This window comes from Centropristis striata, chromosome 9 (genome assembly GCF_030273125.1).
Source record: "Centropristis striata isolate RG_2023a ecotype Rhode Island chromosome 9, C.striata_1.0, whole genome shotgun sequence".
Taxonomy (NCBI): Eukaryota; Metazoa; Chordata; class Actinopteri; order Perciformes; family Serranidae; genus Centropristis; species Centropristis striata.
In genome coordinates this window covers 10192427-10260551 of record NC_081525.1, presented here as the reverse complement: position 1 = coordinate 10260551, position 68125 = coordinate 10192427, and the positions used below count along the sequence as shown (strand labels likewise).

The window sequence follows — 68125 nt, the reverse complement described above, 5'->3', positions numbered from 1 at the left end:
TGGATAGAAGACCACAAGTTAGCATTGTTTATACAAGAAGTCCCATTCAATTGTGTAAATAGTAGTAAATATTTTTTATTTGATAGGAACAGGTACTGTATTTTTTTAGGGGGGTTACTGATTCTCATACATTCAAGCATCCAGTTAAGTTTAAAGGTCACGATTGGTTAAATTCAGAATTCCAAAATATCAAGATTAAGATTCAAGCAATCAAATGTCACAGGACACTTTTATTTTTTAGTTATCCAAGTAAGAAATATTCAAACTGTAAACTCTGGATCTAAACGTGTGATTCTGGCTCCCAAAATTGAAAAAACCGACTTGATAATATGATTATAGATGCATATAAATGTGACATTTTCTTCCCTGTGAATCTGTTTTCCAGGATGCTGGCAGCTTGGCTGTGCGTCTGCCTCAAGCCTCCACCTGCGCCCTGCAGCTCTTCCTGCCGCGCGGCGTGGCGTCGGCTGCAGAGCTGACGGAGCTGCTGAGTCGAGCCGTGCATGAGAGCCTCGGCTTCACACGCCTGCAGACCCAGAAACACGCAGAGGGCTGCTGCATAGAGGTGATGACAGGTTAATGAAGCGGGCGCCCTCCTCCTCCTCCTGCTGCTGCTGCACACTCACATGTTTCTGCAGAATCTGAAGTGACTGAGTTTCTGTTTGGGCCTTTAATCACTCAGTGTGACTCAAGCCAGGTGTTGAATAGCAGCTCTGCATGTATTCTGTATCACTGGAACAATAACTTCTTTTAGCAGAGCAGCAGGGAGGAGTTCTCGCTGCTCCAGATCAAATATGAAGGCTTGACGTGTTGACATAATGAAATCTGTTGTTAACACAGATTCGGGGAAGTGAACTTGAAATATGTAACTTCATAGTTTCATTCTTCCTGTAAAGATTATCAGCCACATTTTGTTTTAATCTTCCCATAGTTGGCATAAATTAGAAACAGATTCCGAAGTGATGTGATCAGACTGAGTCTTATTTTCTTCTATTTTTACACTTTTTTGTCACAATGTTTTGCACAATTGATATAAATTAATTTGTTGTGTTTTCACGTAATGTTTTAAGGCAGATTTCAACCAATAATGTGTATATATAAATAAGTATATTTGCTTTAAAATCATGTTTCAAAGGATTTATTAAAGAAGAAGGAAAATGGATGCTTCAAAAAGACATGTCTCTTTTTATTCATCATTTAAAAAGACAGTTACACAACATAAAATAACAACTTAAAGTTTATAATGGTCTTAAAGGCTCAAATATACATGGGAACAATAAATACGAATTTTAGTACAAAAATAGACATTAAATCAGGGATGTCAAGAGGAAATACATACACAGAAATAAGTGATATATACAAGATCACATGTGGGTTATCCTCCTTAAGTCAATCACATTATTAAACATTTATTAATCCAAAACAAACTGAACTCACACACATTAACACTTAATCGTTAACGAGTGCCTCAAGTCGATGTGTCAAGTTGATGAAATGGAAAATCTTGTTCAAGGTTAAACACATAAAAATATTTTGGACACCCTTCTCTACACTGAAATATTTCAAGGTGTGTTTAATGGGTCAACACATGGCTATAAAAAGTCTGCCAGCCAAAGTTACCAAAAACACAATCGAATCAGTTATTTTACAGATAATTTATCCATAATATACAGTAGTTAATATACGTGTGTGTGTGTGTGTGTGTGTATATATATATATATATATATATATATATATTCAAAATACAGATATGTATGAGATATTTTGTTTTTACTTTTTTACACTTTACTTTTTAAACTTTAAATTTAAAGTTTTACTGTAAAAAATACAGAAAGTTGCTTTGATTTTACATTCAGCAATATATGTATTTTTATACATGGAATTCACCGTAATTTAACATTAAATACTGTACAGATTATTGTAAAAAAAATTGAATATGAATTTGTTTAAAGATAATTTATTTTACAATATATACATATGCAGTAGATATCTGTATTAAAATATACATATTGATAGAATAACTATTTTTGTATTTTTTTTACTTTCATATTTTACAGATTTTTAAACATTTTTTACTGCAAATTTAAAGTTGTACTGTAAAAAAAACAGAACTGACAGCAGTCTTACTGTTTTCTGTGGGGGGTTTTTTTGACAGTGCACACAACATACAAGCATTGTGTTCATATTTTGGTTTTCCAATCACTTACATTCTCTAAGCTTGTTGAGTTTAAGAAGTTCAGATGAATTTTATAATACTGACAGTCCATTAATTATCCAATCTGCATTCTCTTGCCATGAGGTTCCTGTCAGCAGAGTTTTGTGTGAAACATTTCCTCATTCATGTGTGATGAGAGGGAGGAGTGTTTCCTTTGTCGGCATGGTAACCGCTCCTCTGGTTACAGAGCTCGGGAATCATTGACAGCTCTTAAGATCTTTTCTGATGGACTGTCAGGTTGCTTTGTTCCAGCTTCTCATTGTACTGTGCAAATTATCGAGAATTACACGTCCACTATTCACATTCCCTGGAAGAATAGTCAGCAGTGCAGTTAAGAAGATATTGTTTGGGGATTATAGAGCGCTAGATGAGTTTTAATCAGTGGTGAAGAAGTATTCACAATGTAAAAGTCCTGCATTCAAAACTTAAGTACATAAGTATCAGCATCAAAATGTACTTAAAGGATCAAAGGTAAAATGATGCAGAATGGCCCCACTCAGATTGATAAATATTATTATTATTATTGATGCATCTATATCAGTAGCATTTTAATGTCGTCAAGGTAGGGCTCATTTAAACATCTTAATATGTTTTGTGGTTTAATTCATAAACATGCATACACGTTTTAAAATATGTTTTTTATGTTTAATCTCGACCTGAAAAGTAACTAAAGCTGTCAGCTAAATGTAGTGGAGTCAAGTTGGAAAAAAATGAAATACTCAAGTTAATTACAAGTACTTGAGTAAATATACTTCCACCACTGGTTTTAATGTTGACTTTACAGAGTTTTTCTTAGATTTTATGTGTTGAAGCTCTTTCTATGTACGATAAGTTGCTTTGGAGATATTGGTTGTTGATAAACGCATCACAGTGGAGTGGAATGATCTTTGATATTTATATTTCAGACAAAGACTCTTCCCAGATATGATGAAACATTCGAGGTGACTCCTCTTTCACTTTGTGTGAAAACAAACCACTAGTACAACCTTGAATTGCTGTGTTTTATACAGACGGCTTCAGCTTCTACGGGGAAACTCTCGTCCTTCTAATGATTCTCACATTGATCGTGTGTTGTGTTCCATTCAGGAGCTGGTTTTCAAAAAACTTAATGGAGAGAAGACACAAAAATATAAACATCTGAACATCTGCCTCATCCCCTTCACTTCACCCTTTATGTTATGTTTCCATTTTCATGGTTGATGTTACAAAACAATTATTATTTCACATACCTGTTGTACGCTTCTTATAACGGTTCCATTGCTGACGTCTCCAAAGGTGGTTAACTTCATCTGTAGATGTACATAGCCTGTCAGGAATAAAACATAAAAAAATTACATGAGCAAATAATGTTTTAATTTGTGATCTAATAAAGGGAACAACTGTATTCAAAGTGTATTGGATTTTGTTTCCTTGTCAGTTTAGACCTTAAACTTAAACTCAATGGTTTCAATAATGTTTAGTTAAAAGTTGCAAAGGAAACATCCCGCCAAAGAGCCAGGAGAGTGGGGAAAAAAGGGACAACACACAAAAAAATGAAATCAGGGAGTAACGTACCTGGACTTGTTTCTTCTGCAGTTGTGAGGATGAGGGGTGTGGGAGTCATCGGCGTAGTTGTCCTGGCTGCAGTTGTTGACCTTGTGGTAGTTGGTGGTATTGTTGTGGTAGTTGGAGGTGTGGTCATTGGTGTTGTTGTAGTTGGAGGTCTGGTAGTTGTGGTCATTGGTGTTGTGGTAGTTGGAGGTGTGGTAGTTGTGGTCATTGGCGTTGTTGTAGTTGGAGGTGTTGTAGTTGGAAGTGTGGTAGTTGGAGGTGTGGTAGTTGTGGTCATTGGCGTTGTTGTAGTTGGAGGTGTGGTAGTTGTGATCATTGGTGTTGTGGTAGTTGGAGGTGTGGTAGTTGTGGTCATTGGTGTTGTGGTAGTTGGAGGTGTGGTAGTTGTGGTCATTGGTGTTGTTGTAGTTGGAGGTGTGGTAGTTGTGGTCATTGGTGTTGTTGTAGTTGGAGGTGTGCTAGTTGTGGTCATTGGTGTTGTTGTAGTTGGAGGTGTTGTAGTTGGAGGTGTGGTAGTTGTGGGCATTGGTGTTGTTGTGGTTGGAGGTGTTGTAGTTGGAGGTGTGGTAGTTCTGGTCATTGGTGTTGTTGTAGTTGGAGGTGTGGTAGTTGGAGGTATGGTAGTTGTGGTCACTGGTGTTGTTGTAGTTGGAGGTGTTGTAGTTGGAGGTATGGTAGTTGTGGTCATTGGTGTTGTAATTGGAAGTGTGGTAGTTGGAGGGGTGGTAGTTGTAGTCATTGGTGTTGTTGTAGTTGGAGGTGTTGTAGTTGTGATCATTGGTGATGTTGTAGTTGGAGGTGTTGTAGTTGTAGGTGTGGTAGTTGTGGTCATTGGTGTTGGAGGTGTGGTAGTTGGAAGTGTGGTAGTTATGGTCATTGGTGTTATGGTCGTTGGAGGTGTGGTACTAACTGCTGCGGCTGTTGGTACTAGAGTCGTAGTTGCTGCAGTTGTTGGTGGTACTGTCATAGGTGCTACTGTTGTAGGTGCTGTTGTTGTTGGTACTACAGTTGTTGGTGCTGTGGTTGTTGGTGGTGCTGTCGTTAGTACTGCTGTTGTTGATGCTAAAGTAGTAGCTTCTGTGGTTGTTGGTGCTACTGTTGTAGGTGCTGGGGTTGTTGTTGCTACAGTCGTAGTTGCTGCGGTTGTTGGTGCTACAGTCGTAGGTGCTGGGGTTGTTGGTGCTACAGTTGTAGGTGCTGCGGTTGTTGGTGCTACAGTCGTAGGTGCTGGGGTTGTTGGTGCTACAGTCGTAGTTGCTGCGGTTGTTGGTGCTACAGTCGTAGGTGCTGGGGTTGTTGGTGCTACAGTTGTAGGTGCTGCGGTTGTTGGTGCTACAGTCGTAGGTGCTGGGGTTGTTGGTGCAACAGTCGTAGTTGCTGCGGTTGTTGGTGCTACAGTCGTAGGTGCTGTGGTTGTTGGTGCTACAGTCGTAGCTGCTGCTGTTGTTGATGCTAAAGTAGTAGCTTCTGTGGTTGTTGGTGCTACTGTTGTAGGTGCTGGGGTTGTTGTTGCTACAGTCGTAGTTGCTGCGGTTGTTGGTGCTACAGTCGTAGGTGCTGGGGTTGTTGGTGCTACAGTTGTAGGTGCTGCGGTTGTTGGTGGTGCTGTCGTAGGTACTGCTGTTGTTGATGCTAAAGTAGTAGCTTCTGTGGTTGTTGGTGCTACTGTTGTAGGTGCTGGGGTTGTTGTTGCTACAGTCGTAGTTGCTGCGGTTGTTGGTGCTACAGTCGTAGGTGCTGGGGTTGTTGGTGCTACAGTTGTAGGTGCTGCGGTTGTTGGTGCTACAGTCGTAGGTGCTGGGGTTGTTGGTGCTACAGTCGTAGTTGCTGCGGTTGTTGGTGCTACAGTCGTAGGTGCTGTGGTTGTTGGTGCTACAGTCGTAGCTGCTGCAGTTGTTGGTGCTAAAGTAGTAGCTTCTGTGGTTGTTGGTGCTACTGTTGTAGGTGCTGTGGTTGTTGGTGGTACTGTCGTAGCTTCTGTTGTTGTTGGTGCTACTGTTGTAGGTGCTGCGGTTGTTGCTGCTACTGTCGTTGGTGCTGCAGTTGTTGGTGCTAAAGTAGTAGCTTCTGTGGTTGTTGATGCTACAGTTGTAAGTGCAGCTGTTGTTGGTGCTACTGTCGTAGGTGCTGCGGTCGTAGGTGCTGCGGTCGTTGGTGCTGCGGTCGTTGGTGCTAAAGTTGTAGCTTCTGCTGTTGTTGGTGCAACAGTCGTAGGTGCTGCGGTTGTTGGAGCTACAGTTGTAGGTGCAGCTGTTGTTGGTGCCATTGTCGTAGGTGCTGCTGTAGTTGGTGCTAAAGTAGTAGCTTCTGTGGTTGTTGGTGCTAAAGTAGTAGCTTCGGTGGTTGTTGGTGCTACTGTTGTAGGTGCTGTGGTTGTTGGTAGTACTGTCATAGGTGCTGCTGTTGTAGGTGCTACAGTCGTAGGTGCTGCGGTTGTAGGTGCTACAGTCGTAGGTGCTGCGGTTGTTGGTGCTACAGTCGTAGGTTCTGAGGTTGTAGTTGCTGCAGTTGTTGGTGCTAAAGTAGTAGCTTCTGTTGTTGTTGGTGCTACTGTTGTAGGTGCTGCGGTTGTTGCTGCTACTGTCGTTGGTGCTGCAGTTGTTGGTGCTAAAGTAGTAGCTTCTGTGGTTGTTGGTGCTACAGTTGTAAGTGCAGCTGTTGTTGGTGCTACTGTCGTTGGTGCTGCGGTCGTTGGTGCTGTGGTCGTTGGTGCTAAAGTTGTAGCTTCTGCTGTTGTTGATGCTACAGTCGTAGGTGCTGTGGTTGTTGGAGCTAAAGTAGTAGCTTCTGTGGTTGTTGGTGCCACTGTTGTAGGTTCTGCGGTTGTGGGTGGTACTGTCGTAGGTGCTGTGGTTGTTGGTGGCACAGTCGTAGGTGCTGTGGTTGTTGGTGCTAAAGTAGTACCTTCTGTGGTTGTTGGTGTGACTGTTGTAGGTGCTGCAGTTGTTGTTGGTACTGTCGTAGGTGCTGCGGTTGTTGATGCTACAGTCGTAGTTGCTGCGGTTGTTTGTGCTACAGTCGTAGGTGCTGCGGTTGTTGGTGCTACAGTCGTAGGTGCTGAGGTTGTAGTTTCTGCAGTTGTTGGTGCTAAAGTAGTAGCTTCTGTTGTTGTTGGTGCTACTGTTGTAGGTGCTGCGGTTGTTGCTGCTACTGTCGTTGGTGCTGCAGTTGTTGGTGCTAAAGTAGTAGCTTCTGCGGTTGTTGGTGCTACAGTTGTAAGTGCAGCTGTTGTTGGTGCTACTGTCGTAGGTGCTGCGGTCGTTGGTGCTGCGGTCGTCTGTGCTGCGGTCGTTGGTGCTAAAGTTGTAGCTTCTGCTGTTGTTGGTGCTACAGTCGTAGGTGCTGCGGTTGTTGGAGCTACAGTTGTACGTGCAGCTGTTGTTGGTGCTATTGTCGTAGGTGCTGCTGTAGTTGGTGCTAAAGTAGTAGCTTCTGTGGTTGTTGGTGCGACTGTTGTAGGTTCTGCGGTTGTGGGTGGTACTGTCGTAGGTGCTGTGGTTGTTGGTGGCACAGTCGTAGGTGCTGCAGTTGTTGGTGCTACAGTCGTAGGTTCTGAGGTTGTAGTTGCTGCAGTTGTTGGTACTAAAGTAGTAGCTTCTGTTGTTGTTGGTGCTACTGTTGTAGGTGCTGCGGTTGTTGCTGCTACTGTCGTTGGTGCTGCAGTTGTTGGTGCTACTGTTGTAGGTGCTGCGGTTGTTGCTGCTACTGTCGTTGGTGCTGCAGTTGTTGGTGCTAAAGTAGTAGCTTCTGTGGTTGTTGGTGCTACAGTTGTAGGTGCAGCTGTTGTTGGTGCTATTGTCGTAGGTGCTGCTGTAGTTGGTGCTAAAGTAGTAGCTTCTGCGGTTGTGGGTGGTACTGTCGTAGGTGCTGTGGTTGTTGGTGGCACAGTCGTAGGTGCTGCGGTTGTTGGTGCTACTGTCGTTGGTGCTGCAGTTGTTGGTGCTAAAGTAGTAGCTTCTGTGGTTGTTGGTGCTACAGTTGTAAGTGCAGCTGTTGTTGGTGCTACTGTTGTTGGTGCTGCGGTCATTGGTGCGGTGGTCGTTGGTGCTAAAGTTGTAGCTTCTGCTGTTGTTGATGCTACAGTCGTAGGTGCTGTGGTTGTTGGAGCTAAAGTAGTAGCTTCTGTGGTTGTTGGTGCGACGGTTGTAGGTTCTGCGGTTGTGGGTGGTACTGTCGTAGGTGCTGTGGTTGTTGGTGGCACAGTCGTAGGTGCTGCGGTTGTTGGTGCTACAGTCGTAGGTGCTGATGTTGTAGTTGCTGCAGTTGTTGGTGCTAAAGTAGTAGCTTCTGTTGTTGTTGGTGCTACTGTTGTTGGTGCTACTGTTGTAGGTGCTGCGGTTGTTGCTGCTACTGTCGTTGGTGCTGCAGTTGTTGGTGCTAAAGTAGTAGCTTCTGTGGTTGTTGGTGCTACAGTTGTAAGTGCAGCTGTTGTTGGTGCTACTGTCGTAGGTGCTGCGGTCGTTGGTGCTGCGGTCGTTGGTGCTAAAGTTGTAGCTTCTGCTGTTGTTGGTGCTACAGTTGTAAGTGCAGCTGTTGTTGGTGCTACTGTTGTAGGTGCTGCGGTCGTTGGTGCTACAGTTGTAGGTGCAGCTGTTGTTGGTGCTATTGTCGTAGGTGCTGCGGTCGTTGGTTCTACAGTCGTAGGTGCTGCTGTTGTTGGCGCTATTGTTGTTGGTGCTGCGGTTGTTGGTGCTACAGTCGTAGGTGCTGCGGTTGTTGGTGCTAAAGTAGTAGCTTCTGTTGTTGTTGGTGCTAATGTTGTAGGTGCTGCGGTTGTTGCTGCTACTGTCGTTGGTGCTACTGTTGTAGGTGCTGCGGTTGTTGCTGCTACTGTCGTTGGTGCTGCAGTTGTTGGTGCTAAAGTAGTAGCTTCTGTGGTTGTTGGTGCTACTGTTGTAGGTGTAGCTGTTGTTGGTGCTATTGTCGTAGGTGCTGCTGTAGTTGGTGCCAAAGTAGTAGCTTCTGTGGTTGTTGGTGCGACTGTTGTAGGTTCTGCGGTTGTGGGTGGTACTGTCGTAGGTGCTGTGGTTGTTGGTGGCACAGTCGTAGGTGCTGCGGTTGTTGGTGCTACTGTCGTTGGTGCTGCAGTTGTTGGTGCTAAAGTAGTAGCTTCTGTGGTTGTTGGTGCTACAGTTGTAAGTGCAGCTGTTGTTGGTGCTACTGTTGTTGGTGCTGCGGTCGTTGGTGCTAAAGTTGTAGCTTCTGCTGTTGTTGATGCTACAGTCGTAGGTGCTGTGGTTGTTGGAGCTAAAGTAGTAGCTTCTGTGGTTGTTGGTGCGACGGTTGTAGGTTCTGTGGTTGTGGGTGGTACTGTCGTAGGTGCTGTGGTTGTTGGTGGCACAGTCGTAGGTGCTGTGGTTGTTGGTGCTACAGTCGTAGGTGCTGATGTTGTAGTTGCTGCAGTTGTTGGTGCTAAAGTAGTAGCTTCTGTTGTTGTTGGTGCTACTGTTGTTGGTGCTACTGTTGTAGGTGCTGCGGTTGTTGCTGCTACTGTCGTTGGTGCTGCAGTTGTTGGTGCTAAAGTAGTAGCTTCTGTGGTTGTTGGTGCTACAGTTGTAAGTGCAGCTGTTGTTGGTGCTACTGTCGTAGGTGCTGCGGTCGTTGGTGCTGTGGTCGTTGGTGCTAAAGTTGTAGCTTCTGCTGTTGTTGGTGCTACAGTTGTAAGTGCAGCTGTTGTTGGTGCTACTGTTGTAGGTGCTGCGGTCGTTGGTGCTACAGTTGTAGGTGCAGCTGTTGTTGGTGCTATTGTCGTAGGTGCTGCGGTCGTTGGTTCTACAGTCGTAGGTGCTGCTGTTGTTGGCGCTATTGTTGTTGGTGCTGCGGTTGTTGGTGCTACAGTCGTAGGTGCTGCGGTTGTTGGAGCTAAAGTAGTAGCTTCTGTGGTTGTTGGTGCGACTGTTGTATGTTCTGCGGTTGTGGGTGGTACTGTCGTAGGTGCTGTGGTTGTTGGTGGCACAGTCGTAGGTGCTGCGGTTGTTGGTGCTACAGTCGTAGGTGCTGAGGTTGTAGTTGCTGCAGTTGTTGGTGCTAAAGTAGTAGCTTCTGTTGTTGTTGATGCTACTGTTGTAGGTGCTGCGGTTGTTGCTGCTACTGTCGTTTGTGCTGCAGTTGTTGCTGCTAAAGTAGTAGCTTCTGTGGTTGTTGGTGCTACAGTTGTAAGGGCAGCTGTTGTTGGTGCTACTGTTGTAGGTGCTGCGGTCGTTGGTGCTACAGTTGTAGGTGCAGCTGTTGTTGGTGCTATTGTCGTAGGTGCTGCGGTCGTTGGTTCTACAGTCGTAGGTGCTGCTGTTGTTGGCGCTATTGTCGTTGGTGCTGTGGTTGTTGGTGCTACAGTTGTAGCTTCTGTTGTTGTTGGTGCTACTGTTGTAGGTGCAGCTGTTGTTGGTGCTACTGTCGTAGGTGCTGCTGTTGTTGGTGCTATTGTCGTTGGTGCTGCAGTTGTTGGTGCTAAAGTAGTAGCTTCTGTGGTTGTTGGTGCTACAGTTGTAAGTGCAGCTGTTGTTGGTGCTACTGTCGTAGGTGCTGCGGTCGTTGGTGCTGTGGTCGTTGGTGCTAAAGTTGTAGCTTCTGCTGTTGTTGGTGCTACAGTTGTAAGTGCAGCTGTTGTTGGTGCTACTGTTGTAGGTGCTGCGGTCGTTGGTGCTACAGTTGTAGGTGCAGCTGTTGTTGGTGCTATTGTCGTAGGTGCTGCGGTCGTTGGTTCTACAGTCGTAGGTGCTGCTGTTGTTGGCGCTATTGTTGTTGGTGCTGCGGTTGTTGGTGCTACAGTCGTAGGTGCTGCGGTTGTAGTTGCTGCAGTTGTTGGTGCTAAAGTAGTAGCTTCTGTTGTTGTTGATGCTACTGTTGTAGGTGCTGCGGTTGTTGCTGCTACTGTCGTTTGTGCTGCAGTTGTTGCTGCTAAAGTAGTAGCTTCTGTGGTTGTTGGTGCTACAGTTGTAAGGGCAGCTGTTGTTGGTGCTACTGTTGTAGGTGCTGCGGTCGTTGGTGCTACAGTTGTAGGTGCAGCTGTTGTTGGTGCTATTGTCGTAGGTGCTGCGGTCGTTGGTTCTACAGTCGTAGGTGCTGCTGTTGTTGGCGCTATTGTTGTTGGTGCTGCGGTTGTTGGTGCTACAGTTGTAGCTTCTGTTGTTGTTGGTGCTACTGTTGTAGGTGCTGCGGTCGTTGGTGCTACAGTTGTAGGTGCAGCTGTTGTTGGTGCTATTGTCGTAGGTGCTGCGGTCGTTGGTTCTACAGTCGTAGGTGCTGCTGTTGTTGGCGCTATTGTCGTTGGTGCTGCGGTTGTTGGTGCTACAGTTGTAGCTTCTGTTGTTGTTGGTGCTACTGTTGTAGGTGCAGCTGTTGTTGGTGCTACTGTCGTAGGTGCTGCGGTCGTTGGTTCTACTGTCGTAGTTGCTGCAGTTGTTGGTGCTCCTGTCGTTGGTGCTGCGGTTGTTAGTGCTACAGTTGTAGCTTCTGTTGTTGTTGGTGCTACTGTTGTAGGTGCTGCGGTTGTTGGTGTTACTGTCGTTGGTGCTGCAGTCGTTCGTACTACAGTTGTAGGCGCTGCTGTTGTTGGTGCTCCAGTTGTAGGTGCTGCTGTTGTTGGCGGTGCGACTGTCGTTTGTGTTGCAGTTGTTGGTGCTATAGTAGTAGCTTCTGCGGTTGTTGGTGCTTCAGTCGTAGGTGTTGCGGTTGTTGCTGCAGTTGTTGTGGCTGAAGTTGTAGGTTAAAATTAGGTTAAAAAATCAATCAAATCAAATATGTCATATTTTTCTTATGCTTATCCCCTTTGCCTTAAACAAGTTTTACATGATACATTTCTTCAAATTTCAAAAGGAAGATTTTTTTTTAGTCAATTATTTTTACAGTTTTGAAATAATAAAATAAAACTGTTCCCATTTTAGCCATTTCATTGCCGTGAGAACATTTTTAAAAACTTGCACTAAGCATTTCAAATTATTTGCTGTGACCCCTAGGATAATCACAGCCTCGTGAACTTTACAACGCCAAACTAGAGACATACAGCATTCAGAGGATGGCTATTTCCTAGGTTTATTGACAGTAAGGGGGTTTCTGACCAATCTCCAGAACAGAAGTGCTTTCCATCCATCTGTCAAAAGTTTTGATGGCAACAGCATAGATTGTTCAATGTTGTTTGTTAAAATCTTGATGACTAAATTACAGTCATGGAAAAAATTATTAGACCATTGTTTTCTTCAAATGGTTGTTCATTTTAATGCCTGGCACAACTAATGGTACATTTGTTTGGACAAATATAACGATAACAACAAAAATAGCTCATAGAGTTCAATTTAAGAGCTGATATCTAGACATTTTCCAGGGTTTTATTGATAATATCCAAAATCGTTTTCAATAAAACCATGCAAAACTTCTAGATATCAGCTCTTATGAGCTATTTTTGTTGTTACTGTTATATTTGTCAAAACAAATGTACCTTTAGTTGTACCAGGCATTACAATCAACAAGATATTAGAGAAAACAAGGGTGGTCTTATAATTTTTTTTCCATGACTGTAGATATTTTAATGGATTTATGACCATTTCATTAGTGGTCAAAAATAGTTACATTTTGCACCAAACTTCTTTGTTGGGTTGGGGTCTTGGTTGCCCAAGCCTATGACCCCTTTTTTTTCTCAAATGTTGTAGAATCCCCACTGATCCCCACTTATACTGTTATGCGATATTAAACTGTAATGCCTATAAAATGTCATGAAACCAATATTACTACATTTCCCCCGTAACTCTTCAACAGCAGTGCAGTGGCACCTGATGCTGTCTGCCAGCCAGGATTTATGTTTCTGCTCTTGTTTATTTTTCTCCAGTGTCCTTGACAGTGGACCATTCAGGCAGTAAATGCCATCTTGGAAACTCACAGATGCTTGTTTTGTTTTTAACATTAAGATCATTCAGGCTAACAGTCACTGAATTTTTTTGCAAAATAACTGAATTTTAGTCTTGACGTACACTTTTGAAATTATATTTAATTAAACAAATGTTGAATTTAAGATTTTAAGTACCTTTTATGCACAATGGCCCCACTCAGATTGTTTTATATATTCCAGATATATTCCTGGATTATTATTATTATTATTATTGATGCATTTATCTATGCAGTGTTTTCATGGTGTCAAGGTAGGGCTCGCTTATGTTAACTCTCAACCTTATGTAGAGGAGTAAAAAGTACAATATTTGCCTCTTAAATGTATTGGAGTAGAAGTATAAAGTTACAGAAATTGATCTCAAAATTCCACTTATGTTTCTCCTGAATTACTTTTTTTTTCTTATGATGAATAAAAAAGATTCTGTATTAAATCTAGAAATTGTCTCTCAGTGTGTTTGAATAAAAGTAAAGCTGTCATGCATCTAGAAAAGTCCTGAGAAACAAATAAAAATCTGTCAGAATTTTAAAAAAGGATAAAAATCTCATTCATAGAGGAGTAAGGATTATTATTATGGTGCATGAGTGGGTGTTTAACCCTGACCTGAAAAGTATCTAAAGCTGTCAGCTAAATGTAAAGGAATGTGACTTTATTAACACATAACTAATATCTCCAACCTCCTCTGATACTAAATGTATGGCATAACATTATAAGTCAAAGTACAATCAATCAAAGCTTTAAAATATTTACCTTGCACAGAGGATGCATACACCAATCCAAGCAGAAATACCCAGTGAAGGATTTTTCTCTCCATGATGACGGCTGATGTTGCTTCTCACCTGTCCAAATACAATTAAGTGCTTATTCAATGACTGTTTGCTGCTTTATTGTGTCAATCACTCCTCCCTGAGCCGTGCAGGGAGTGACTTCCTGTAACCTGAAAAACCAGGTAAGTCACAGACACACATGTTGACAAAATATAGGACACTGCAAACTCAACACTGAAAAATAATTGCCAATTAGTTTAGTTTTCGTCTTGTGATTGGTGGATTAATGGATACACCTTTGGGTCTTTGTTTGAATGGTATTTACTTTTTAAGATAGAAGATAGGCTGAGCTGAGTTACATTTATGTTTAGTTTTATTTAATCCATAACTCCTGTATGAATGAGATTTCTATCTTTTATTTCTTATGACAGATTTGTGTTTGTTCCTCAGGACTTTTCTAGATGCATGACAGCGCTACTTAAAAGCACATAAAAGTATATTAAGTAGTTAAAATGAGCCCTACCTGCAACATTAAAACACTGCTTACATAAATGCATCAATAAAAATGATCCAATAATATATTTAGACTATATTAAACATTCCGCATAAAGAGTACTTTTACTTTTGATACTTTAAGTACATTTTGATGCTGATACTTTTGTATTTCAGTAAGTTTTGAGAGCAGGACTTTTAAATATCTGAATACAAAGGTAAAAGTTATGAACCAAACCCTTATAGAATGTGATGATTTATAACCTCTACAACTACTTCAGCTGTCATTAGATGACTGAATGAATCATCAGGGAAAGAACATCACCATCAACACTGACGGCTTTTTCTAATTAAAATGTCATTGAATCATAATGTTCTCGTGCCAAACCATTACTGGAATCACTCATCAAAGCAGGAGAACAGGTTCCTGATTTATGTAACACAGATTCGTCTCTCCAGCTGCTCTCTGCAGGCCAGTCAGATCAAACATTATTATTACATGATATTACTTTATGTTTTACTCATATCACTGCTTTGATACTCCCACATGCTTTGAAACCTTTATTTTGTGCTCAGTATCCGTACTGACTAACACAACACTTGTTCTTTCTTTTTAAAAATGAGGCAGAGCAGCAGCAAACAATACGAGATGAAATTTATAAAGATATTACATTTATATTCCTTATAAGAATCAAGTTTTTTTTATTTATTTAGATTAGATTATATTAGATTTTCCTCTATTAGTCCCACAACAGAGACATTTCCAGTGGTGGAAAGTAACTAAACATTAAATAATAATAAATATATTATTATCTAATAAACATTAGACAATTTTAAATGTAGGATTATATACAATGTAGACAGAGTCAACAGTTGAGAATATTGCACAGTTAAATATTGTACAGTTATTAGTCTTCACTATATTATATGAGATTTTTAGAATAAGAATTTTTAGGAATAAAAAGATTCTGTTGAAAACTATTGAGGAAGAGTCAGATTTATATTATTTATCTTGTGCACAAACACACACACACACACACACACACACACACACAATGCAATTTATTATATTTCTTACATGTTTTTTGAATTATGAAGCCTAATGTAAATCAGCAGTACTGTCCTCTACAAGGAACATGTTAAAAAGAATAACATAACAAATAACAAATCTTTTAAATTTCTTATAAACTATATATTTTTTGTTTTTAAATATAAAGATTAAAGTTTTGTTTTTTTACTTCTGGGTCTCAGGAAGATATAAAGATTTATTAAAGCAACACTGATGGGTTTTGCTCATGGTGCTTTTCTAAATTAAAACATAAAATTGTTGTCTAAATTATATAGACATTTTATATATAAATTATTGTCTGCTATACTAGTAAAGGCTGCCTGTAGGAATAAATTGTTTTACCGTAATCTAAATATATTTACTAAAAAGGTATAGAGGTATGGTTTATTGTTCTATCTGACTTTGAAGTTCATTTAATTTTTTTATTGTTTTACATTTTAATTACTGTTTTAATCAAGGATTTGCACAATCTGAGAACATTTGAAGACGCTTATTATTTTCATAGCTAATTTTCGTGAGATGCTCTCATTGTTCCTGTAACAAAGACAAATAAAGTACTTTACTTTGCTCAGGTTTTTGTTGAGGAATCCCCTAATACCGTCACTGCTGATTCAAAAAGAGGGAAACACAGCTCACGTCAAATAACATAACACATAACACATGAAATCAGAAAGCTTTTTATTAGGGTAGAAAAACAAACCTAACAGAATGCAGAAATTATGTATTACAATCATTTCATTTTATTGTATTATTAAAAAAAACATTTTCAAATCCTATTTTTATTTGACATCAGTGTGTAGTTACACAGCGCGGCCACTAGGGGAGGCAATGACTCCCTGCAAACTCCACCTGTGTCTGACTGATGGAGCTTTATTTAATGTTGTGAAGCAGTTGCAGCAGAAATCAGTGCAAATAAATATGCATATTGCCAAAAGTCTTACATATTATGCATCAAACAAGCAGTGCTTTCATATTGAGGGTTTTTTTTTAATAATTTGGAAATAAAAATAATGTAATGTAATAAATCAGTTGATGATGGCACAAGATAAAGTAGATTTACATTCAATAAATAATTTGATGCATTTTCTTTCAGTATCGCCTGTCAGATAATTTCCCTGATTCAGGGTACGATCATGTTACACTCAGAGCCGGACTCACTGCAGTTATTTTTGCCAGTATTTAGTGTGACGCGTTTCAGTGTGATGAGACAAAACAAAGTCTCCTGGTTACCAGCAGCTCCTCCGTTTACCTCTATGACAGCTCAGATTGTTTGAGCCTCTCATTGTTTTGTGGAAATAATTTCTGACACTTGAGCCAAATGAATATTTTCACCGTTCACACTCCTGGTTAATACAGCCAATATGTCTACATCCATAATGACGAGGGAATAGACTTAGAATGAGCACAAAACAGGGATAAAATGCCATAATTAATTAATGTATATTTAATTAATGTTTCATAATAATAAAAAAAAAAAGATGAAAATAAAATACTTCATTACATAAGGTAGAACATAAATCCCACTTAATAATAATAATAACAAAGTTAAAAATATTAAAATCACTTTTTTTAGGGTAAAACTCAAAGTATTCCATCTCGATTGCGCTTTCTACATCTAAGGACAAACCACTGAGGTCAACATTAAACTTTATACATAATGAATCATATATATATATTTTTAAAAGTTACAAATTAAATAAAATTAAAATTAAAATCAGTCTATGCCGTTGTTTTTTCCTACATTACTGCTAGATGTTAGATTTTTTTTCGATTAAAAAACAAGCTCACTATCGTAAACAGAATGCATAAAATCAAGTAAAATAATATTTTAAATAATTGCAGGAGTGAGAAACAAAGTTAAAAACACCTTTCAGGGAAAAAAAAAAACTAAGCCAAAAATAATACAATTATAATAAAATATAAAAATCAGTCTATGTTGTTGTTTTTTCCACATTAGTGGTGACTTGATTTTTTTTAACTTTTCGTTTCTTAAAAATACATCAAATCGAGTGAAAAAACAACATTTTAACAGCGTGAAAGTGTGTAAAGTGCAAAAAAAGAGAAAAAGTTTCAGGTCTGTACAAGCGTACAATATCTATATCTCATTAAAGGTTGAAGTGACGAGATACATTTTTAGGTCTTTTTTTTTAGATATGAAGCGCTTAACAAATGTATAAGAGCAGCTGTTTATGCCTCATCTGTCATAAATTAACAGCATTAGTAATTACCAAAACCAGTTTCTGTAATGTTAATACAGCCGTATGTAGAAGCTCTTTAACCAAAATTATATTTTTAATGCTTAATTATAATTATTTTTATTGTTATCCATGAATTTTCAAATTCACTGTACAAACAAACTGTAAAAAATAGTAAAACTCATTATTATTTCTTGATTGAGTAATCAAATTATAGTTATTTATTTGCATTCCTGAACAGAAAAATTAGTTTTAGTGTTTGAATGATTAATAACTGACTTGCCCAGTTAGCCGGCTCAAATCTGGCTATAAAAAGGTGAATTCAGTTTGTTAGTTGCCAAATAAATAACAATAACATTTTAGTTTTAAACAAGCTTTTGAAAGATTTCTAAAATATTTATGTTTTTGCAATTTTATGACAGGTGGTCTACTAAAGTTATTAAGCATTGTATGCATTTTATTTTTATTTTAGCGAGCTGGCTTCCCTGATATCTATCCTCCATAGCTTTGAGGTGTAGCTGACAAAGAATTCATCACAGATCTGTTTTTCCGCCTCTTGCTTGGAGTTTCCAAGAAACCAACATCAGGTGATTCAAGTTTTCTTAAAGGCATTTAGTTTCCTGGTTACCATGGCAGCAGCTCCTCCAGTTACAGAGCAGGAAATGCTTGACAGACCTCCAATTAAAGACGTCTTTGAAACGTCTTATTGCTGGATGTGAGCTTCTTCTTCCTTCATATTTTTCTGTGCAAGTATGCAGACAAAGCTGCACTGTAAGTCACTGCAGCACAAAAAAGTACAATTGAATTCGATGTGTTGGGCTTAAACCGTTAAAGAAACATCCGTAACAGTTAAGATCCCTTTTATCTTGAAGCTTTTATGGAGAAACCCTTTCAATGCTTGTCACGTTGACTGTGCTGTCTGTTCCATTCAGGAGCTGCTCTCTTAAAAACTAAATGGAGAGAAAACACAGAAAATAAACACCAGGAGCTCTATTCCATTTTCTCACCCCACCTTTTATACTGTGTTTGCATAATCATTTAGGAGCCGTCACATAAATAGTTATTTTCCAGTTTTACACACCTGTTTAACTTGTTCAATGATGGCCCCTGTGCCGACATTACCAAAGGAAATTAGCCTCATCTCTAGATGTACAAGTCCTGGCAAGCCTATAGGGATTAAACACAACATTACATGAGGGGAAAAGATATTTATGCATGTCAAGGTTAAAAGTTCAATTTGCAGCATTGACACGATTAATATAACAGCAAACAGCTATTTACAATGTAAAGAAATAGTGGAGTAATGATGTGACTTGGACATGACTTCAATATGATAGTTTCTCAGTTTCTCAAAATATGGTCATTATAAGCCTCTGGTACAGTAGCTTCACATTTGGCAACACCGTCTCTTTGTTTCAGTTGGCCTCTCTTCATGCTGCTGATAATGCTGTCCCAACACATGGGGGTTCTACCCAAAGGTAAACATAGTCACACAGGTTTTATTACCATGAATAAAGCTATTAGCATTAGTGATGTGCCAATGAAGCCTCGTGAAGCATTTTCTTTATTTTCTGAGGCCACTAGATGGCGCTCTATGTTCAACAAAGGACTGAAAGCTCAATTAATTACTATTGCTTGAGCCTTTTTCTTTAGACCAAGAGCACCATCTAGTGAGCTCAGAATATAAAGAAAATGCTTGATGAGGCTTCATTGGCACATCACTACTTACTACCATTATTAGGACAGCTAGCATAAACCATGGAGACTGAAGAGTAAAGGAAAGAAATCAGGGAGTCATACCTTGGTTTGGTGTGGTGGTTGCAATGGGAGTTGTGGTTGTTGGCAACCCAGGTGTGGTGGTTGCAGTGGGAGCTGTGGTAGTTGAGAACCGAGGTGTGGTGGGAGCTGTGGTAGTTGAGAACCCGGGTGTGGTGGTTGTTGTCAACCCAGGTGTGGTGGTTGCAGTGGGAGCTGTGGTAGTTGAGAACCCAGGTGTGGTGGGAGCTGTGGTAGTTGAGAATCCAGGTGTGGTGGGAGTTGTGGTAGTTGAGAACCCAGGTGTGGTGGGAGTTGTCATAGTTGAGAACCCAGGTGTGGTGGGAGTTGTCATAGTTGAGAACCCAGGTGTGGTGGGAGCTGTGGAAGTTGAGAACCCAAGTGTGGTGGGAGCTGTAGTAGTAGAGAACTCAGGTGTTGTGGTTGCAGTGGGAGCTGTCGTAGTTGAGAACCCAGGTGTGGTGGAAGCTGTGGTTGTTGTCAACCCAGGTGTGGTGGTTGCAGTGGGAGCTGTGGTAGTTGAGAACCCAGGTGTGGTGGGAGATGTGGTAGTTGAGAACCCAGGTGTGGTGGGAGTTGTGGTAGTTGGGAACCCAGGTGTGGTGGGAGCTGTGGTGGTTGAGAACCAAGGTGTGGTGGGAGCTGTGGTAGTTGAGAACCCAGGTGTGGTGGGAGTTGTGGTTGTTGTCAACCCAGGTGTGGTGGGAGCTATGGTAGTTGAGAACCCAGGTGTGGTGGTTGCAGTGGGAGCTGTGGTAGTTGAGAACCTAGCTGTGGTGGTTGCAGTGGGAGCTGTGGTTGTTGTCAACCCAGGTGTGGTGGTTGCAGTGGGAGCTGTGGTAGTTGAGAAACCAGGTGTGGTGGGAGCTGTAGTAGTAGAGAACTCAGGTGTTGTGGTTGCAGTGGGAGCTGTCATAGTTGAGAATCCAGGTGTGGTGGAAGTTGTGGTTGTTGTCAACCCAGGTGTGGTGGTTGCAGTGGGAGCTGTGGTAGTTGAGAACCCAGGTGTGGTGGGAGCTGTGGTAGTTGAGAACCCAGGTGTGGTGGGAGTTGTGGTAGTTGGGAACCCAGGTGTGGTGGGAGCTGTGGTGGTTGAGAACCAAGGTGTGGTGGGAGCTGTGGTAGTTGAGAACCCAGGTGTGGTGGGAGCTGTGGTAGTTGAGAACCCAGGTGTGATGGTTGCAGTGGGAGCTGTGGTAGTTGAGAACCCAGGTGTGGTGGGAGATGTGGTAGTTGAGAACCCAGGTGTGGTGGGAGTTGTGGTTGTTGTCAACCCAGGTGTGGTGGTTGCAGTGGGAGCTGTGGTAGTTGAGAACCCAGGTGTGGTGGGAGATGTGGTAGTTGAGAACCCAGGTGTGGTGAGAGTTGTGGTAGTTGGGAACCCAGGTGTGGTGGTTGCAGTGGGAGCTGTGGTAGTTGAGAACCTAGCTGTGGTGGTTGCAGTGGGAGCTGTGGTTGTTGTCAACCCAGGTGTGGTGGTTGCAGTGGGAGCTGTGGTAGTTGAGAAACCAGGTGTGGTGGTTGCAGTGGGAGCTGTGGTAGTTGAGAACCCAGGTGTGGTGGGAGCTGTGGTAGTTGAGAACCCAGGTGTGGTGGGAGCTGTGGTAGTTGAAAACCCAGGTGTGGTGGGAGCTGTGGTAGTTGAAAACCCAGGTGTGGTGGTTGCAGTGGGAGCTGTGGTAGTTGAGAACCCAGGTGTGGTGGGAAATGTGGTAGTTGAGAACCCAGGTGTGGTGGGAGTTGTGGTTGTTGTCAACCCAGGTGTGGTGGTTGCAGTGGGAGCTGTGGTAGTTGAGAACCCAGGTGTGGTGGGAGATGTGGTAGTTGAGAACCCAGGTGTGGTGAGAGTTGTGGTAGTTGGGAACCCAGGTGTGGTGGTTGCAGTGGGAGTTGTGGTAGTTGAGAACCTAGCTGTGGTGGTTGCAGTGGGAGCTGTGGTTGTTGTCAACCCAGGTGTGGTGGTTGCAGTGGGAGCTGTGGTAGTTGAGAAACCAGGTGTGGTGGTTGCAGTGGGAGCTGTGGTAGTTGAGAACCCAGGTGTGGTGGGAGCTGTGGTAGTTGAGAACCCAGGTGTGGTGGGAGTTGTGGTAGTTGGAAACCCAGGTGTGGTGGGAGCTGTGGTAGTTGAGAACCCAGGTGTGGTGGGAGCTGTGGTAGTTGAAAACCCAGGTGTGGTGGGAGCTGTGGTAGTTGAAAACCCAGGTGTGGTGGTTGCAGTGGTAGTTGAGAACCCAGGTGTGGTGAGAGCTGTGGTAGTAAAGAACTCAGGTGTGGTGGTTGCAGTGGGAGCTGTGGTAGTTGAAAACCCAGGTGTGGTGGTTGTTGTCAACCCAGGTGTTGTGGTTGCAGTGGGAGCTGTGGTAGTTGAGAACCCAGGTGTGGTGGAAGTTGTGGTAGTTGAAAACCCAGGTGTGGTGGGAGCTGTGGTTGTTGTCAACCCAGGTGCGGTGGTTGCAGTGGGAGCTGTGGTAGTTGAGAACCCAGGTGTGGTGGGGGTTGTGGTAGTTGAAAACCCAGGTGTGGTGGGAGCTGTAGTTGTTGTCAACCCAGGTGCCGTGGTTGCAGTGGGAGCTGTGGTAGTTAAGAACTCAGGTGTGGTGGTTGCAGTGGGAGCTGTGGTAGTTGAAAACCCAGGTGTGGTGGTTGTTGTCAACCCAGGTGTTGTGGTTGCAGTGGGAGCTATGGTAGTTGAGAACCCAGGTGTGGTGGGAGTTGTGGTAGTTGAGAACCCAGGTGTGGTGGGAGCTGTGGTGGTTGAGAACCCAGGTGTGGTGGGAGCTGTGGTGGTTGGGAACCCAGGTGTGGTGGGAGCTGTGGTAGTTGGGAACCCAGGTGTGGTGGGAGCTGTGGTAGTCGAGAACCCAGGTGTGGTGGGAGTTGTGGTAGTTGAGAACCCAGGTGTGGTGGGAGATGTGGTTGCAGTGGGAGCTGTGGTAGTTAAGAACTCAGGTGTGGTGGTTGTTGTCAACCTAGGTGTTGTGGTTGCAGTGGGAGCTGTGGTAGTTGAGAACCCAGGTGTGGTGGGAGTTGTGGTAGTTGAGAACCCAGGTGTGGTGGGAGATGTGGTTGCAGTGGGAGCTGTGGTAGTTGAGAACCCAGGTGTGGTGGTTGTAGAGAACCCAGGTGTGGTGGCTGCAGTGGGAGCTGGGGCTGTTGAATCACCAGTTGTGGTGGTTGTAGCTCCAGTTTGGGCGGTTGGAACCCCCGTTGTGGTTGCTGCAGTAGGAGTTGTGGTGGCTGCAGTTGTGGTGGATAGTTTTGCATTAGTAATTTGAAAGAAATTCAGAAATCCATCACATCAGATATCTCAGTATTCTCAGTAAATCTCTTATCATGTTTATCTCATGCCAATAATTTTACTAAGAATTTGAAATGATAGGAACTACCTATATTTTTATTTGTTCAACCGTCACCAACAGTCTTAGTAACTATTATCCAGACTGACGTGAATCCCCATTTAGAGAGCCTTGTGGTTTAAGTTTTCTGTAATTTAAACAGATCTACATTTTTATTTTATGTATAAATGTTTTTAAATGCTAGAATTCTAGTGTGTAACAAAGCTGTGAAACCAATACTGCTACAAAGAACAAAAAATAACTTTTTTAAAAACTATTTATCACTATTTTTTTAATAACTTTTCAAATATGCTACATTGTTTTCCATTGTATCCGGATTTCTGTTTATGCTCTTGTTTTCTATTCTCCCCTGCCCTTAACAGAGAAAACAGTAAAAATCAAGAAAAATACAAACAATCAAAACCATAAAAAGAATAACTTTACCTTGTACACATAATATATGTAAATATCCAACCAAAAATATCCGGAAAATAATTTTTGTTTCCATGGCGTCTGGTGTTACGTCTCACTGCTTCAGAAGAATAAAGTATTCAGTCTCTGAGTCTGTTAGTTTGTGGAAAAACTCCTCCCTCAAATAAGGAAGAAGTGACAAAGCCTCCATGACATCAGCTACTTCGAGATAACCTGAAAAACCAGCTAAGTCCCAAGATACACATCTACAAAATATGGGACACTGTAAAAAAAATCATAAAACAAAGAAGCTTACAACACAACAAACAAATTCAATGCAGCATTAACCAGACAATTACTCTCCATTATTTTCCTGAGTGAATCAATGTGTTAAATTTTAATCAAGATTAAAGATTGCAAATACAGAATGTATTACTAGTAACATCAAAGCTCCAGCGTTTTAACCTCAAGTCCTTTCTCAAAGCTTTTATCTTTTATGATGAGTAACATGAGTATAAAGAGACTCAAACAAACACATTCTTTTTACAGTAAGAAAAAACAGGTAATGCAGGAGAAACATAATGGTGATTGTTTCTATTTTATTTCGTACAAAAACATAAAAGCAAAAGTTATTAACCAAACACTTTCACAGGATTCAACCAAGAAAACACTTAAAAACAGTGAAAATTTAAAGCTGTCAAACAAATATTTTGTCAACAAACTGAGGCATAGTAGCCTGATACTCCACTGACGATCTTCTTAGTTTGGGAACTCTTTTAGCTGGTATCTAATAATTAAACTAATTATAGTGGAGAACATGTCACCATTAGCACTGTGACTTAAAAGTAAAATATCATTAAACTTCATGGACTCTTGCCAAACGGGAAAGTACAGGGAACCCTCATGAATGTCAACAAACAGGTTTCTCATCTATGTAATGCATTTCCTCTTTTTATCAGCTCCCTCTTTCTTTCTTTTTGGTCACCTTGAACTCTACTTACTTAGTATTAAAAGACAGTTTAAACAGTGAATAAATGTACATAAATGCTGGAAGTAAAGCAGATACGAGTTTGACGTGAGCCACGAAATTTACGTAAAATGTAATTTTTGTTTTCACCGGGACATGAACCCCGTTCTCCTGGTGAAAGTCCTCAGTTTGTTCAACCTTTTGTGTATGTGAGAGGTATTTTATGTGTATGTGATAGGTAAAATTGTAAATATGAGAGGTATTTTTTGTGTATGTAAGAGGGTAGAATGAATATACGGCCCCCTCATAGGGGACCAGTCTTCTCTCTCACATGTCTTCAGCCTCTTTCAGACGCCGTTTCAAACTGCGATATTTACGCCTATGGGACATTTTTCCTTCAATCTGAACGTCCCAGAGGCGGAATGGGGGAAAAAGTGATCCGGGTAGATGGAAAACTATGTTACATACATAATTTGTGCGACACTCAGGAAATAAGAAAGGAAGTGGAACGTGTCATCAGAAACACGCCTCCCACTTGAGTCCAACAGTAATCGAATCATGTTCAGCAAAATGCAGAAGTTTGCTAAAGTTGAAGTGTAGAATCTCTACAGAAAGAAACAGCTTGACATGCAGCCACTGCAATCACTTGTTGAACACGTGCTGCTGCTGCTCTGTTACACGTTATATGATAAGATGAAGATTTATCCTTTATTAATCCCACAATGGGGAAATTCAACTTTTGCATTTAACCCATCCTTTTTTACACACAAGTGAACACACCATGCAAGGAGCAGTGGGCAGCACAAGGTTAGGTGCCTTGCTCATGGGCACTTCAGTCCTGGGATTCGAACTGATGACCCTCTCTGCTTACGAGCCCAATTCTTCTAACCTCTAGTCCACGGACTGCCCAGAGACCACCATCTCCTCACACTTCGTGCAGCGTTGCTAGACTGAAGTGTGAATTATGCTGTTGCAGAATCAGGATGAATGTCCGAAGGTGAAGTGACGGCACTTTTGCAGAAACACAGTATGGAAAAGGTTACTCAGATAATTTATTTATTCATTGTCCTTAACCGCTTATCTGAACTCGCTCATCTGATCATTCCAGAATACAATCACTGTGATCCAATGGATCAGAATTTCGTTTGATGTGCATGTGTCTATTTATAACTGAATGACAATAAAGTCTGTCGAGGTCTAAGTCTCGGGTCACAGCGGGCTGGAGCCAAACCCAGCTGACATTTTGTAAAATCAAAACTTGACACTTAGTTTCATAATCGATCTGTATTTTAAAGTACAAGCGTAAGAAATAGAACTAAAAGAACGTGGCTACAGCGTCAGAGAAATGGTGAAGTGAAGCTGTTAATGTGTCAGTCAGGGCATCTGTTGACGATGACCGGGCCGACCAGCCTGGAACCCGCCTCAAACTCAACAACTCTTCCATTCAGCTTCACATTTCGTAAGCAGCCGACAAACGGGGAGAGTACAGGTGCTCTGCTCTGCTCCGCTGCCCCTGAACAGAGAAAAGAAACAGCAGAAGTAGGAAATTTGTCTCACACGAAAGTATGTTCTGTGAAATGTTTGATGGATTTACCTCCGATATAAAGTGTCTCCGGTGATGTTGAGGTGGACGAGAAGGCAGTGGCTCTCTGCTCAGACGTGGAGTCCAACACTAGTTTGATGACGTCTCGTTGTTTGGACACTTGAGGAAAAAAGCATGAGAATTTAACATTTAAAGCTACTCGTGTGTCATAAAGTATCAAGTTTGTGTACATGTGAAGTCGTACCTGTGACCTTGTGAAACTTTCCATCACAGAGACTCTCAGGAGGAGACACTGAGACGCTGACGACACCGTGACCATCGTTCACTGTAACGCCCACCTGGTGAGAGAAAACTTAGAGTAATGTTTTGGTCATTTACCCCCTGAACAGAACATGTTTTCCCCTTTTTACATTTTCCTCTCTGTGTCCTTGTATTTCACTGTAATATATTAAATCTATATCAATCTATAAGTCCTGCAGCTCTATGTAATCTAGAAGTGGAAACAACTCAATCATGTCTTTGTGCAGAAAAACTCAGTAAGAATGACGGAAATCATTAAAGAAGAGAGGAAAAAAGTTTAATTTTTCTGATAAATCGTAATTTAAAAATTTCCAATAAAATGGAATTTATATATTAACTCATTTCCAAGTGCCCACTAGTGTCATGAAAAACAGTTTTCTCCACATATTAAAGTGTTGTCATGTTTCCAGCCTCTCCTGTCGTCTCCTCTCTGCTCTGTGTAAACAGCCTCTGCTGTCCTCTCCTCTCTGCTCTGTGTAAACAGATTTTCAGTGAATATTTGTCACGTGACCGTTGGTCTCAGCAGAATCAAACATGTCTTCACAGTGTCTCCAAGGAGCAGAATTGAATGTTTTTAACAGGATCTGGTTAGTGCAAACGCTTTATTCTAAATGACACATGTAGAATAAAGAGATTCTGACACGAATATCAACATTTCAAGCTTCACTTTGGTCGATTTTTCTAACGGAAGCTTTCGCAACCTATGATCTGTTCAATGACTGTCAGAAAGGTAAAATTCTGACGATAATGCCTGTTTGTACAGTTTCTTTCTACAATAAATGATGTGTATTTTTGGCGATCGTTTTAAGAGAACCTACTGCTGAGGTTCAGAGGGTTGGTGCTGCCTGATCAGATGTCATAAAGAGAAAATATTCACCTTGTTCTCCACTAAGAACACACTGAGGCTTGCTGTGTGACTCTGAACGTGGAAGAGAAGACCTGTAAGGTACCGAGGTCGCAGCTCGAACGCCAACACAAACTGGGAGCCAGGGCCGAAGTATTTCTCTACAACAGAAATATTCTTTAATAGACTTGAAATCAACAAGGAGACACATGAGGAGTCATGAAGTCTGTCGAACCTAAGACAACGTGACCGCCCCCAAAGAACGCCCCTGTTTCTCTGAGCCAGTCGAGGCACGCTGACGTTCTGTGTGTTTCCTCCGGTTCACCAACCGCAACATCGTTCATTTTAAAATCCCGGAAACAACCAATAATGCTGTTCGTGGGAATATTGTGTGCCTGAAGGAAGAGAAGGAAGAGAAACAAGGAGGTTAATACATGTGTGTTTCCAACAGGTACTTTTCCCTCTAGTGAGCCGCTGTGGGTGAAGCTTGGGAGAGAGATCAGACCAACTTCACCGGAGCGGCTCAGAAAGTACAGACCCGAGGCAGGTACTTTCTGAGCCGCTACTAGTCAACGCTGATTGGATGCGGTTGAGGCAGCGATTTCGCGCATGCATGATTCATTTGCAGACAGGTGCAGACTGGACACTGAAGGGTTAACATCTCCTGCTCTGACTGCAGCTGGGAGAGACTGCTGCAGGAGGACTGGGCCGCTTGTGAGTGCTTTGGGACGGCACATGCTACTCGTTAAGAAGAGTAGGAATGAGTCTCCAAAAGTTTCCAGTAACACCAGAAAAAGTCGCTAGATTTGTTGCGAGCTGCTTTTTTGAAAAAGAGTTGCCAGAGGGGTCTGAATAGTCTAAATATAGAGAAAAGTTGGCAACACTGCTTGCTGCGTTGGTCTGTTGTCACATTAACTCTGTTGGTTAGCCGCTACAAAAGGAACAGAGGTAGAGGGGAACTAACTCATGGGCGGAGCCAAAACACTCAGCCGCTTTACAAAAAGCACTCAGTGGAAACACACCTTATGTGAACAAATGAGGGAAAAGACTGAGGTGTGATACAGACTTTTGTGGTTGTGCTTGCAGGATCAGCTCCCAGGTAGACGGGGTTCTGCAGGTCTAAAGATGATCCCTCATCGTTCGGTAGAAGTCCATCAGTCACACGGAAACCATCAACCAGCAGATGAAACGTGCTCTTCTCCACGCTGAACTCCACCTGTCACACAGGTAACAACACACATTATTCACCTAAAGACCTCAACCAGACAGATTTTACTTTACTATCACTGTGATCTTAATATTATTATAACCTTTAATTAACCAGGAAAATCCCATTGAGATTAAGAAGCTCTTTTTCGAGAGAGACCTGACCAAGATAGGCAGTAGAAAATACAAAACAGTTAAAAAAATTATACAGTTAAAACACAAACCAAGGGCAAACAAAAAAGCAAAAATTATTATATTTACAAACAGATTATGAAAGACATGTAGATGTTATAGAGTCGTCGTCAAGAACTCTCATCTTCAGCACCTGTGACTAATCTTCTCCACATGTTGAAAAGGTTTTTTAGCCTTTACAAAACAAAAAATAACAGAACGAAACAGGTTCAGGAGAGGTTTAATGTTTGCATTATTTATTAAGTCCAGGGACAAGTCAGGACGTCAGTAATGGACCAAATTTTAGGTTGCTCAAGGTGGAATAAAATGTGATTTATTATTGACGGATGAAGTGTTTATCTTCTCAAAACAATATCTTCCAAACATATCACAATGCAAATTAAACCATAATTAACAAAGAATTGTCTGAAAACAAAATTTTTCCAACTTTATGGGCAACTGTGTTTTTTGTGGAATTACAGGTTAATTTTTTTTTTTTTTAAATGCTGCCCAACCGGAGCATCCGAGCTGTGAGACCTGAACTGGTTCTAGTTTGCAAAGTCATCATTTCATATGGGCAGCCACAATGTCCATATTTTGAATAATTTTGCAGTTTTTGTTTCAAATTAAATCATCTGGAAACACTGAAAACTCAGCAGGAGACAGTTTTCATCTAACGTAAGAGCTCTGAACCCCTTTCAAATATATGTTTACTTTAAATTGAAATTAAATTTCACCAAAAATAAAATGTTTTTCGTAGAAATGTTAACTAAACTGTTAAACAGGCATTATCAGTGAAATTTTTCCAACAGACTTCGAACAGATCATAGGTTACTAATGTTTCCATTAGAAAAAGGAGCCAAACAAAGCTTTAAAATGTGATATTTCTTTTTTTCTGATCATTATAAACTACATATGTGTTGTGCAGGAACACAAATTTTGTTTAGGCGTAGCAGGAGTAACTAGGAGTCAGAAGCTTTAAAATAAATGTTGATTTACTCTGTGCCAGTTCCCATCGTTGCTCCTCTGCTTGTGTTGGATGATTCTGTTTTGCCCGAGCGACATCTTGATCTTGCCGTTGGCGATGTACAGAGCCAGCAGGGGGACGAGTCCTCTCCCTGCCACGTGGAGGATCAGACCTTTAGACGTCTCAGTCTTTATATCAAGGGAGAAGTGAGGCCTGAGACACAAGAGGAGGACAACAATGAAGTCTCACTTACTGCTCATATGAATTAACCCGATAAAAACCCCAGAAAAGTAGGGTTTTTTTAAAGGTCGCCAAAAATACACCGTTAATCGTAGAAAGACACTGTAAAAACAGGTGTTATCATCAGAGTTTGAACTCCCTTAAAGTCACTGAACAGAAGATAGGACACAGACGATTATATTAGAAAAAGTTACCAAAAGTTGTCTTAAAATGTTGGTATTTGTGTCAGAATCTCTTTATTCTACATGTGTCATTTAAAATAAAGCGTTGGCACCAACCAGATCCTGTTAAAAACATTAAATTCTGCTCCTCAGAGACACTGTGAAGACATGATTGATTCTGCTGAGACCAACGGTCACATGACAAATATTCACTGAAAATCTGTTTACACAGAGCAGAGAGGAGAGGACAGGAGAGGCTGAAAACATGACAATACTTCAATATATGCAATATGTGGAGAAAACTGATTTGGTAATTTTTGTCATTTTTGGTCATTTTGCATCTTTTTTCGGTCATTTTGTGTCTTTTTTTGATCATTTTATGTATTTTTGGGGGTCATTTTGTATCATTTTTTGGTCGATTTGTGTCTTTTTTGGCCATTTTGTGTTTGTAACAACATTTGGAAAACAGACACTTGGAAAACTTCATATATAAATTCCATTTTATTCCAATTAAAAAAAAACAATTTATCAGAGAAATTCAACTTATTTTTTGTCTTTCTTTCTGATTTCTGTCATTCAAACTGTGTTATTCTGCACAAAGACATGTTTGAGTTGTTCCCACTTCTAGCCAGGATTGTGCTGATTCCATAGAGCTGTAGGACTTATAGATTTATAGAGATTGTATATAGATTTTATATGTTACCTGTGGTTGAGGTCGTGTGTTGGCAGGTTGTAGCTCAGCCAGCTGTTCTCCTCAGACAGCTGGAGTTCACCTCGCCGCTCTCGTTGCTCACATTGACTTCCTGCTGGAGCTCTAACAAAGTTTCTCATCTCTTCGATCACGTCTTTGATTCTCCGGATGCTTTCTGTCATGTTGGCACTAGGGGGCGCTCTCACACTGAGAGCCTCCACATGTGTGATTCTGTCCTTCAGCACAGGCAGCGCTGCCTTCAGGTTCTTCACTGAACAGACAGAAAACACAACCATAACAAATCAAACTTACATTCTACAGCTGCAGTATGGCCTAAATATGTTTTCCAACATTATCCTCACGTGCACGCTCTGCTCCAGTCAACACATCGTCTGTATTCTCACTGACTGTGTTCACTGTTATTCTCTGCACATCGTGGCTGATATTCCTCAGTCTCTCAGTTATATTTTGGGCCATAGAGTTTGAGCCAGATGCAGCTGTTTTTGCAGACTTTATCAGGATATCTGTGTCATCTGAAATCAAAAACACCATGATGTAAAGTGACACATTTACATTTGTAATAATCTCTTCCTGTCCAGTGATCCACTGACCTCTCTTGATGTCTCTGAGGTCGTCACTGACGGCTGAGAGACTCGTTCTCACTGATTCTGCTTTCTCCTTTTGTTTGTTCACACGATATTTGAGAGTGTTCACTGCCTGTGAAAGCACTGTAAAAAGAAATTAAAAGGTTTTTGGGGATTCAAAGTTTATCAAACATGTCTGATGATGTTGTTTACTCACCTTTAAGTTCCCTCAGATAGACATTGGCATCAGTCTGTAAACTAGTTGAATTATCTTTGAGTCCTTCTGCTCTGTTGACCAGGCCTCTCTCCTTTACACCCTGATTAATAATAACAGAATCATGTTTAGATTTTTTAAATAAATATTATAACTATTATTAACCCTCTGAACCCCAACAAGCTGTTTCAGGGCGGTTTTTTGGTGTTGCTTTTCTTACATGTTCCTTGTATTTCCCTGCAATATATAAAATCTCTATAAATCTATGAGTCCTGCAGCTCTATGGAATCTGAAAAATCATGGCTAGAAGTGGGAACAACTCAAACATGTCTTTGTGCAGAATAACACAGTTAAAATGACAGAAATCAGAAAAAAGAAAAGAATTCCTCTGATAAAATATTTTCTAAAAATTGGAATAAAACAGAATTTTCCAAGTGCACATATGTTGTAAAGACAGTTTTCTCCACATATTGTACATATTGAAGTATTGTCATGTTTCCAGCCTCTCCTGTCCTCTCCTCTCTGCTCTGTGTAAACAGCCTCTCCTGTCCTCTCCTCTCTGCTCTGTGTAAACAGATTTTCAGTGAATATTTGTCACGTGACCGCAGAATCAATCATGTCTTCACAGTGTCTCTGAGGAGCAGAATTTAATGTTTTTAACAGGATCTGGTTAGTGCAAACGCTTTATTTTAAATGACACATGTAGAATAAAGAGATTCTGACACAAATACCAACATTTTAACCCAAGTTTTGGTCACTTTTTATAACAGAAACTTTCATAACCTATGATCCATTCAAGGACTGTCTGAAAGTTCAAACTCTGACAATAATGCCTGTTTTTACACTTTTTCTTTATGATAAACAATATATTTTTGGCAATCTTTTAAACATACATTCAGTTGGGGTTCAGAAGGTTAAACATTACGTTTACCTGGATTACCTGTAAGGCGTGGTCTGTAGCCTTTCTGGACTGATTCGCTGCCCTCTCTGCCTTTCCTACAGCATTTCTGATGCTGTAAAAAACTCCTTTACTCGGCACATTAAGCAGGTCAGTGCTGCCGGTCGCATTATGATGAAATCTGCAATAACACACAGCACGGTTCATCACAGTCAGCACACACACACACACACACACACACATAGTCACCTTCAGTTTAATATAAATCATATCTATGCAATTTCTTTATTCCCCCTGTTACACACTCACTGTTGCAGTTCTGCTGCCTGTCTGCTCAGCTCCTCTGCACGCTGCTCTGCTCTGGTTACAGCATCTACTTTTGTCCTGAAAATGTTATTTAACTTCTCTAACAGTTGCAGATTGGCGCCATCTAGCTGAGCAGCCTGACGCTCAAAGTCCTGCAACACACACACACACACACACACACACACACACACACACACACAACTTAATTTGCAAAAAAAAGTCCAAACTTGCCTGTGAATCATGATGGTAAAAGATGTTTTTGCTTACTGTTTTAATTTCCTCAAGCATCAAAAACAAGGTAGTTATGTTTTTTAGCAGCTCTTTAGTCGTTTCAGTGACAGGAAGAATCGTACTTTGTTCTTTCTTCAGCTGAGTGTGAAGACGCTGGTAAAACATGCACAAAGAGAGGTGAAGACATCAATGCGATACTACAGTCGAACATATTTCCAGTTGTGTTTCACATCACCTCCAGATGTTGTAGGGTGGTGTGACTCTGCAGGTTGAGGCTCCGTGTCCGGTCGACTCTGTCCTCTGCTGCTGACAGCGGCGCTGCCACATCTCTCACTGAAACGTCTGAGGCCTTCAGAGAGCCTGCAGCCTCGTTTAACACTTCATCTGGATCTGACGTGTTGTTCCTGATCGTTTCCAACACTGAGGAGAACACACATCTTGACTATGAATTAGCTCATTTTCAGGGTTGTATAACATGCCTTCATTCATTATCCTTAACCAGGGCTGACACATAGACAGACAACCATTCACGCTCTCATTCACTCCTACGGGCAATTTAGGCAATTCAACCCAAGCTGCATGTTTTTGGACTGTGGGAGGAAGCCAGAAGACCTGGGGAGACGCTGACACGGGAACATGAAAACTCCACACAGAAGAGCTGCAACTCGAATTCGAACTTGTGTCCCTCTTTGTATATTGTATATTGAATATCGACCAAAACCATGTGATTAATCTGTTCCACAGCAACCATAACTGCACAGAAATATAGCTGTTCACCTAAAAAAAACATTTAATATTTGTGATATTCATTGGGCTACATGGTGGTGTAATGGTTAACACTTTTGCAAGAGGGTCACAGGTTCAAATCTCACTCTTCTATAACCCCTTTTCGACCAAGACAGTTTGAGGGGCCGGTTCGACCTGGTGCTTAATCTCAAACCAATTTTTCCACAAGGATGAACCATCTGCAAACCAGCACCAGAACGAGGTTCGCAATGGTCAGAAAGGGTTGTGCAGTCTGCATGTTCTCTCCGGGTACTCCAGCTTCCTCTTTCAGTCCAAAAACATGCAGCTTAGGCTTAACTGGTGACTCTAAATTGCTCGTAGGAGTGAATGAGAGCATGAATGGTTGTCTGTCTCCCTGTCTGGACACCTGTCCTGGGTGGACCCCGCCTCTCAGCTCCAGACCCCTGCAACCTGAGTTCAAAGAGCGGTTAGGGATAATGAATTAAATTAATTTGTTTAATTGTTAATTTGTTCGTCAATCATAGAAATTTACCCTTATAGTTTAATCAATAGTCTTCATGCTAAGCTAAGCTAACTGGTGTAGAGATATTAAAGCTTGACATTAATCTTATCAAACTCCTGAAAGGAAAGAAAGTGTATTACCTGAAGTGCAAAACCAAAGCAAGAGCTGAGAGTTAAAAATTAGAATTTAGAAGTTTTTTCTTATGAAGAAATATTGTTATTTTTCGTGGGCTCCAGCACAGAAACCTGTTGGACTTCTACAGGGGAGAGATATTTTTTCACACAAACACATGTACAAAAGACATAAAAGTTTATGTAGAGTTAGTGTTAAAATCATCATCATCAAATAAAATGAACCTGTGCAGGTCAGAGAGCTAAAAGCTGTTGTTGTTATTAATCAAATGTAAAAGCGAAGTGTTTGGTTTGCTGGTTGCAGCTTTAAAAGTTACATATTTTTTAAAGTGTGACCTTTGTGTGCGTGCTGCTGCTCTCTGTCAGCTCTGTCTCTCTGAGCGCTGCAGCCTCTCTCTCTCGTCTCCTGCACGCTGCTCTGAGCCTCCTCCACCATCCGGACTCTGTCGTCCTCAGAGAGAGAGAGCGACTCTGTGGGTTTCACCTCAGGCCGCCACTTCATCACGTCTGACAGAAACAGAAACGCTGCTGTTAATGACACGTCTTTGGCCTAAGTCACAGGCAAGACTTGGTCTAACATCTGTTAACTAACGTACGGTGTATCGATGTACGGAGAGCTGCAGCTTCTGACAGAAGATCTGCTGCCTTTAACTTTGTTCCATTCACATTCTGAAAAACCCTCTCCAGGTCTGACATAGCTGTACGTGTCTAGGGGAAGAAATCATTTCAGTTTATGTATGAGGGTTACTTCATAAAACTCATTACAATAAAATGAATAAGCAATAAATAAACAATTATCCTTTTTTTTTAAATGCAGTTATTCTCAGCTTGTGAAGGAGTTTTAGTTTATTAACTGAGCAAAATCAACTGCAGGTACCTTGTGAATCAGCTGACTGAAGTCATTTCCGTTGACAACCACATCTGCTTCCAACTGTTCCACCTTTATATTCAGGAGCCTTAGGATCTGCAAAACAGACACTGTTGATCTTATTCTTTTGGCAAACTCTTTGATCTTGGTCTTGGCTATTTGTCAAGGTATTCCATGCTGTCAATACTGGATCAGTTGTACAGAATGTTGCCTGATTCTACCAATTCTGCCAATACGAGACATGCAAGTGCGCCTGCAGTCTTTACAATTCCATTGGTCTCCTGTCCATTGGGCCAGTGCAGGAATCTCTTGGCGCCATCGTTTGTCTTTCTTCTGCTGAATGCCACGTTCAAAGTCTTCAGAGGAGTCCAGGCCCTCAGAACAGAGCCCACGACACGAGCTTTGCCTTCCAGGTATCTGGATCTATGCTGCAGGATTTCAAGTTGGCTTTCAGTACATCTTTGTATCGTTTCCTCTGCCCACCCCGATCTCCTTGGTCTTCTTTTAGTTCACCATAAAGGAGAATCTTTGGGATTCTTGTAAATGGTAATGGTAAATGGACCTGCACTTATATATCGCTTTTGTAGTCGCTTTGCGACCACTCAAAGCGCTTTACACTACAGACTGGGCTCATTCACCCGTTCACATACACATTCATACTGGTGGCAGAGGCTACCCTAAACGGTGCCACCTGCCACCATTGGGAATTCATTCTCACACCGATAAACGTAACTTCGGGAGCAATTTGGGGTTCATTATCTTGCTCAAGGATACTTCCACATGTAGGCTGCGACGGTCAGGGATCGAACCACCAACCCTTCGGTTGGGGGCAACCCGCTCTACCAACTGAGCCACAGCCGCCCCCAAGTGTCATTTGCAAGTGCCTTCATCATTTCAAGTGTTAATTGTAAAAAAAAAAAAAAGTTATTTTCTAGGACTTGATTTGGACTTGATTTGAGTCACAAATACCATAAACCTGCATCAACCGTACCTCTGTTTCTGTGATGTTCCCCTGCAGCTCGTTCAGTCTGGACCGTGAAGTGACGTTAGTGACGTTCTGCAGCTGTTGCTTCAACCGAGCCACGACATCGTCCATCTTCTCCAAGTCGCCCAATAAGGAGACAGGACAGCTGTCACAGTCTGTCAGTGAACACAAGCAGAGAATTAAACACTAAGAGGCTGAAACAGTTTTTTATGCAGCTCAAACATGATTCTGAGATTAATCTTCAGCACAAACTCACCATGGCAGTGATCACCGGAGCTGCTGTTTCCAGATGTGATACACTCTGTTAAAAGGGGAAGATGTTAAAGCGGATCTCGTCACATTAATGCAGTTTACTATCATCAGAGCAGCACTATACAAAAAGATTAATTCAGCCACTATCAGAAAAGATTAACTACTACTTTCTGGAGTAAAAACAAACCCCAAAACCGGTCAGAGTTGAAGGCAAAAATATTTTATTTTCAAACAAGAATACATCTGTGTTTTTTCTTTTTTTAGTATGTTTTCTTTAAAATCAAAAATACACCGTTTATTGTAGAAAGAAACTATGAAAACAGGCATTATTAGATTTTTCCGACAGTCCTTGAAGGTCATAGGTTACGAAAGTTTCCGTTCGAAAAAGTGACCAAAATCTGACTTAAAATGTTGATATTAGTGCAAGAATCTCTTTATTCTACATGTGTCATTTAAAATAAAGCGTTTGCACTAACCAGATCCTGTTAAAAGGACAGGAGAGGCTGGAAACATGACAATACTGAGAATATGTACAGAAAAGTTTTTTTTTCGTCACATAGCCTGTATAAATACATTTTTTTTCAAATTTAAAAAAAAAAAAATCATCAGAGAAATTGAACTTTTTTTCCTTTTTTTCTGATTTCTGTCATTCTAACTGTGTTATTCTCCACAAAGACATGTTTGAGTTGTTCCCACTTCTAGCCATGATTGTGCTGATTCCATCGAGCTGCAGGACTTATAGATTTATAGAGATTTTATATATTGCAGTGAAATACAAGGACACAGAGAGGAAAATGGGTTTGGACACTTGACCTCAAACCTTTATATTTTTCTGTATTTGTGTAAAAATTTATATTTACCTCCGGTCAGAGAATCACAGATGTTCAGCCCGTTCTTGCAGTTGCAGGGCTTGCAGCTGCCTCCAGGTACAGCTGGATTACCAAAGTAACGAAATGAACATCTAAGGAGAGGAAAAACAAACTGTAAGCTGCTTCTGAGCGTTCATATTTTTATTATTGCTAATATAATTGATGGGTCTTAAATTGAGCAGTGGACAAAAGGGATTAGGATGCAACATGTGGCTGCTCTGAGGATAATCTTGAGCTGTGAGTGATGCTCCTGTTCTGTTCTGTTCTGTTCTGTTCTGTTCTGTTCTGTTGAGCAGCAGACTCACCTGTCACACCTGGCTCCTCTGTAACCACGTTTGCACAAACACTGGACGGCTCCGGAGCCGATGTCCAGACAGGCCGACGCAAAGCTGCAGAGAGACAAAATCACATCTTCACACTGAGGCACAGAGGGAGTTAGGAGAGGTGAGCTGATGAGAAGAGACTGACTTGTTCCAGGTGAAGGGACAGGGACAGGCCCGGCAGGTTCTGTCAGCTGCGTTTCCATAGTAACCGTCTCTGCAGCGTTCACATCGATCCCCGGTGGAGTCAGACTGACAGTTCTGGGGTCAGTTAGATCAAACACAACAAGACAAAACACGGTTTGTTTTTGGTTTGGTGAGCTTCCACCTCAACACACAGACTGAGAAATTATTTTGCCTCTTTGTGTTTTGTTTTGTGTCTTTGTAGTTGTTGAGTGTCTCTCTGTGGTTTTGTTTATTCTCCTTGTTGTTTTTGTCTGTGGTTGTTTTTCACATTCTGTACAGTCTCTTTAGGGTCACATTGTGTCTCTTTGTGTTTTGTTTTGTGTCTTTTTTATGTCTTTTTGTGTCTCTTTGTGCTCTTTTTGTCTCTTTGTAGTTGTTTTGTGTCTCTTTGTGCTCTTTTTGTGATTTTTGTGTGTCTTTGAGGTTGTTTTGCATCTCTTCATAGTTGTTGTGAGTCTCTTTGTTACTCTTTGCACCAGTTTTGCATGTTTTCTTACTTGTTTTTTGTCTCTTTGTGTTTGTCTTGTCCCTCTTCATTGTCGTTTTTTGTATGTCTTTACAGCTATTTTGCATTGTTGTATTGTTGTTTTTGTAAAAAATGTTGTCTCTTTCTGGTCATTTTATGTCTCTGTAGTAGTTTTGTGTCCCTTTAAACTGCTTTGTCTTCCTTTTTAATCTATATGTTTATTTCTTTGTTTTGCATCACTTCTTAATTGTGAGTCTCTTTGTGTCTCTTGCACTTGTTTTGTGTCTTTTTGTGGCCATTTTTTGTTTCTTTGTGGTTGTTTTGAATTTCTCTCATAGTTGTTTTTTGTCTCTTTGTGGTCATAATGTGTGTCTTTAGTTGTTTTGTGTCTCTGTAGTTGTTGTATGTTTGTGTTTGTTTGTTTTAGTCATTTTCATAGTCGTTTTAAGGTGTTTTTGTATCTCTGTATGACTGATTTGCATCTCTTTGTAGTTGTTTTGCATCTCTCTATGGTAATTTTGAGTCTCTTCCTGGTCTGTACCGTATGTTTCTCTTATTCGGGCCATGTCTGTCTGTCTGTCTGTCTGTCTGTCTGTCTGCATGCTTGTGTGAGATGCACCCACCACACAGTTCCCTGTTTGCTCGTCACACTCGTTGGAGAGTCCGTTGCAGCTGCAGGGCACACACTGCCCTCTGAACGGTCCGACTCGCTCTCTGTAGAAGCCTGAGCTGCACTTCTGCACAGACACACAGAGCTGAATGACTGTTGGACAGTTCACACCTCAAACACTCTAAGCTGCTCAGGAGAATGTTTTATCACTAAGTAATAGGGCTGCAGAATGATTAACTGCAGCAACTTGTGGATTTAATCTTATTAGTTACATATTTATTTATCACTAAGAAAATACCTGGTGGAGGTGTGAATCAGGGCGTGGTGTGAAGGCAGAAAAGCTTCGGTTGCCATTAAAATATATATTTTGATCGTGATAGTATATAAAAACCCAACATTTACCTGAGTGACGGCGCCTGCTGTCTGGTTGCTGAAGCTCGGATCACAGAACCTCTTTGTGCTGTGTGTGTTTGGATGGATCGATCTGAGTCTGTCGTGTCTGAACTTTGACAGTTTCTCAGCAGAGTTACAAACAAAGCAGAGCAGAAACAGCCACGCCGCGCACAGCAAACCTGCACCAAGCTGCATGATGAAGCTCTTCAGTCAGACATGTCTCAGGAGTCTGGAATTAAAGAGCTCCTCCTCCAGGTGAACCTGCAGCAGGTGAACCTTGGAGCTTTTTAATGTTGGACACATAAAGGAAAAGCCGAGCGGTTAGAAAGTGTCAGGCTCAAGGGTCAGTGAGGTGTGGTTCAACCTGCAGCAGAGAGCAGAGCTGGAGGAAGTATTCAGATCCTTTACTGCACTAACAGTACTAACACCACACTGTGAAAGTAAAAGTCCAGTGGTGGAAAGTAACTAAGTACATTTACTCAAGTACTGTACTTAAGTACAATTTTAATACTTGAGTATTATTACATTACATTTTATGTAACTTTATTCTTCTACTTCAAATATATCTATTTATTCATTATATACATAATCACTTTGTTTTAGAGAAGTGCAATTCAATGAGATCGCACCACACATCCGCCTCAGGCTCCATTCCATTTCGTGAGCAGAGCAGTCGGCGCTGCTCTCCTGTTTTAGTTAAAATATCTTCATTAAATAAACATTGTTGTCTTTTTTTAGCATATTGGGTAGAAATAGGTTTTAACAACCCTAGTACAACCCTAAAACGGAAGAACTACAACTATGGTGCTGATGTCGACGTAAGTACTGAAGAGAGGTCTAGGGAGTTGTAGTTTTTTGAATAAAACAGGGTTTCCCCTAAAATTGGAAGTTGGAAATACTTAATTAGTGGCTTTCCAGGGGTTTGAGGGGATGTCAATCACATTATTGGCATCAGACTTTAAATATTGTCTTGTTCAATGGGGATTTTTTTTTCAGCATATCCTAAAGCCCCCCCAACCCCACCCCTTAGTGACTATGCTCACATTATAGTTCATGTCAACACCTTTCTATAACAGTAGGTCTCATGTCTGTAACCCTTTTTGTCTCTTAGTTATAAGCCTTCAAATATGCCCCAAGGTTAAGGTTCAAGGGTAAATATCTCAAAACATGAATATTATAGAACCTTCAAATTGATATATGTTACTCTCCAGGCATAGACCTTTTCGTGATGTATTTGGTTTAGCTCTATGACAAAGTTTTATTTTTTCACTCAGAGCACTCAAAGTGCTGTCGAAATCTAAGCCTGTTAGGGCACATGTCCAAGGTTTGAAAAAAAATAAAACTTTGTCATAAAATATGTTCATATAAATACTTTGATTACTTGCATATTTAATAACTGTAATGATTTAAATATGTATATATATATATATATATATAGATATATAGGCAGGCAGTCAGGCAGGCAGGCAGGCAGTAAGGCAGGCAGGCAGTAAGGCAGGCAGGCAGGCAGGCAGGCAGGCAGTAAGGCAGGCAGGCAGGCAGGCAGGCAGGCAGGCAGGCAGACAGACAGACAGACAGGGCCCGAATAAGAGAAACTTACGTACGGTACAGACCAGGAAGACACTCAAAATGACCATAGAGAGATGCAAAACAACTACAAAGAGATGCAAATCAGTCGTACAGAGATACAAAAACACCTTAAAACGACTATGAAAATGACTACAACAAACAAACACAAACATACAACAACTACAGAGACACAAAACAACTAAAGACACACATTATGACCACAAAGAGACAAAAAACAACTATGAGAGAATTTCAAAACAACCACAAAGAAACAAAAAATGGCCACAAAAAGACACAAAACAAGTGCAAGAGACACAAAGAGACTCACAATTAAGAAGTGATGCAAAACAACCACAAAGAGATAAACATATAGATTAAAAAGGAAGACAAAGCAGTTTAAAGGGACACAAAACTACTACAAAGACATAAAATGACCAGAAAGAGACAACATTTTTTTACAAAAACAACAATACAACAACGCAAAATAGCTGTAAAGACGTCAAACGACAATGAAGAGGGACAAGACAAGCACAAAGAGACAGGACGTTTGAACAGCTGATTAATGTCATTAGTTACTGTTAGAGGCCTTTTGTTCAGGAGACTCTTTGAAACAGAAACTGGAATCAGCTCTATAAAAGGCTGCAGAATCAACTCTCAGCCAATCAGAGCATCGGAACAATCCCCTGAACCAATCAGGTGGTGGGAGCTCGACCCTGAGCCAATCAGAGCTGATCGATCCCAGCTGGAGGTGATGAGAGCTCAGCTGGCCACAAGGACTCCATCACTGGAAGAAGAGCTGCAGGTTAACAGGAGAGAGGAAAGGAAACAGAGAGCAGAGATAAAGACAAATAATAATAAGAGGAATCTGAGACCAACAGAAAGAGGACAGAGAGGATTGAAGTGATAAAAGGTGATATATGCAGGAAGTGTTCCTGAGGATGAAGCTGAGCAAGAGAAAGCTGCTGGTGATCACAGAGAACATCGAGATGAAGCTTTTCTCTTCAGAGGAAACCTGCATGGTGACAATAACACATGTGGAGGAGGAGCTCAGCTTCCACCAGGTCAGAACACACAGGATCAGTAACAGACATTAAATCTGTCAGACTGATATTTAATGTCTTTGTGTTTAGAAACAGTCGGAGGAACTCATAGAAACTATAACATGTTCTGCAGAAAACAATCCTTCAGTTTGAAACCATTTTTTAAATAAACTTCTCTTTAATTGCTGTACACTTAAAAAAGTTATCTTAAAAAGTTATTTCATAGAAATTATTTATATTAATAATAATTTTTCTTTTTTCTACATTATTATAAATGCAATAAAATAAGTAAATTACTTTTATTTCAATTTTAAAATAATGTATGTTAAGTGGCATATATAGGTACACTGTATAAAAAAAAAATTAAAAGTTGCCAAACTTACCATTAAATATCAGTAAAAAAAAAAAAACAACCTTATTTAACAGATGATTTACAGTAAATATATTTTTATTAAAAATATATATATTTGTAGATTTACTGACGTTTTTTTCTCTAATAGTCTAGTCGTAATTTCTTGAACCCAGAAATGTTGAGTACCCTAAAGTTTTATTGCAGAAATGTCATCTATAGGCCTAATGGATGGAATTTAACTTGGTTGCTAAAAGTTGCATTTTGGGCAATTTGCATAGTCAGTGCAACTGAGACTTGCAGCATGGCAGCTGCAGTTTCCTTTGCTGCAGGCCTTCAATGTGCTGCAGCTACAGCTGGTGACATCAAGTAGATTTACTGGAGCCACTGCCTGGATGGCAAGAATGGGCACGACAGCCCCTTCATTAGCAAACTCCCACCCAAACTTTGTGATGTCTCTGGCCTCTGCAGGAGGCTCTCTCTGACCTGCAGCCATCCACAACATGACCTGGAGGTGAGCACGCAGTATGTGCAGCATCAGGTTGGCATCAGTTGGAGGAAGCTTTTTCTTCCTTAATGTTTTAACATTCAGTAATATGTTCTTTTTTTACTTTTCTTTTTTTTTTACATAGATTTCACTATAATATTTCAATGATTTCAATAATTATATGTATATCTTTTTCTTAACTCAAGTAAACGTTTGCTCTCCTCTCCTCCTGCAGGTGGTTCCTCCCCTCAGAGTGACGGAGCTGGTGGAGGTGAACTCAGAGGATTCTTCCACCATGAGCTCGGTACGTCACCTCAGGTTTTATAATATTTCAATTTCTTGTTTAGGAAATCACAGAAAATCCTGGTGTCAGGACTTTCCAGTAGGAAACCATTTAATCTGGTTAAAAGAAGATCATTGTCACCACTCAGGCTCCTCCTTTCTCAATAATAGAATTTTGTCAAGTTTAATTTATTGGACAAAACAGCTTTGCCGTGCACTAACCTGGAGCCCAAACAGAAAATATTTACTCAATCAATCAGCATCACTGATCTGTTTCCTCATTATCTCCGCTAGAAGTTTCACAGTGTTTGCTTTATTGCTGTTTTTGCAAATGTATCACATGCATGTTCTGTTATTTACATTATGTTGTCTGTGGTCTATGATTTATTTAGTTTTTTGATCCATTGATTACTCGTTTATTGTAGAAACTGCCATAAAATAAGGACAAATGCACGCTGCAAATTCCCAGAGCTTAGACTGTATTTAATTTTAGCATCAGTTTTAATGTAAAGTCATAAATCTGTAATTGTCCTGTGCGCTGCAGCCATCAAAAAACAGAGCCAGTCGTCTCAGGTGGAAGAGCCTGAGTCATCAAAGAACGGCACTGGTGGTCAAAGACATCCTCTGTCTGCCCGGAGGACACAAGCTGCCTCAGCTGGAGAGGCGAGATGGTTACTGTGCTCAGATCGTCTTCTAACGACTCGATGCATCAGTTTAACAGTTGGTTTGGATTTTTGGATATTGAAATGTATGTTTTCTTTAAGAGATCACCAGTAATGCACCATTTATCATAGAAAGAAACTGTAAAAATTATAATGTCATTATCGTTATCGTAGAATTTATACTTTCAGATAGTCCTTGAATGCGTCATAGGTTATTAAAGTTTCCATTAGAAAAAGTAACCAACACAAAGCTTAAAATTATGATATTTCTGTCAAAAAGGCTCAACTGTGAAGTCATAATTGAGCCATTTTCAAACCATAAAATGCATTCTTTTTTTTTTAGGTAAAAATGACCAGATTTACTCCAGCACTGATTCATTTAATGAGATTACGGTTATATGATTCAAACTGCAGCTCAAACTACAGTTACAGTTCCACTTTCACCTTTTTTCTAACTCCACCATCAGTCAGAACTTTTTCTCAAGACTCAGAGAAACATGTAAACTGTGTATAACGCTGCCTGAAAACACTAAAGTCCTGGAAGGAGTTAAATATTAGCCATGCTCAAAACTCATCGCGAGTTTATTCTGAATTTTTTTGGATGTTTTTGTCCCTGAGAGTATGAACCCTAACAGCTGTGACCCCTGACCTTTCCCTTTATAGTGTCACAATTAGTGAAATGTTCCAGTTTTGTCCCTTCACTGTCATCACTGTCCTTTTATGGTAGAAAATGTTTAGTAGTTTCTGTAGTTTACTGCACAAAAAAAATTGAAAATTAATTTTGCAACTTTAATTACTTTGTGGATATGAGTATAGTTGAGCTTTTAGCAAAATCCATGTTAAATATCATGTAGTTCATGACTCCCCAACACTACATTAATGAGGTAAATATTCCTTCTGTTCTTGCAGGCACACTGTTCCTCGAGCCAAAGAACGAGCCACTCTCGCCGCTCTGGGAATGACCGCTCGCATCACCATCGATTGTCGCTGGTCAGCCAATCAGATGGAGCGTCGGCTGGCGGCGCTCTTCCAGGATCAGTCTGTGGAACGGGCCGGACAAACATTCTCCTTCACTTATCTACAGGTGAGTGTTTCTGTTCCGGTGAGAGAACTGTGCTTCCTTTGGAGGTTGAAAAATGAAGACAAATGAAGTTTCCCTCCACCTTTCCACTCTGATGGTGTGTGTGTTCACAGTGTGTGCCGGGTTCCCGGGTTCTGTTTGTCCCCGACACTCCTGCAGAGGGCTGGACAGGAGAACAAGTCCTCAGGACCTCCGGACACGGTGCTCTGTACGTCCTCCGCTACCAGGAGCAGCCACAGGTACAACCTCTCCTCTCCTGTCCTCTCCTCTCTGCTCTGTGTAAACAGCCTCTCCTGTCCTCTCCTCTGCTCTGTGTAAACATCCTGTCCTCTCCTCTCTGCTCTGTGAAAACGGCCCCTCCTGTCCTCTCCCCTCTGCTCTGTGTAAACAGCCTCTTCTGTCCACTCCTCTCTGCTCTGTGTAAACAGATTTTCAGTGAATATTTGTCACATGACCGTTGGTCTCAGCAGTGTTGGGATCGTACCACAGGTGAATCTTGGGTTCATTTGTGGACTTTAACATTTGTGGACTAATTGAAACATTTTTCTTAGTCAACTCACAAAATGGCAGGTCAGCGCCATTTTGTGTCCTCTCAAGAACTTCTCTCCCAGAATGCCCGGCATTTACAATACCTTCCAGGTCACCTCATTGGCCAAGGCACCTTGACACTACAGGAGGTCCACTGGTCTGTTAAAAGGGAGACAGTCCTCCCTCCCTTCTCTCTTTTTTTCTCCACCGCTCCCCAGAGGAGTAACACCTCTTCTTCAGGAGGGAATCCAGAGGCCTGGATTCCCCAGCCCCCCACCCCCATCATCTCCTGCAGAACCCTGCAGTGATGAGGCCTGCTCCTCAGAAAATCTCCTTTCCAGGAGTCATTCTGGTACAACTGCAACTCTGACCTTCTCTGCCCACCAAAGTTGCATTAATGAACAGAAAGTTCATTGCAACTGCCAGAGAAGGCTTTACCTCAACAGCAAGGACAACCACCATCCTAATTTGCAAGACGGCAAATTATTGAACTCAACTTGCTTCTTTCCACGCCCGCCACTGGGAAAGGATTTCCCCCCTTTTCAACTGGATTTGTGAGTAATGTAATTGGGCTTGGATAAGCAATCAGCAAGGACTTTAGTATGAAGGATTTGACCTGTAATTAATGATCTGGTTTGTATGTGTGTTTTAAGTATATTTGTGTGATATTTGTGTCACAATCAAAGTTGTATGTTAATCTTCTTTTATTTGCTTTACTTGTTTTAGAATAAATACCTTTTGATTACAAATGCTGTCTATTTAATGTTGTACATTATGAACGATATGCTGGCCTCTGCTGTGACAAGAATTCACGATTCCTTCAACCACTACTAAATAATAATATGGTAATTTGATTATAATTATATTCATAATTAATAATCAGTGTTCCAAATTGATAGTTTAATAACTTTGAGACTGATTTAGGTGAATTGGCTATAATTTTCTGTTCTTACAGATGGTGCCCCCAACGAGCTATGACTTAGAGCAAATCAAGTCATATAATTTCTTATAATTAATAATTATTTATGATACTTATTAATAATTCTTATAGCCATCGAACCATACTTTTGAACCGTGACATCCACACAAGTGTTGCTTAGGTTCATCCCCACATATTTGGTATCCTTATGGGAGGGATAGCATTTATGATAACCCCCTTTTATTAACATATTTGACGCCCTGTGCAAGGTCATCATTTATTCATAAAAGAGCCATCCTTAATTCCCAACACTTTTGGTGACCGTGATGGAGGCAATTGGTATCTGTAACCAGCTACCCCAACATATTTGACGCCCCGTTGCGTACAGCAGACTCATTCATGTCTTCACAGTGTCTCTGAGGAGCAGAATTTAATGTTGTCTTGATTATTATATTAAGCAATATATGTACTTTTAATACATAGAATTCACTGTAATTTAAAGTTCAAGACCATTAAGCAATTAAAAATACTGTAGAAAATCTACTTAATTAAATAGTTTGCAGATAATTTCTTATAGACAGTAAATATCTGTATTTAAAATATAAATATCTGTAGAATAAACTCATTTTTGGCAACTTTTGCTGACAGACTTTTTACTGTTTTCTGTGGGGGTTTTTTTTTTTACAGTGCACACAACATACAAGCATTGTGTTCATATTTTGGTTTTCCAATCACTTGGAAAAGAAGTTACATTCTCTAAGCTTGTTGAGCTTAAAAAGTTCAGATGAATTTTACAATACTGACAGTCCATTAATTATCCAATCTGCATTCTCTTGCCATAAGCCACTCAGTGAGGTTCCTGTCCGTCAGCAGAGCTTTGTGTGAAACATTTCCTAATTCATGTGTGATGAGAGGGAGAAGTGTTTCCTTTGTCGGCATGGTAAACGCTCCTCCGGTTACAGAGCTCAGGAATCATTGACAGCTCTTAAGATCTTTTCTGATGGACTGTCGGGTTGCTTTGTTCCAGCTTCTTATTGTACTGTGCAAATTATCAAGCCAATTGTATGTCCACTGTTCACATTCCCTGGAATAATAGTCAGCAGTGCAGTTAAGAAGATATTGTTTGAGGATTATAGAGAGTAAGATGAGTTTTAATTAGTGGTGAAGAAGTATTCACAGCGTAAAAGTCCTGCATTCAAAACTTAAGTACATAAGCATCAGCATCAAAATGTACTTAAATGTACTTAATATGTTTTGTGGTTTAATTCATAAACATGCATACAAGTTTTAAAATATCATGTTTTTTATGTTTTAATCTCGACCTGAAAAGTAACTAAAGCTGTCAGCTAAATGTAGTGGAGTAAAAAGTACAACATTTGCCTCTAAACTGTAAGTAGTGAAGTAGAAGAACAAGTTAATTACAAGTACTTGAGTAAATATACTTCCACCAATGGTTTTAATGTTAACTTTACAGAGTTTTTCTTAGATTTTATGTGTTGAAGCTCTTCCTATGTACGATAAGTTGCTTTGGAGATATTGGTTGTTGATAAACGCATCACAGTGGAGTAGAATGATCTTTGATATTGATATTTCAGACAAAGACTCTTTCCAGATGAAATCAAACTTTCGAGGTGACTCCTCTTTCACTTTGTTTGAAAACAAACCACTAGTACAACCTTGAATTGCTGTGTTTTATACAGACGGCTTCAGCTTCTACGGGGAAACTCTCGTCCTTCGAATGATTCTCACATTGATTTTGTGTTGTGTTCCATTCAGGAGCTTGTTTTCAAATAACTAAATGGAGAGAAAACACAAAAATATAAACATCTGAACATCTGTCTCATCCCCTTCACTTCACACTTTATGTTATGTTTCCATTTGCATGGATGATGTTACAAAACCATTATTATTTCACATACCTGTTGTACGCTGCTGATAACGGTTCCATTGCTGACCTCTCCAAAGGTGGTTAACTTCATCTGTAGATGTACCAAGCCTGTCAGGAATAAAACATAAAAAATGACATGAGTAAATAATGTTTTCATTTGTAATCTAATAAAGGGAACAACTGTGTTAAAAATGTATTGGATTTTGTTTCCTTGTCAGTTTAGGCTTGAAACTCAATGTTTTCAATAATGTTTAGTTAAAAGTTGCAAAGGAAACATCCCGCCAAAGAGCCAGGAGAGTGGGGGGAAAAAAGGGACAACACACAAAAAAATGAATTCAGGGAGAAACATACCTTGACTTGTTTCTTCTGCAGTTGTGAGGATGAGGGGTGTTGTTGTAGTTGGAGGTGTGGTAGTTGTGGTCATTGGTGTTGTTGTAGTTGAAGGTGTTGTAGTTGGAGTTGTGGTAGTTGTGGTCATTGGTGTTGTGGTAGTTGGAGGTGTGTTAGTAACTTCTGCGGCTGTTGGTGGTACTGTCGTAGGTGCTGCTGTTGTTGGTGGTACTGTTGTAGGTGCTGCAGCTGTTGGTGGTACTGTCGTGGGTGCTGCTGTTGTTGGTGCTACTGTTGTAGGTGGTGCAGTTGTTGGCGCTACAGTCGTAGGTTCTGTGGTTGTTGGTGCTACTGTCGTTAGTGCTGCAGTTGTTGGTGCTAAAGTAGTAGCTTCTGTGGTTGTTGGTGCTAAAGTAGTAACTTCTGTGGTTGTTGGTGCTACAGTTGTAGTTGATGTGGTTGTTGGTGCGACAGTCATGGGTGCTGCTGTTGTTGGTGCTGCTGTTGTTGGTGCTACTGTCGTTGGTGCTGCAGTTGTTGGTGCTAAAGCAGTAACTTCTGTGGTTGTTGGTGCTAAAGTAGTAGCTTCTGTGGTTGTTGGTGCTACAGTTGTAGCTGCTGTGGTTGTTGGTGCTACAGTTGTGGGTGCTGCTGTTGTTGGTGCTACTGTTGTAGGTGGTGCAGTTGTTGGTGCTAAAGTCGTAGGTGCTGCGGTTGTTGGTGCTACTGACGTTTGTGCTGCAGATGTTGGTGCTAAAGGAGTAGCTTCTGCTGTTGTTAGTGCTACAGTTGTAGGTGCTGCTGTTGTTGCTGCTAAAGTTGTAAGTGCCGCTGTTGTTGGTGCTAAAGTAGTAGCTTCTGCGGTCGTTGGTGCTACAGTCGTAGGTGCTGCGGTTGTTGGTGCTACAGTGGTAGTTGCTGCTCTTGTTGGTGCTACTGTCCTTGGTGCTGCAGTTGTTGGTGCTAAAGTAGTAGCTACTGCGGTTGTTGGTCCTATAGTTGTAGGTACTGCAGTTGTTGATGCTACAGTTGTAAGTGCAGCTGTTATTGTTGGTATTGTCGTAGGTGCTGCGGTCGTTGGTTCTACAGTCGTAGGTGCTGCTGTTGTTGGTGCTGCTGTCGTTGGTGCTGCAGTTGTTGGTGCTACTGTTGTAGGTGGTGCAGTTGTGGGTGCTACAGTCGTAGGTGCTGTGGTTGTTGGTGCAACTGTTGTTGGTGGTGCAGTTGTTGGTGGTACAGTCGTAGGTGCTGCGGTTGTTGGTGCTACTGACGTTTGTGCTGCAGTTGTTGGTGCGAAAGTAGTAGCTTCTGCGGTTGTTAGTGCTACAGTTGTAGGAGCTGCTGTTGTTGCTGCTAAAGTTGTAAGTGCAGCTGTTGTTGGTGCAAAAGTAGTAGCTTCTGCGGTTGTTGGTGCTACAGTCATAGGTGCTGCGGTTGTTGGTGCTACAGTGGTAGCTTTTGCTGTTGTTGGTGCAACTGTTGTTGGTGCTGCAGTTGTTTGTGCTAAAGTAGTAGCGACTGCGGTTGTTGGTGCTAAAGTAATAGCTTCTGTGGTTGTTGGTGCAACAGTTGTAGGTGCTGTGGTTGTTGGTGCTACAGTTGTTGGTGCTGCAGTTGTTGGTGCTACAGTCGTAGGTGCTGCGGTTGTTGGTGCTACTGACGTTTGTGCTGCAGTTGTTGGTGCAAAAGTAGTAGCTTCTGCGGTTGTTGGTGCTACAGTCGTAGGTGCTGCGGTTGTTGGTGCTACAGTGGTAGCTGTTGCTGTTGTTGGTGCTGCAGTTGTTGGTGCTAAAGTAGTAGCGACTGCGGTTGTTGGTCCTACAGTTGTAGGTACTGCAGTTGTTGGTGCTACAGTTGTAAGTGCAGCTGTTGTTGGTGATATTGTCGTAGGTGCTGTGGTCGTTGGTTCTACAGTCGTAGGTGCTGCTGTTGTTGGTGCTGCTGTCGTTGGTGCTGCAGTTGTTGGTGTTAAAGTAGTAACTTCTGTGGTTGGTGGTGCTAAAGTAATAGCTTCTGTGGTTGTTGGTGCTACAGTTGTAGGTGCTGTGGTTGTTGGTGCTACAGTCGTGGGTGCTGTGGTTGTTGGTGCTACAGTCGTGGGTGCTGCTGTTGTTGGTGCTACTGTTGTAGGTGGTGCAGTTGTTGGTGCTACAGTTGTAGGTGCTGCGGTTGTTGGTGCTACAGTTGTAGCTGCTGCTGTTGTTGATGCTACAGTTGTAAGTGCAGCTGTTGTTGGTGGTATTGTCGTAGCTGCTACGGTTGTTGGTGCTACAGTTGTAGCTGCTGCTGTTGTTGATGCTACAGTTGTAAGTGCAGCTGTTGTTGGTGGTATTGTCGTAGCTGCTACGGTTGTTGGTTCTACAGTCGTAGGTGCTGCTGTTGTTGGTGCTGCTGTCGTTGATGCTGCAGTTGTTGGTGCTAAAGTAGTAACTTCTGTGGTTGTTGGTGCTAAAGCAGTAGCTTCTGTGGTTGTTGGTGCTACAGTTGTAGGTGCTGTAGTTGTTGGTGCTACAGTCGTGGGTGCTGCTGTTGTTGGTGCTACTGTTGTAGGTGGTGCAGTTGTTGGTGCTACAGTCGTAGGTGCTGTGGTTGTTGGTGCAACTGTTGTTGGTGCTGCAGTTGTTGGTGCTACAGTCGTAGGTGCTGCGGTTGTTGGTGCTACTGACGTTTGTGCTGCAGATGTTGGTGCTAAAGGAGTAGCTTCTGCTGTTGTTAGTGCCACAGTTGTAGGTGCTGCTGTTGTTGCTGCTACAGTTGTAAGTGCAGCTGTTGTTGGTGCTAAAGTAGTAGCTTCGGCGGTCGTTGGTGCTACAGTCGTAGGTGCTGCGGTTGTTGGTGCTACAGTGGTAGTTGCTGCTCTTGTTGGTGCTACTGTCCTTGGTGCTGCAGTTGTTGGTGCTAAAGTAGTAGCTACTGCGGTTGTTGGTCCTATAGTTGTAGATACTGCAGTTGTTGATGCTACAGTTGTAAGTGCAGCTGTTGTTGTTGGTATTGTCGTAGGTGCTGCGGTCGTTGGTTCTACAGTCGTAGGTGCTGCTGTTGTTGGTGCTGCTGTCGTTGGTGCTGCAGTTGTTGGTGCTAATGTTGTAGGTGGTGCAGTTGTGGGTGCTACAGTCGTAGGTGCTGTGGTTGTTGGTGCAACTGTTGTTGGTGGTGCAGTTGTTGGTGCTACAGTCGTAGGTGCTGCGGTTGTTGGTGCTACTGACGTTTGTGCTGCAGTTGTTGGTGCGAAAGTAGTAGCTTCTGCGGTTGTTAGTGCTACAGTTGTAGGAGCTGCTGTTGTTGCTGCTACAGTTGTAAGTGCAGCTGTTGTTGGTGCAAAAGTAGTAGCTTCTGCGGTTGTTGGTGCTACAGTCATAGATGCTGCGGTTGTTGGTGCTACAGTGGTAGCTTTTGCTGTTGTTGGTGCAACTGTTGTTGATGCTGCAGTTGTTTGTGCTAAAGTAGTAGCGACTGCGGTTGTTGGTGCTAAAGTAATAGCTTCTGTGGTTGTTGGTGCTACAGTTATAGGTGCTGTGGTTGTTGGTGCTACAGTTGTTGGTGCTGCAGTTGTTGGTGCTACAGTCGTAGGTGCTGCGGTTGTTGGTGCTACTGACGTTTGTGCTGCAGTTGTTGGTGCTAAAGTAGTAGCTTCTGCGGTTGTTAGTGCTACAGTTGTAGGAGCTGCTGTTGTTGCTGCTACAGTTGTAAGTGCAGCTGTTGCTGGTGCAAAAGTAGTAGCTTCTGCGGTTGTTGGTGCTACAGTCGTAGGTGCTGCAGTTGTTGGTGCTACAGTGGTAGCTGTTGCTGTTGTTGGTGCAACTGTTGTTGGTGCTGCAGTTGTTGGTGCTAAAGTAGTAGCGACCGCGGTTGTTGGTCCTACAGTTGTAGGTACTGCAGTTGTTGGTGCTACAGTTGTAAGTGCAGCTGTTGTTGGTGATATTGTCATAGGTGCTGTGGTCGTTGGTTCTACAGTCGTAGGTGCTGCTGTTGTTGGTGCTGCTGTCGTTGGTGCTGCAGTTGTTGGTGTTAAAGTAGTAACTTCTGTGGTTGGTGGTGCTAAAGTAATAGCTTCTGTGGTTGTTGGTGCTACAGTTGTAGGTGCTGTGGTTGTTGGTGCTACAGTCGTGGGTGCTGTGGTTGTTGGTGCTACAGTCGTGGGTGCTGCTGTTGTTGGTGCTACTGTTGTAGGTGGTGCAGTTGTTGGTGCTACAGTTGTAGGTGCTGCGGTTGTTGGTGCTACAGTTGTAGCTGCTGCTGTTGTTGATGCTACAGTTGTAAGTGCAGCTGTTGTTGGTGGTATTGTCGTAGCTGCTACGGTTGTTGGTGCTACAGTTGTAGCTGCTGCTGTTGTTGATGCTACAGTTGTAAGTGCAGCTGTTGTTGGTGGTATTGTCGTAGCTGCTACGGTTGTTGGTTCTACAGTCGTAGGTGCTGCTGTTGTTGGTGCTGCTGTCGTTGGTGCTGCAGTTGTTGGTGCTAAAGTAGTAACTTCTGTGGTTGTTGGTGCTAAAGCAGTAGCTTCTGTGGTTGTTGGTGCTACAGTTGTAGGTGCTGTAGTTGTTGGTGCTACAGTCGTGGGTGCTGCTGTTGTTGGTGCTACTGTTGTAGGTGGTGCAGTTGTTGGTGCTACAGTCGTAGGTGCTGTGGTTGTTGGTGCAACTGTTGTTGGTGCTGCAGTTGTTGGTGCTACAGTCGTAGGTGCTGCGGTTGTTGGTGCTACTGACGTTTGTGCTGCAGATGTTGGTGCTAAAGGAGTAGCTTCTGCTGTTGTTAGTGCCACAGTTGTAGGTGCTGCTGTTGTTGCTGCTACAGTTGTAAGTGCAGCTGTTGTTGGTGCTAAAGTAGTAGCTTCGGCGGTCGTTGGTGCTACAGTCGTAGGTGCTGCGGTTGTTGGTGCTACAGTGGTAGTTGCTGCTCTTGTTGGTGCTACTGTCCTTGGTGCTGCAGTTGTTGGTGCTAAAGTAGTAGCTACTGCGGTTGTTGGTCCTATAGTTGTAGGTACTGCAGTTGTTGATGCTACAGTTGTAAGTGCAGCTGTTGTTGTTGGTATTGTCGTAGGTGCTGCGGTCGTTGGTTCTACAGTCGTAGGTGCTGCTGTTGTTGGTGCTGCTGTCGTTGGTGCTGCAGTTGTTGGTGCTAATGTTGTAGGTGGTGCAGTTGTGGGTGCTACAGTCGTAGGTGCTGTGGTTGTTGGTGCAACTGTTGTTGGTGGTGCAGTTGTTTGTGCTAAAGTAGTAGCGACTGCGGTTGTTGGTGCTAAAGTAATAGCTTCTGTGGTTGTTGGTGCTACAGTTATAGGTGCTGTGGTTGTTGGTGCTACAGTTGTTGGTGCTGCAGTTGTTGGTGCTACAGTCGTAGGTGCTGCGGTTGTTGGTGCTACTGACGTTTGTGCTGCAGTTGTTGGTGCTAAAGTAGTAGCTTCTGCGGTTGTTAGTGCTACAGTTGTAGGAGCTGCTGTTGTTGCTGCTACAGTTGTAAGTGCAGCTGTTGCTGGTGCAAAAGTAGTAGCTTCTGCGGTTGTTGGTGCTACAGTCGTAGGTGCTGCAGTTGTTGGTGCTACAGTGGTAGCTGTTGCTGTTGTTGGTGCAACTGTTGTTGGTGCTGCAGTTGTTGGTGCTAAAGTAGTAGCGACCGCGGTTGTTGGTCCTACAGTTGTAGGTACTGCAGTTGTTGGTGCTACAGTTGTAAGTGCAGCTGTTGTTGGTGATATTGTCATAGGTGCTGTGGTCGTTGGTTCTACAGTCGTAGGTGCTGCTGTTGTTGGTGCTGCTGTCGTTGGTGCTGCAGTTGTTGGTGCTAAAGTAGTAACTTCTGTGGTTGGTGGTGATAAAGTAATAGCTTCTGTGGTTGTTGGTGCTACAGTTGTAGGTGCTGTGGTTGTTGGTGCTACAGTCGTGGGTGCTGTGGTTGTTGGTGCTACAGTCGTGGGTGCTGCTGTTGTTGGTGCTACTGTTGTAGGTGGTGCAGTTGTTGGTGCTACAGTTGTAGGTGCTGCGGTTGTTGGTGCTACAGTTGTAGCTGCTGCTGTTGTTGATGCTACAGTTGTAAGTGCAGCTGTTGTTGGTGGTATTGTCGTAGCTGCTACGGTTGTTGGTTCTACAGTCGTAGGTGCTGCTGTTGTTGGTGCTGCTGTCGTTGATGCTGCAGTTGTTGGTGCTAAAGTAGTAACTTCTGTGGTTGTTGGTGCTAAAGCAGTAGCTTCTGTGGTAGTTGGTGCTACAGTTGTAGGTGCTGTAGTTGTTGGTGCTACAGTCGTGGGTGCTGCTGTTGTTGGTGCTACTGTTGTAGGTGGTGCAGTTGTTGGTGCTACAGTCGTAGGTGCTGTGGTTGTTGGTGCAACTGTTGTTGGTGCTACAGTCGTAGGTGCTGCGGTTGTTGGTGCTACTGACGTTTGTGCTGCAGATGTTGGTGCTAAAGGAGTAGCTTCTGCTGTTGTTAGTGCTACAGTTGTAGGTGCTGCTGTTGTTGCTGCTACAGTTGTAAGTGCAGCTGTTGTTGGTGCTAAAGTAGTAGCTTCTGTGGTCGTTGGTGCTACAGTCGTAGGTGCTGCGGTTGTTGGTGCTACAGTGGTAGTTGCTGCACTTGTTGGGACTACTGTCCTTGGTGCTGCAGTTGTTGGTGCTAAAGTAGTAGCTACTGCGGTTGTTGGTCCTATAGTTGTAGGTACTGCAGTTGTTGATGCTGCAGTTGTAAATGCAGCTGTTGTTGGTGGTATTGTCGTAGCTGCTACGGTTGTTGGTTCTACAGTCGTAGGTGCTGCTGTTGTTGGTGCTGATGTCGTTGGTGCTGCAGTTGTTGGTGCTAAAGTAGTAACTTCTGTGGTTGTTGGTGCTAAAGCAGTAGCTTCTGTGGTTGTTGGTGCTACAGTTGTAGGTGCTGTAGTTGTTGGTGCTACAGTCATGGGTGCTGCTGTTGTTGGTGCTACTGTTGTAGGTGGTGCAGTTGTTGGTGCTACAGTCGTAGGTGCTGTGGTTGTTGGTGCAACTGTTGTTGGTGCTGCAGTTGTTGGTGCTACAGTCGTAGGTGCTGCGGTTGTTGGTGCTACTGACGTTTGTGCTGCAGATGTTGGTGCTAAAGGAGTAGCTTCTGCTGTTGTTAGTGCTACAGTTGTTGGTGCTTCTGTCGTTGGTGCTGCAGATGTTGGTTCTAAAGTAGTAACTTCTGTGGTTGTTGGTGCTAAAGTAATAGCTTCTGTGGTTGTTGGTGCTACAGTTGTAGCTGCTGTGGTTGTTGGTGCTGCAGTCGTGGGTGCTGTGGTTGTTGGTGCTACAGTCGTGGGCGCTGCGGTTGTTGGTGCTACAGTTGTTGCTGCTACTGTTGTTGGTGCTACAGTTGTAAGTGCAGCTGTTGTTGGTGGTATTGTCGTAGGTGCTGCGGTTGTTGGTTCTACAGTTGTAGGTGCTGCTGTTGTTGGTGCTGCTGTTATTGGTGCTGCAGTTGTTGGTGCTAAAGTAGTAACTTCTGTGGTTGTTGGTGCTACAGTTGCAGGTGCTGTGGTTGTAGGTTCCACAGTCGTGGGTGCTGCTGTTGTTGGTGCTACTGTCGTTAGTGCTGCAGTTGTTGGTGCTAAAGTAGTAGCTACTGCGGTTGTTGGTCCTATAGTTGTAGGTACTGCAGTTGTTGATGCTACAGTTGTAAGTGCAGCTGTTGTTGGTGGTATTGTCGTAGGTGCTGCGGTCGTTGGTTCTACAGTCGTAGGTGCTGCTGTTGTTGGTGCTGCTGTCGTTGGTTCTAAAGTCGTAGGTGCTGCTGTTGTTGGTGCTGCTGTCGTTGGTGCTAAAGTAATAGCTTCTGTGGTTGTTGGTGCTACAGTTGTTACTGCTGCTGTTGTTGGTGCTACAGTTGTAAGTGCAGCTGTTGTTGGTGGTATTGTTGTAGGTGCTGCGGTTGTTGGTTCTACAGTCGTAGGTGCTGCTGTTTTTGGTGCTGCAGTTGTTGGTGCTAAAGTAGTAACTTCTGTGGTTGTTGGTGCTAAAGTAATAGCTTCTCGGGTTGTTGGTGCTACAGTTGCAGGTGCTGTCGTTGTTGGTGCCACAGTCGTGGGTGCTGCTGTTGTTGGTGCTACTGTTGTAGGTGGTGCAGTTGTTAGTGCTACAGTAGTAGCTTCTGTGGTTGTTGGTGCTAAAGTAGTAACTTCTGTGGTTGTTGGTGCTACAGTTGTAGGTGATGTGGTTGTTGGTGCTACAGTTGTGGGTGCTGCTGTTGTTGATGCTACTGTTGTAGGTGGTGCAGTTGTTGGTGCTACAGTCGTAGGTGCTGCAGTTGTTGGTGCTCCCGTCGTAGGTGCTGCGGTTGTTGGTGCTAAAGTAGTAGCTTCTGCGGTTGTTAGTGCTACAGTTGTAGGAGCTGCTGTTGTTGCTGCTACAGTTGTAAGTGCAGCTGTTGTTGGTGCAAAAGTAGTAGCTTCTGTGGTTGTTGGTGCTACAGTCGTAGGTGCTGCGGTTGTTGGTGCTACAGTGGTAGCTGTTGCTGTTGTTGGTGCAACTGTTGTTGGTGCTGCAGTTGTTGGTGCTAAAGTAGTAGCGACTGCGGTTGTTGGTCCTACAGTTGTAGGTACTGCAGTTGTTGGTGCTACAGTTGTAAGTGCAGCTGTTGTTGGTGATATTGTCGTAGGTGCTGTGGTCGTTGGTTCTACAGTCGTAGGTGCTGCTGTTGTTGGTGCTGCTGTCGTTGGTGCTGCAGTTGTTGGTGCTAAAGTAGTAATTTCTGTGGTTGTTAGTGCTAAAGTAATAGCTTCTGTGGTTGTTGGTGCAACAGTTGTAGGGGCTGTGGTTGTTGGTGCTACAGTCGTGGGTGCTGCTGTTGTTGGTGCTACTGTTGTAAGTGCAGCTGTTGTTGGTGGCATTATCGTAGGTGCTACGGTTGTTGGTTCTACAGTCGTAGGTCCTGCTGTTGTTGGTGCTGCTGTCGTCGGTGCTGCAGTTGTTGGTGCTAAAGTAGTAACTTCTGTGGTTGTTTGTGCTAAAGCAGTAGCTTCTGTGGTTGTTGGTGCTACAGTTGTAGGTGCTGTGGTTGTTGGTGCTACAGTCGTGGATGCTGCTGTTGTTGGTGCTACTGTTGTAGGTGGTGCAGTGGTTGGTGCTACAGTCTTGGGTGCTGTGGCTGTTGGTGCAACTGTTGTTGGTGCTGCAGTTGTTGGTGCTATTGACGTTTGTGCTGCAGATGTTGGTGCTAAAGTAGTAGCTTCTGCGGTCGTTGGTGCTACAGTCGTAGGTGCTGCGGTTGTTGGTTCTACAGTCATAGGTGCTGCTGTTGTTGGTGCTGCTGTTATTGGTGCTGCAGTTGTTGGTGCTAAACTAGTAACTTCTGTGGTTGTTGGTGCTAAAGTAGTAGCTTCTGGGGTTGTTGGTGCTACAGTTGCAGGTGCTGTGGTTGTAGGTGCCACAGTCGTGGGTGCTGCTGTTGTTGCTGCTACTGTTGTAGTTGGTGTAGTTGTTGGTGATACTGTTGTAGGTGCTGCAGTTGTTGGTGCTAAAGTAGTAGCTTCTGTGGTTCTTGGTGCTAAAGTAGTAACTTCTGTGGTTGTTGGTGCTACAGTTGTAGGTGCTGCGGTTGTTGGTGCTACAGTGGTAGTTGCTGCTGTTGTTGGTGCTACTGTTGTTGGTGCTGCAGTTGTTGGTGCTAAAGTAGTAGCTACTGCGGTTGTTGGTCCTATAGTTGTAGGTACTGCAGTTGTTGATGCTACAGTTGTAAGTGCAGCTGTTGTTGGTGGTATTGTCGAAGGTGCTGCGGTCGTTGGTTCTGCAGTCGTAGGTGCTGCTGTTGTTGGTGCTGCTGTCGTTGGTGCTGCAGATGTTGGTGCTAAAGTAGTAACTTCTGTGGTTGTTGGTGCTAAAGTAATAGCTTCTGTGGTTGTTGGTGCTACAGTTGTTGCTGCTGCTGTTGTTGGTGCTACAGTTGTAAGTGCAGCTGTTGTTGGTGATATTGTCGTAGGTGCTGTGGTCGTTGGTTCTACAGTCGTAGGTGCTACTGTTGTTGGTGCTGCTGTCGTTGGTGCTGCTGTCGTTGGTGCTGCAGTTGTTGGTGCTAAAGTAGTAACTTCTGTGGTTGGTGGTGCTAAAGTAATAGCTTCTGTGGTTGTTGGTGCTACAGTTGTAGGTGCTGTGGTTGTTGGTGCTACAGTCGTGGGTGCTGTGGTTGTTGGTGCTACAGTCGTGGGTGCTGCTGTTGTTGGTCCTACTGTTGTAGGTGGTGCAGTTGTTGGTGCTACAGTTGTAGGTGCTGCGGTTGTTGGTGCTACAGTTGTAGCTGCTGCTGTTGTTGATGCTACAGTTGTAAGTGCAGCTGTTGTTGGTGGTATTGTCGTAGCTGCTACGGTTGTTGGTTCTACAGTCGTAGGTGCTGCTGTTGTTGGTGCTGCTGTCGTTGATGCTGCAGTTGTTGGTGCTAAAGTAGTAACTTCTGTGGTTGTTGGTGCTAAAGCAGTAGCTTCTGTGGTTGTTGGTGCTACAGTTGTTGCTGCTGCTGTTGTTGGTGCTACAGTTGTAAGTGCAGCTGTTGTTGGTGATATTGTCGTAGGTGCTGTGGTCGTTGTTTCTACAGTCGTAGGTGCTGCTGTTGTTGGTGCTGCTGTCGTTGGTGCTGCAGTTGTTGGTGCTAAAGTAGTAACTTCTGTGGTTGGTGGTGCTAAAGTAATAGCTTCTGTGGTTGTTGGTGCTACAGTTGTAGGTGCTGTGGTTGTTGGTGCTACAGTCGTGGGTGCTGCGGTTGTTGGTGCTACAGTTGTAGCTGCTGCTGTTGTTGATGCTACAGTTGTAAGTGCAGCTGTTGTTGGTGGTATTGTCGTAGCTGCTATGGTTGTTGGTTCTACAGTCGTAGGTGCTGCTGTTGTTGGTGCTGCTGTCGTTGATGCTGCAGTTGTTGGTGCTAAAGTAGTAACTTCTGTGGTTGTTGGTGCTAAAGCAGTAGCTTCTGTGGTTGTTGGTGCTACAGTTGTAGGTGCTGTAGTTGTTGGTGCTACAGTCGTGGGTGCTGCTGTTGTTGGTGCTACTGTTGTAGGTGGTGCAGTTGTTGGTGCTACAGTCGTAGGTGCTGTGGTTGTTGGTGCAACTGTTGTTGGTGCTGCAGTTGTTGGTGCTACAGTTGTAGGTGCTGCGGTTGTTGGTGCTACTGACGTTTGTGCTGCAGATGTTGGTGCTAAAGGAGTAGCTTCTGCTGTTCTTAGTGCTACAGTTGTGGGTGCTGCTGTTGTTGCTGCTACAGTTGTAAGTGCAGCTGTTGTTGGTGCTAAAGTAGTAGCTTCTGCGGTCGTTGGTGCTACAGTCGTAGGTGCTGCGGTTGTTGGTGCTACAGTGGTAGTTGCTGCTCTTGTTGGTGCTACTGTCCTTGGTGCTGCAGTTGTTGGTGCTAACGTAGTAGCTACTGCGGTTGTTGGTCCTATAGTTGTAGGTACTGCAGTTGTTGATGCTACAGTTGTAAGTGCAGCTGTTGTTGTTGGTATTGTCGTAGGTGCTGCGGTCGTTGGTTCTACAGTCGTAGGTGCTGCTGTTGTTGGTGCTGCTGTCGTTGGTGCTGCAGTTGTTGGTGCTAAAGTAGTAACTTCTGTGGTTGGTGGTGCTAAAGTAATAGCTTCTGTGGTTGTTGGTGCTACAGTTGTAGGTGCTGTGGTTGTTGGTGCTACAGTCGTGGGTGCTGTGGTTGTTGGTGCTACAGTCGTGGGTGCTGCTGTTGTTGGTGCCACTGTTGTAGGTGGTGCAGTTGTTGGTGCTACAGTTGTAGGTGCTGCGGTTGTTGGTGCTACAGTTGTAGCTGCTGCTGTTGTTGATGCTACAGTTGTAAGTGCAGCTGTTGTTGGTGGTATTGTCGTAGCTGCTACGGTTGTTGGTTCTACAGTCGTAGGTGCTGCTGTTGTTGGTGCTGATGTCGTTGGTGCTGCAGTTGTTGGTGCTAAAGTAGTAACTTCTGTGGTTGTTGGTGCTAAAGCAGTAGCTTCTGTGGTTGTTGGTGCTACAGTTGTAGGTGCTGTAGTTGTTGGTGCTACAGTCGTGGGTGCTGCTGTTGTTGGTGCTACTGTTGTAGGTGGTGCAGTTGTTGGTGCTACAGTCGTAGGTGCTGTGGTTGTTGGTGCAACTGTTGTTGGTGCTGCAGTTGTTGGTGCTACAGTCGTAGGTGCTGCGGTTGTTGGTGCTACTGACGTTTGTGCTGCAGATGTTGGTGCTAAAGGAGTAGCTTCTGCTGTTGTTAGTGCTACAGTTGTTGGTGCTTCTGTCGTTGGTGCTGCAGATGTTGGTTCTAAAGTAGTAACTTCTGTGGTTGTTGGTGCTAAAGTAATAGCTTCTGTGGTTGTTGGTGCTACAGTTGTAGCTGCTGTGGTTGTTGGTGCTGCAGTCGTGGGTGCTGTGGTTGTTGGTGCTACAGTCGTGGGCGCTGCGGTTGTTGGTGCTACAGTTGTTGCTGCTACTGTTGTTGGTGCTACAGTTGTAAGTGCAGCTGTTGTTGGTGGTATTGTCGTAGGTGCTGCGGTTGTTGGTTCTACAGTCGTAGGTGCTGCTGTTGTTGGTGCTGCTGTTATTGGTGCTGCAGTTGTTGGTGCTAAAGTAGTAACTTCTGTGGTTGTTGGTGCTAAAGTAGTAGCTTCTGGGGTTGTTGGTGCTACAGTTGCAGGTGCTGTGGTTGTAGGTGCCACAGTCGTGGGTGCTGCTGTTGTTGGTGCTACTGTCGTTGGTGCTGCAGTTGTTGGTGCTAAAGTAGTAGCTACCGCGGTTGTTGGTCCTATAGTTGCTACTGCAGTTGTTGATGCTACAGTTGTAAGTGCAGCTGTTGTTGGTGGTATTGTCGTAGGTGCTGCGGTCGTTGGTTCTACAGTCGTAGGTGCTGCTGTTGTTGGTGCTGCTGTCGTTGGTTCTAAAGTCGTAGGTGCTGCTGTTGTTGGTGCTGCTGTCGTTGGTGCTAAAGTAATAGCTTCTGTGGTTGTTGGTGCTACAGTTGTTGCTGCTGCTGTTGTTGGTGCTACAGTTGTAAGTGCAGCTGTTGTTGGTGGTATTGTCGTAGGTGCTGCGGTTGTTGGTTTTTCAGTCGTAGGTGCTGCTGTTGTTGGTGCTGCTGTTATTGGTGCTGCAGTTGTTGGTGCTAAAGTAGTAGCTACTGCGGTTGTTGGTCTTATAGTTGTAGGTACTGCAGTTGTTGATGCAACAGTTGGAAGTGCAGCTGTTGTTGTTGGTATTGTCGTAGGTGCTGCGGTCGTTGGTTCTACAGTCGTAGGTGCTGCTGTTGTTGTTGCTGCTGTCGTTGGTGCTGCAGATGTTGGTGCTAAAGTATTAACTTCTGTGGTTGTTGGTGCTAAAGTAGTAACTTCTGTGGTTGTTGGTGCTACAGTTGTAGCTGCTGTGGTTGTTGGTGCTGCAGTCGTGGGTGCTGTGGTTGTTGGTGCTACAGTCGTGAGTGCTGCGGTTGTTGGTGCTACAGTTGTTGCTGCTGCTGTTGTTGGTGCTACAGTTGTAAGTGCAGCTGTTGTTGGTGGTATTGTCGTAGGTGCTGCGGTTGTTGGTTTTTCAGTCGTAGGTGCTGCTGTTGTTGGTGCTGCAGTTGTTGGTGCTAAAGTAGTAACTTCTGTGGTTGTTGGTGCTAAAGTAGTAGCTTCTGGGGTTGTTGGTGCTACAGTTGTAGGTGCTGCGGTTGTTGGTGCTACAGTGGTAGTTGCTGCTATTGTTGGTGCTACTGTTGTAGGTGGTGTAGTTGTTAGTGCTACAGTCGTAGATTCTGTGGTTGTTGGTGCTACAGTCGTGGGTGTTGCTGTTATTGGTGCTACTGTTGTAGGTGCTGCAGTTGTTGGTGTTAAAGTAGTAGCTTCTGTGGTTGTTGGTGCTAAAGTAGTCACTTCTGTGGTTGTTGGTGCTACAGTCGTAGGTGCTGCGGTTGTTGGTGCTACAGTGGTATTTGCTGCTATTGTTGGTGCTTCTGTCGTTGGTGCTAAAGTAGTAGCTACTGCGGTTGTTGGTCCTACAGTTGTAGATATTGCAGTTGTTGGTGCTACAGTTGTAAGTGCAGCTGTTGTTGGTGATATTGTCGTAGGTGCTGTGGTCGTTGGTTCTACAGTCGTAGGTGCTGCTGTTGTTGGTGCTGCTGTCGTCGGTGCTGCAGTTGTTGGTGCTAAAGTAATAGCTTCTGTGGTTGTTGGTGCTACAGTTGTAGGGGCTGTGGTTGTTGGTGCTACAGTCGTGGGTGCTGCTGTTGTTGGTGCTACTGTTGTAAGTGCAGCTGTTGTTGGTGGCATTATCGTAGGTGCTACGGTTGTTGGTTCTACAGTCGTAGGTGCTGCTGTTGTTGGTGCTGCTGTCGTCGGTGCTGCAGTTGTTGGTGCTAAAGTAGTAACTTCTGTGGTTGTTTGTGCTAAAGCAGTAGCTTCTGTGGTTGTTGGTGCTACAGTTGTAGGTGCTGCGGTCGTTGGTTCTACAGTCGTAGGTGCTGCTGTTGTTGGTGCTGCTGTCGTTGGTTCTAAAGTCGTAGGTTCTGCTGTTGTTGGTGCTGCTGTCGTTGGTGCTAAAGTAATAGCTTCTGTGGTTGTTGGTGCTACAGTTGTTACTGCTGTTGTTGTTGGTGCTACAGTTGTAAGTGCAGCTGTTGTTGGTGGTATTGTTGTAGGTGCTGCGGTTGTTGGTTCTACAGTCGTAGGTGCTGCTGTTGTTGGTGCTGCAGTTGTTGGTGCTAAAGTAGTAACTTCTGTGGTTGTTGGTGCTAAAGTAATAGCTTCTGGGGTTGTTGGTGCTACAGTTCCAGGTGCTGTCGTTGTTGGTGCCACAGTCGTGGGTGCTGCTGTTGTTGGTGCTACTGTTGTAGGTGGTGCAGTTGTTAGTGCTACAGTAGTAGTTTCTGTGGTTGTTGGTGCTAAAGTAATAGCTTCTGGGGTTGTTGGTGCTACAGTTGTAGGTGATGTGGTTGTTGGTGCTACAGTTGTGGGTGCTGCTGTTGTTGGTGCTACTGTTGTAGGTGGTGCAGTTGTTGGTGCTACAGTCGTAGGTGCTGCAGTTGTTGGTGCTCCCGTCGTAGGTGCTGCGGTTGTTGGTGCTACTGACGTTTGTGCTGCAGTTGTTGGTGCTAAAGTTGTAGCTTCTGCGGTTGTTAGTGCTACAGTTGTAGGAGCTGCTGTTGTTGCTGCTACAGTTGTAAGTGCAGCTGTTGTTGGTGCAAAAGTAGTAGCTTCTGTGGTTGTTGGTGCTACAGTCGTAGGTGCTGCGGTTGTTGGTGCTACAGTGGTAGCTGTTGCTGTTGTTGGTGCAACTGTTGTTGGTGCTGCAGTTGTTGGTGCTAAAGTAGTAGCGACTGCGGTTGTTGGTCCTACAGTTGTAGGTACTGCAGTTGTTGGTGCTACAGTTGTAAGTGCAGCTGTTGTTGGTGATATTGTCATAGGTGCTGTGGTCGTTGGTTCTACAGTCGTAGGTGCTGCTGTTGTTGGTGCTGCAGTTGTTGGTGCTAAAGTAGTAATTTCTGTGGTTGTTAGTGCTAAAGTAATAGCTTCTGTGGTTGTTGGTGCTACAGTTGTAGGGGCTGTGGTTGTTGGTGCTACAGTCGTGGGTGCTGCTGTTGTTGGTGCTACTGTTGTAGGTGGTGCAGTGGTTGGTGCTACAGTCGTAGGTGCTGTGGTTGTTGGTGCAACTGTTGTTGGTGCTGCAGTTGTTGGTGCTATTGACGTTTGTGCTGCAGATGTTGGTGCTACAGTAGTAGCTTCTGCTGTTGTTAGTGCTACAATTGTAGGTGCTGCTGTTGTTGCTGCTACAGTTGTAAGTGCAGCTGTTGTTGGTGCTAAAGTAGTAGCTTCTGGGGTTGTTGGTGCTACAGTTGCAGGTGCTGTGGTTGTAGGTGCCACAGTCGTGGGTACTGCTGTTGTTGCTGCTACTGTTGTAGTTGGTGTAGTTGTTGGTGCTACTGTTGTAGGTGCTGCAGTTGTTGGTGCTAAAGTAGTAGCTTCTGTGGTTGTTGGTGCTAAAGTAGTAACTTCTGTGGTTGTTGGTGCTACAGTTGTAGGTGCTGCGGTTGTTGGTGCTACAGTGGTAGTTGCTGCTGTTGTTGGTGCTACTGTTGTTGGTGCTGCAGATGTTGGTGCTAAAGTAGTAGCTTCTGCTGTTGTTAGTGCTACAATTGTAGGTGCTGCTGTTGTTGGTGCTAAAGTAGTAGCTTCTGGGGTTGTTGGTGCTACAGTTGCAGGTGCTGTGGTTGTAGGTGCTACAGTCGTGGGTGCTGCTGTTGTTGGTGCTACTGTTGTTGGTGCTGCAGATGTTGGTGCTAAAGTAGTAGCTTCTGCTGTTGTTAGTGCTACAATTGTAGGTGCTGCTGTTGTTGGTGCTAAAGTAGTAGCTTCTGGGGTTGTTGGTGCTACAGTTGTAGGGGCTGCTGTTGTTGGTGCTACTGTTGTTGGTGCTGCAGATGTTGGTGCTAAAGTAGTAGCTTCTGCTGTTGTTAGTGCTACAATTGTAGGTGCTGCTGTTGTTGGTGCTAAAGTAGTAGCTTCTGGGGTTGTTGGTGCTACAGTTGTAGGGGCTGTGGTTGTTGGTGCTACAGTCGTGGGTGCTGCTGTTGTTGGTGCTACTGTTGTAAGTGCAGCTGTTGTTGGTGGCATTATCGTAGGTGCTACGGTTGTTGGTTCTACAGTCGTAGGTGCTGCTGTTGCTGGTGCTGCTGTCGTCGGTGCTGCAGTTGTTGGTGCTAAAGTAGTAACTTCTGTGGTTGTTTGTGCTAAAGCAGTAGCTTCTGTGGTTGTTGGTGCTACAGTTGTAGGTGCTGCGGTCGTTGGTTCTACAGTCGTAGGTGCTGCTGTTGTTGGTGCTGCTGTCGTTGGTTCTAAAGTCGTAGGTTCTGCTGTTGTTGGTGCTGCTGTCGTTGGTGCTAAAGTAATAGCTTCTGTGGTTGTTGGTGCTACAGTTGTTACTGCTGTTGTTGTTGGTGCTACAGTTGTAAGTGCAGCTGTTGTTGGTGGTATTGTTGTAGGTGCTGCGGTTGTTGGTTCTACAGTCGTAGGTGCTGCTGTTGTTGGTGCTGCAGTTGTTGGTGCTAAAGTAGTAACTTCTGTGGTTGTTGGTGCTAAAGTAATAGCTTCTGGGGTTGTTGGTGCTACAGTTCCAGGTGCTGTCGTTGTTGGTGCCACAGTCGTGGGTGCTGCTGTTGTTGGTGCTACTGTTGTAGGTGGTGCAGTTGTTAGTGCTACAGTAGTAGTTTCTGTGGTTGTTGGTGCTAAAGTAATAGCTTCTGGGGTTGTTGGTGCTACAGTTGTAGGTGATGTGGTTGTTGGTGCTACAGTTGTGGGTGCTGCTGTTGTTGGTGCTACTGTTGTAGGTGGTGCAGTTGTTGGTGCTACAGTCGTAGGTGCTGCAGTTGTTGGTGCTCCCGTCGTAGGTGCTGCGGTTGTTGGTGCTACTGACGTTTGTGCTGCAGTTGTTGGTGCTAAAGTTGTAGCTTCTGCGGTTGTTAGTGCTACAGTTGTAGGAGCTGCTGTTGTTGCTGCTACAGTTGTAAGTGCAGCTGTTGTTGGTGCAAAAGTAGTAGCTTCTGTGGTTGTTGGTGCTACAGTCGTAGGTGCTGCGGTTGTTGGTGCTACAGTGGTAGCTGTTGCTGTTGTTGGTGCAACTGTTGTTGGTGCTGCAGTTGTTGGTGCTAAAGTAGTAGCGACTGCGGTTGTTGGTCCTACAGTTGTAGGTACTGCAGTTGTTGGTGCTACAGTTGTAAGTGCAGCTGTTGTTGGTGATATTGTCATAGGTGCTGTGGTCGTTGGTTCTACAGTCGTAGGTGCTGCTGTTGTTGGTGCTGCAGTTGTTGGTGCTAAAGTAGTAATTTCTGTGGTTGTTAGTGCTAAAGTAATAGCTTCTGTGGTTGTTGGTGCTACAGTTGTAGGGGCTGTGGTTGTTGGTGCTACAGTCGTGGGTGCTGCTGTTGTTGGTGCTACTGTTGTAGGTGGTGCAGTGGTTGGTGCTACAGTCGTAGGTGCTGTGGTTGTTGGTGCAACTGTTGTTGGTGCTGCAGTTGTTGGTGCTATTGACGTTTGTGCTGCAGATGTTGGTGCTACAGTAGTAGCTTCTGCTGTTGTTAGTGCTACAATTGTAGGTGCTGCTGTTGTTGCTGCTACAGTTGTAAGTGCAGCTGTTGTTGGTGCTAAAGTAGTAGCTTCTGGGGTTGTTGGTGCTACAGTTGCAGGTGCTGTGGTTGTAGGTGCCACAGTCGTGGGTACTGCTGTTGTTGCTGCTACTGTTGTAGTTGGTGTAGTTGTTGGTGCTACTGTTGTAGGTGCTGCAGTTGTTGGTGCTAAAGTAGTAGCTTCTGTGGTTGTTGGTGCTAAAGTAGTAACTTCTGTGGTTGTTGGTGCTACAGTTGTAGGTGCTGCGGTTGTTGGTGCTACAGTGGTAGTTGCTGCTGTTGTTGGTGCTACTGTTGTTGGTGCTGCAGATGTTGGTGCTAAAGTAGTAGCTTCTGCTGTTGTTAGTGCTACAATTGTAGGTGCTGCTGTTGGTGGTGCTAAAGTAGTAGCTTCTGGGGTTGTTGGTGCTACAGTTGCAGGTGCTGTGGTTGTAGGTGCCACAGTCGTGGGTGCTGCTGTTGTTGGTGCTACTGTTGTAGGTGCTACAGTCGTAGGTGCTGCAGTTGTTGGTGCTCCCGTCGTAGGTGCTGCGGTTGTTGGTGCTACTGACGTTTGTGCTGCAGTTGTTGGTGCTAAAGTTGTAGCTTCTGCGGTTGTTAGTGCTACAGTTGTAGGAGCTGCTGTTGTTGCTGCTACAGTTGTAAGTGCAGCTATTGTTGGTGCAAAAGTAGTAGCTTCTGTGGTTGTTGGTGCTACAGTCGTAGGTGCTGCGGTTGTTGGTGCTACAGTGGTAGCTGTTGCTGTTGTTGGTGCAACTGTTGTTGGTGCTGCAGTTGTTGGTGCTAAAGTAGTAGCGACTGAGGTTGTTGGTCCTACAGTTGTAGGTATTGCAGTTGTTGGTGCTACAGTTGTAAGTGCAGCTGTTGTTGGTGATATTGTCGTAGGTGCTGTGGTCGTTGGTTCTACAGTCGTAGGTTCTGCTGTTGTTGGTGCTGCAGTTGTTGGTGCTAAAGTAGTAATTTCTGTGGTTGTTAGTGCTAAAGTAATAGCTTCTGTGGTTGTTGGTGCTACAGTTGTAGGGGCTGTGGTTGTTGGTGCTACAGTCGTGGGTGCTGCTGTTGTTGGTGCTACTGTTGTAGGTGGTGCAGTGGTTGGTGCTACAGTCGTAGGTGCTGTGGTTGTTGGTGCAACTGTTGTTGGTGCTGCAGTTGTTGGTGCTATTGACGTTTGTGCTGCAGATGTTGGTGCTAAAGTAGTAGCTTCTGCTGTTGTTAGTGCTACAATTGTAGGTGCTGCTGTTGTTGCTGCTACAGTTGTAAGTGCAGCTGTTGTTGGTGCTAAAGTAGTAGCTTCTGGGGTTGTTGGTGCTACAGTTGCAGGTGCTGTGGTTGTAGGTGCCACAGTCGTGGGTACTGCTGTTGTTGCTGCTACAGTCGTAGGTCCTGCAGTTGTTGGTGCTCCCGTCGTAGGTGCTGCGGTTGTTGGTGCTACTGACGTTTGTGCTGCAGTTGTTGGTGCTAAAGTTGTAGCTTCTGCGGTTGTTAGTGCTACAGTTGTAGGAGCTGCTGTTGTTGCTGCTACAGTTGTAAGTGCAGCTGTTGTTGGTGCAAAAGTAGTAGCTTCTGTGGTTGTTGGTGCTACAGTCGTAGGTGCTGCGGTTGTTGGTGCTACAGTGGTAGCTGTTGCTGTTGTTGGTGCAACTGTTGTTGGTGCTGCAGTTGTTGGTGCTAAAGTAGTAGCGACTGCGGTTGTTGGTCCTACAGTTGTAGGTACTGCAGTTGTTGGTGCTACAGTTGTAAGTGCAGCTGTTGTTGGTGATATTGTCATAGGTGCTGTGGTCGTTGGTTCTACAGTCGTAGGTGCTGCTGTTGTTGGTGCTGCAGTTGTTGGTGCTAAAGTAGTAATTTCTGTGGTTGTTAGTGCTAAAGTAATAGCTTCTGTGGTTGTTGGTGCTACAGTTGTAGGGGCTGTGGTTGTTGGTGCTACAGTCGTGGGTGCTGCTGTTGTTGGTGCTACTGTTGTAGGTGGTGCAGTGGTTGGTGCTACAGTCGTAGGTGCTGTGGTTGTTGGTGCAACTGTTGTTGGTGCTGCAGTTGTTGGTGCTATTGACGTTTGTGCTGCAGATGTTGGTGCTACAGTAGTAGCTTCTGCTGTTGTTAGTGCTACAATTGTAGGTGCTGCTGTTGTTGCTGCTACAGTTGTAAGTGCAGCTGTTGTTGGTGCTAAAGTAGTAGCTTCTGGGGTTGTTGGTGCTACAGTTGCAGGTGCTGTGGTTGTAGGTGCCACAGTCGTGGGTACTGCTGTTGTTGCTGCTACTGTTGTAGTTGGTGTAGTTGTTGGTGCTACTGTTGTAGGTGCTGCAGTTGTTGGTGCTAAAGTAGTAGCTTCTGTGGTTGTTGGTGCTAAAGTAGTAACTTCTGTGGTTGTTGGTGCTACAGTTGTAGGTGCTGCGGTTGTTGGTGCTACAGTGGTAGTTGCTGCTGTTGTTGGTGCTACTGTTGTTGGTGCTGCAGATGTTGGTGCTAAAGTAGTAGCTTCTGCTGTTGTTAGTGCTACAATTGTAGGTGCTGCTGTTGGTGGTGCTAAAGTAGTAGCTTCTGGGGTTGTTGGTGCTACAGTTGCAGGTGCTGTGGTTGTAGGTGCCACAGTCGTGGGTGCTGCTGTTG

General features: G+C 43.3%; 5 protein-coding genes and 2 long non-coding RNA genes across 7 annotated transcripts in view; 2 read left to right on the top strand and 5 right to left on the bottom strand.

Moving 5' to 3' along the window:
* The window catches only part of LOC131977994 (uncharacterized), an 11606-nt gene extending 10431 nt beyond the window's left edge, over positions 1–1175 (top strand). The window contains exon 15 of the mRNA XM_059341482.1: positions 386–1175. Coding sequence (XP_059197465.1) covers positions 386–580 — 195 coding nt within the window. The 3' untranslated portion in view covers positions 581–1175. The remainder of the gene's footprint in view (positions 1–385) is intronic.
* Positions 1176–24546: 23371 nt separating this feature from the next.
* Positions 24547–33782, bottom strand: LOC131977552 (laminin subunit alpha-3-like). The gene is made up of 16 exons (XM_059340927.1): positions 33729–33782; positions 32248–32432; positions 32049–32165; positions 31785–31933; positions 31518–31656; positions 30581–30680; positions 30391–30507; positions 30142–30312; positions 29792–30050; positions 28720–28900; positions 27410–27559; positions 26579–26738; positions 26377–26504; positions 25444–25537; positions 25251–25358; positions 24547–25169 (listed from the first exon to the last, which is right to left on the bottom strand). Exons 3-16 carry the CDS (start codon positions 32067–32069, stop codon positions 25027–25029), a joined length of 1920 nt encoding a protein of 639 aa, XP_059196910.1. The 5' UTR covers positions 32070–32165; positions 32248–32432; positions 33729–33782; the 3' UTR covers positions 24547–25026.
* On the bottom strand, positions 33781–34358 carry LOC131977569 (uncharacterized). Its single transcript, XR_009394900.1, has 3 exons — positions 34270–34358; positions 33989–34100; positions 33781–33899 (listed from the first exon to the last, which is right to left on the bottom strand). It is a non-coding gene; the product is annotated as an uncharacterized LOC131977569 (long non-coding RNA).
* A 93-nt stretch (positions 34359–34451) lies between these two features.
* On the bottom strand, positions 34452–40517 carry LOC131977822 (laminin subunit alpha-3-like). Its single transcript, XM_059341266.1, has 9 exons — positions 40487–40517; positions 38351–38602; positions 37962–38075; positions 36835–36947; positions 36672–36755; positions 36358–36458; positions 35502–35546; positions 35252–35400; positions 34452–34688 (listed from the first exon to the last, which is right to left on the bottom strand). The coding sequence occupies exons 2-9, from the start codon at positions 38534–38536 to the stop codon at positions 34452–34454; spliced, it is 1029 nt and encodes a 342-aa protein (XP_059197249.1). The 5' UTR covers positions 38537–38602; positions 40487–40517.
* A 1499-nt stretch (positions 40518–42016) lies between these two features.
* LOC131977568 (uncharacterized) lies at positions 42017–45088 on the top strand. Its single transcript, XR_009394899.1, has 4 exons — positions 42017–42090; positions 42613–42788; positions 43640–43814; positions 43925–45088. It is a non-coding gene; the product is annotated as an uncharacterized LOC131977568 (long non-coding RNA).
* A 1883-nt stretch (positions 45089–46971) lies between these two features.
* On the bottom strand, positions 46972–53817 carry LOC131977821 (putative uncharacterized protein DDB_G0282133; the record flags this gene model as incomplete). The annotated part of the gene is made up of 6 exons (XM_059341265.1): positions 46972–47052; positions 47178–47254; positions 51339–52208; positions 52899–53144; positions 53310–53561; positions 53697–53817. Coding segments are annotated over 6 exons (1647 nt in total), but the record flags the coding sequence as incomplete, so codon positions are not given.
* A 6721-nt stretch (positions 53818–60538) lies between these two features.
* LOC131977820 (putative uncharacterized protein DDB_G0282133) lies at positions 60539–66033 on the bottom strand (the record flags this gene model as incomplete). The annotated part of the gene is made up of 4 exons (XM_059341264.1): positions 60539–60555; positions 62166–62839; positions 65076–65101; positions 65746–66033. Coding segments are annotated over 4 exons (1005 nt in total), but the record flags the coding sequence as incomplete, so codon positions are not given.
* Positions 66034–68125: the final 2092 nt, after the last annotated feature.

Excerpts from the sequence above, each read along its gene's own strand:
- LOC131977552 (XM_059340927.1), bottom strand. The coding sequence starts at position 32,069 with ATGCTTGAGGAAATTAAAACA. Across the intron at positions 30,681-31,517 it reads CTACAGACCACGCCTTACAG|GGTGTAAAGGAGAGAGGCCT; the intron begins GTAATCCAGGTA and ends ATTATTAATCAG. Across the intron at positions 25,538-26,376 it reads TGTTCTTAGTGGAGAACAAG|GTGGGCGTTACAGTGAACGA; the intron begins GTGAATATTTTC and ends TTCTCTCACCAG.
- LOC131977822 (XM_059341266.1), bottom strand. The coding sequence starts at position 38,536 with ATGCAGCTTGGTGCAGGTTTGCTGTGCGCGGCGTGGCTGTTTCTGCTC. Across the intron at positions 35,547-36,357 it reads CTGTGATTCTCTGACCGGAG|AGTGTATCACATCTGGAAAC; the intron begins GTAAATATAAAT and ends CCCTTTTAACAG. Across the intron at positions 35,401-35,501 it reads CTCCGGTGATCACTGCCATG|ACTGTGACAGCTGTCCTGTC; the intron begins GTGAGTTTGTGC and ends GTTCACTGACAG.